This window comes from Nomascus leucogenys, chromosome X, assembly GCF_006542625.1.
Source record: "Nomascus leucogenys isolate Asia chromosome X, Asia_NLE_v1, whole genome shotgun sequence".
Taxonomy (NCBI): Eukaryota; Metazoa; Chordata; class Mammalia; order Primates; family Hylobatidae; genus Nomascus; species Nomascus leucogenys.
In genome coordinates this window covers 63,407,009-63,470,675 of record NC_044406.1, presented here as the reverse complement: position 1 = coordinate 63,470,675, position 63,667 = coordinate 63,407,009, and the positions used below count along the sequence as shown (strand labels likewise).

The 63,667-nt window shown below is 41.9% G+C and overlaps 1 protein-coding gene across 2 annotated transcripts; it reads right to left on the bottom strand.

The window, feature by feature from the left end:
• Window positions 1–3,213: 3,213 nt before the first annotated feature.
• Window positions 3,214–46,146, bottom strand: OGT (O-linked N-acetylglucosamine (GlcNAc) transferase). Of its 2 annotated transcripts, none has more exons than XM_030806489.1 (22): window positions 45,872–46,146; window positions 42,858–43,038; window positions 41,155–41,398; window positions 34,694–34,762; window positions 31,307–31,423; window positions 24,742–24,821; window positions 23,973–24,168; window positions 23,266–23,406; window positions 22,583–22,683; window positions 22,258–22,411; window positions 22,067–22,168; window positions 21,706–21,885; window positions 19,968–20,126; window positions 19,731–19,820; window positions 17,512–17,637; window positions 16,395–16,565; window positions 16,166–16,282; window positions 15,911–16,081; window positions 14,656–14,808; window positions 11,620–11,872; window positions 11,258–11,381; window positions 3,214–5,498 (listed from the first exon to the last, which is right to left on the bottom strand). In XM_030806489.1, exons 1-22 carry the CDS (start codon window positions 45,906–45,908, stop codon window positions 5,324–5,326), a joined length of 3,141 nt encoding a protein of 1,046 aa, XP_030662349.1. In that variant the 5' UTR covers window positions 45,909–46,146; the 3' UTR covers window positions 3,214–5,323. The 2 variants fall into 2 exon arrangements, with proteins under 2 accessions (XP_030662349.1, XP_030662350.1); XM_030806490.1 differs by having other exon boundaries at window positions 3,266–5,498; window positions 42,858–43,008; window positions 45,872–46,134.
• Window positions 46,147–63,667: the final 17,521 nt, after the last annotated feature.

Below are 63,667 nucleotides of genomic sequence, written 5' to 3'. Positions count from 1 at the left end.
TCCCCACACCGCCACTGGCGCTACCACATGCTCCTACACCACCAGCACTCCCACTTCCCCGGACGCTGCCACAGGCACCCCCAACACCGCCACTGGTGCCCCTACTTCTCTCCACCCGCCACTAGCACCAATACCTCCTTCTACGCCACCACCAGGCCCCCCACTATCTGCAATGACGCCACCAGTGCCCCTTCTCCCCACGCCGCCACTGGCCCTACCACCTGTTCCTACGCCGCCACCGGCGCCCCCACCTCTCCCAATGCCGCCACTGGCGGCCCACTTCTCCCAACGCCACCACTGGTACCACCATATGGTCCTACACCACCACCGGCGCCCCCACCTCCCCCAACGCTACCACTGGCGCCTCCACTTTTCCCCACGCTGCCACTTCCTCTACTCCCACCTCAGGCCTACACGGACAACCAGAGTCCAAGGTATACAGTGGTCCTGATTTTAATTAAGTCACTCAGTTAGTATTAACCTCTACCACTTCAGCACCCATCTCAGTCCGACCAGCCGGTCACCTACCTGGTGTTGCAGCCTCTGGCGTGGCCGGAAGCAGCTCACCTCCAACTGCCCGTGGAGTGTGTGCAAAGATCCCGAGCAACTGCGATGAACGCCAGGCGCAGGCCCCTTTATAGTGCCCAGACCTAGGGGGCGGTAGGAATTCACGTGTGCTCCCCCGCGCTCCCCTGTACCCACCTATCACAGTGGTCACAAGGCAAATTTGAACTTCGCGCCTGTGGACTTGGCGCCTAACTGTAACACTTCCGGAGTCAGGTCTATCGCTTTCCACTCCCACGGATGTTGCTTCTTTGTCCCAAAAGCGCCATTTCAATACTAGAGCGTGGGCACCCGAGGCCAATTCTGTGATTAAAAGTCCCTAACAACTTTCTGATAAAGAGAAACCATGTGAAATCCTTCCTAACAAACTTTTATCCTGCGAGAACTTGGATAAGCGAGACTTGTTTCCTACTTGAATTGTCCAGACCTAAAAGTCTGTTATTGCAACCACTGGGAGAGGGCGCGGGGGGGGGGGGGGGGGGCGGGGGGGGGCGGGGCACGGGAACGGGGGCGAGGGCGCAGGAGCAGGGGCGTGGACGGGAACACGGGGTGGGGGTGGGGCGCGGGGGAGGCGGGGGCGCGGGGGAGGCGGGGGCGCGGGGGGAGGCGGGGGCGCGGGGGAGGCGGGAGCGCAGAGGGGCGGGGGTTGCAGAGGCGGCCATCTAGACCCCTAGATAAGAGCAAGGCAGCAACTCAACAGCGCCTGGCTATGGCGAACTCTGATGTTTACTTCCAGAACCCTCCAAAACCTGGAGATAAAAAAAAGTTACTTGAGGCTTTTTGGCACTCACTCCATACACACCAAGAAAAACAAACGGGGAAAACAGCGCTTTCTAGATTGTGCCAGTTTCTCCAGCGAGCATCCATATATTTCGTTATGTATGCCTTTGGGTAACAGAAAACAAATAAAATGTCCCTGCGTTTGATATTATTTTGTGCTAAGCATTGTTCCAAGTGTCTTACGACTTAATTCATACAACACTTTAAAAAGTAGGCAACTGTTAGCACTCTCATTTTAGAGATCACATAGCTAGAAAGTGGCAGAGCTGGCCGGGCACAGTGGCTCACGCCTGTAACCCCAGCACTTTGGGAGGCTGAGGCGGGTGGATCACGAAGTCAGGAGTTCGAGACCAGCCTGGTCAACATGGTGAAACCTCGTCTCTACTAAAGATAAAAAAAATTAGCCAGGTGTGGTGGCGCGCGCCCGTAATCCCAGCTACTCGGGAGGCTGAGGCAGGAGAATCGCTTGAACCTGGGAGGCAGAGGTTGCAGTGAGCCGAGATCGTACCATTGCACTCCAGCATGGGGACAGGGCGAGATTCCGCCTCAAAAAAAAAAAAAAAAAAAAGTAGTGGCAGAGCTGAGATTCAAACTCCAACTCTAGTTCCAAAACCTGCTCTTAAGCACCAGATTGCCTACCTAAATACAGATACTTTCTCAGTTGATAAAAAATTGGATAAAGGGGGCTGATTACTCTCTCTCTCTAAAATGAAGTTGCAAATTAACCTCTACAAGCCTCTTTATAAGAATGGGGATTATATAACTGTGCCTCAGAGGTGTGGGCAAAGAAACAAAATGTTAGCTATAATTGAGAGGCACATGCTTCAAGTAAAAGAGTGGGTTAGGTTTGGAATCAAATCTTAAAATGGGCAGTTCAGAAATTACACACATTTACTCAAGGTGTGCAAGCAACTCCTTTAGATTGAAGGTAGGGGGAGCTGAAGTAGACTGGAAATAATGTAGATTTTTCAACAGAAGCGAATGGGAGTAAAAACTTTTGAGTAGGCTTTCTTCCCATAATAATCTTTTAGGAAACAAACACCAATCCACATGAGGGCTTTAAGAAGTTGGGAAGTAAATTATGCAAAATTTTACTGAAACAAAATCTTCCCTCTCATTTATATCTCAGAGAAAACTGGCAAACAGCATTTGCCATGATATCAATTCCTCCCTGATGCTTGTGGCAGAGTTCGACCACTATACAGAGCAGGAAGGAAAATAATTTTGCCCCCAAGAACCAAGAAAAGAATGGTCCACATGAAGACCGAGACTACAAGGGTAAATGAAAGCAGAGAGGTCACAAGCAAAAGAGGAGCAAGCATGAATGGGGGTGTGTTGGGGATCAGAGGGTTTGTCTTTTTTTTTTTTTTTTTTTTTTTTTGAGATGACATCTCACTCTGTCGTCCAGGCTGGAGTGCAATGGCACGATCTCAGCTCACTGCAACCTCTGCCTCCCGGGTTCAAGCAATTCTCCTGTCTCAGCCTCGCATGTAGTTGGGATTACAAGCACGTGCCACCACTCCCAGCTAGTTTTTTTGTATTTTTAGTAGAGACAGGGTTTCACCATTTTAGCCAGGCTGGTCTTGAACTCCTGACCTCAAGTGATCCACCTGCCTCCGCCTCCCAAAGTGCTGGGGTTACAGGCGTGAGCCACCACACCCGGCCACTTTGCCTTCTTAATGGATCATAAACTAACCCCACCCTCTACCAGACCTGGCTGAGAAAACAATGTCTAATATCATAGCTACAGTAGGGAAATTTGGTCCTTTCATGCTGTTTGGAGGTGTTTAAATATAGGTTTCATCATTGGATGACCCTATTCTTCAGTCCAACACTCAATATAACAGGATACAAAATACATCAGCCGTATTAAGGGGAAATCATTCATTTATTGTTTAAGGATCGCAAGACAACATCTTAATTTCTGTAGCACGATTTAAATGTTTTACTTCTTTGATAAAGCAGAGTACAATAGAAAAAAAAAAATTAGTTTCCAGTAATATCTATATCTCTAATCAGAATTAAGTCTTCCACAGACATGTTACCTGGAAATAAAAGCCTGTTACAATAAGCAAAGCTTCAACCAGAGCGGCTACTTTTCGTGCCAGGAAAAAGTTCATCCCTATAGGAGGAATGATGTGCTATGTAAAACGGCTGTAAGGTCACAGCCTTGAGGGCATTGGAAGTATATTATCCTATTCCATATTAAGTAGTTCGGCGAATTTCAAACATCAGTTTATCTGCAACCATGCTGGCAACCTTCAACTGATATTTCAATCAACCGGTAAAAAATAAATTAAGAAATCCCTTCACGGATATTCCGTGATTTACACTGTTAAAAGGTACACTGTTCATTAACATGTAATTCTGGTTCAGAATTACCTTTGAGACTCCTTGCTCAAAATTTGGTTAACAGTAAGAATCTTTCAGAAATTCAAGCTCTTATTAATCAATAATTTGTCAGCTAGGATACATTCAGGCATCAGCTGCAACTACAGAATAGGTGCACAGCCTCAGCGCTTTGGAAAGACATAATCTAGAACACTACTAGCAGACAAAAAATTACCTGCAACTGGATAGCGTAAGTGCAGTATAGTGAGACAAAACATATATTCATATGTTGGCTTAAGCCTCAAACCCTCGATCCTTTGTTGAGATCCCATAATTTTATTCCTATGATTTTAATAACTCAAGTTCCAGGAGGACTATAAGTCTAATTTGTACTCCAAACCAAACAGCAGTGCAGTTCTCTACTACTGAGGCTGAATCCATACAGACTTCAAGACCAAGTCCAGAAGACAGTTATTATCTAAAAAATAATTACTTGAATACATAGATGATCCTTCAGAGATTTTACCTATAACCTATTTCTTGATGAAGGTTATTTAATGCACTGGAGATAACTGTGACTTACTGATCAAATACTTGAATACTTATACTTACCTGGGATTTCATTTCTGCTGAAAGAAATAGGAAGAACAGGACTCACTTAAAAAAAAAAAAAAAAAAAACTTTAGAAAGGAAGGTAAAAATCTTACACACACTATCACTTTTGGAAGCAGCATAGAAGGGGCAGTCAAGGGTAAAACACTGGTGAAACAGGTCAAAATTAGGAAAAAAAAAAAAAAACTATATTATTATCAATGACAGTACCACAACTGTGCCCTTGATAATTAGTAATCACTCCTAAAAATCTTCATTTGGCACCAGATGGTGGGTTTAAGAGAAACACCCTAGGATGTTTTGAATCAGGCTTCATTTTGTTAGTTGAGTTACAGGAGAATTTTAAGGGTGGGGGTATGGGGGTCAGGGAAGAGAAGGAAATGGGAAATGGACCAGAAAAAAATCTTGAGTCATCATCTAAATCAACAAAGCACTGACAGCTCCAAATATTAGGTCAGACACTAAAACGACTGATATAGGCTCAAGTGGTTTATAAAACCTATAAAAAGACTACACCAGCAAAGTCCCTGTCGATCTGTCAAAGTTCAGAAACTAAAACAGGGAGTAACATTTTAGCTTAAAACCTTATCTCAAGAGAATCATATACACTTCACATGAATAAAAATACCTGAAACCAAACATTTTTAAAAGCTCCAGTACCCAAAATATAAAGAAAAAAGTTAATCCAGAAGACTGAATCAATCCATGGAATCACAAAGCGGCTGGACAATCTATATCTCCCCTCCACACTAACCATCCCATGGAAGACCAAGGGAGATCAGACCTTCCAGACCTATGCACCATCTGGTCGCCGCAAAATTCTACGGAGATTCCTTGTGGAACAGCAGTTTCCCATCTCTTGTGTCTCTCCCTACCATGCAGGAAGCAAGTCTGGCTGTGCTATTCTATTACCATTATATATCACCCATCTGCAACAAGGTACTGTACAGACAAGTAAGAAGTATGTTATCTAGTTCCCTTTCCCCCAGAAGGTTGAGGCTCAGGTATAGGGGTAATTCTCCTGTGCAGTCTTTATTTATGCTGACTCAGTGACTTCAACAGGCTTAATCATGTGGTCAGGTTTGTTGCCAGCTGCATAATGCTCCCACATCTGTAGATAGAGCCGCTCTAGTTCCATTGTGTATTGTTTGGTGTTGAACAGAGGGCTAGATATTCTTTGCTTCCAGACTTTGCCACGAATTTTCTTCAGGCTGGGTAATAAAAAACGAGAACCCAGTTTACAAATCAGAGCAGAAACTCAGAAACACACTCTATAAATACCTAGTTCTCTTTGTGGCAAAAAATGCATGACCAAACTTTACGCTATCTCATTTCCTGATTGGCTTCCTGTTAAAAAGGGAAGGGTCACATCTTACATAATGCTAACATTGAAATGAGCTCAACTCCACATACTCTGAAAAAACTTAGTTCTTTCCTAAACAAGTATATCCAAGGGATACCACGCGTTCTCCACTTTGTCTTATTTCTACCTTTAAGATAACAATAATTGACAACGGCACATGACTATTCCTATGTACTACTGCTTACCATTTTGGTAAGCAATTTAGCAATGTATGTATTAACCTTAAATGTTCATAACCCTCTGGCCTAACAATAACACTTTTAAATCTATTAAAAAGAAATAATCAGATGCAAAAACATACAGGACCATGCAAAGATATTCATTGAAGCATCATTTACAAAAGTTAAAGCATAAACATAAGATGAAGTATTCGATTTATGGTCATTTTAATGAATAGAAAACCACTCAAGGGGAAAAGAAATATAATAAGTCTACTCTCGTAATTTTCCACTTGTACCTGAACTGAGTTGTTCAGATTTTTAAAAATTGCTAATATCACCAAGAGTATGGTTCTGTTCAGAAAAATAAAAAAGAAGTAATTGATTCTTCAGGAAACACAGGGGAAAAGATTTCTACTTCCCTTTTGAATACATTATTTTTCATGAGATTATTCTTAGATGAAGGGATAAATACTTTAGAACCAGAAGCCAGAACATTTCTGTGCATTTTTAAAAGCAATAATTTTTATTTATTTTCTTTTAATTTTTGAAATAGAGTCTCACTCTGTTGTTCAGGCTGGAGTGCAATGGAACGATGATGGCTCACTGCAGACTGAACCTCCTTAGCTCAAGCAATCCTCCTGCCCCAGCCTCCCGGAAGCTGAGACTACAGGCATGCATCACCACACTCAGCTATTTTTGTATTTTTTGTAGAGATGGGGTCTCGCCATGTCTAGGCTGGTCTCGAACTCCTGGGCTCAAGCAATCCTCCTCCCTCAGCCTCTCAAAGCGCTGGGATTATAGGCATAAGCCACCACGCCCAACTTTGTTTTAATGTTTGTTGTGACAGTAGTAGTAAAATGGTTGTGCATATCTGTTGGTCTGAATACAACCATGTCCATATTAATGCTACCCTCCAAAGAGAAAGACCTGTGCACTCTATTTTTTTTAAAATTCTATGCCAATAGGAAAATAAACTGTAGAACATACATACAGTGAAATACTACTCAGCAAAAGAAATAAACTTGCTGAAAGAAACCTTTAGAGTGCATATTGACATAGTTCCATTTGGATAAAATTCTAGAAAAGCAAAATTAATTTATGGAAGGGAAAAAAACCCTCCATAACAGTGGTTGTCTCTGGGGGTTGGTGAAAAAGACTGACTGAAAAGGAGCATGAAGAAACTCTCTGGAGTGATAATGTTTTTTGTCTTCATAGGAGTTTGGGCTACAAAGGTATTTCTCGGTTGGGCACTGTGGCTCACACCTGTAATCCCAGCACTTCAGGAGGCCGAGGCAGGCGGATCACAAGGTCAGGAGATCAAGACCATCCTGGCTAACACGGTGAAACCCTGTCTCTACTAAAAATACGAAAAATTAGCCGGGTGTGGTGGCACGTGCCTGTAGTCCCAGCTACTCGAGAGGCTGAGGCAGGAGAATCGCTTGAACCCAGGAGGCAGAGGTTGCAGTGAGCCAAGATCGCACCACTGCACTCCAACTTGGGTGACAGAGCAAGACTCCGTTTCAAAAGAAAAAAAAGGGTTATTTCTCAAAACTCACTGAATATTTGTGTATTTCACTGTATGTAACTTCTGCCTCAAAAGAAAAAAGTAGCCAGGCACAGTGGCTCACACCTATAATCCCAACACTTCGGGAGGCCGAGGCAGGCAGATCACTTGAGGTCAGGAGTTTGAGACCAGCCTGGGCAGCCTGCCGAAACCCTGCCTCTACTAAAAATACAAAAATTAGCTAGGTGTGGTGGCTCACGCCTGTAGTTCCAGCTACTCAGGAGGTTGAGGGGAAGACTGCTTGAGCCCAGGAGGCGGAGGTTGCAGTGAGCGGAGATCGTATCACTGTACTCCAGCCTGGGCAACAGAGGGAGACCCTATCTCAAAAAAAATATGTATACTGAACTCCAGTTAATGACAGCCATTCTTAAGTATTTAAGGAGAAATGTACTGATGTCTGCAATTTATTTCAAAATGTGTCCAATAAGATGGATTGGCAGATGAATAAAGGGAATAAATGGATGGATATGTAATAAAGCAAGAATAGTAAAATGCTAATGGTAGATTCTAAGCAGTAGGTATAGATGTGTTTATTATAAAATTAAAAATTTTGAGAACAAAAATGTTGGGGAAAAGCATTGTATGAACCAAACTAAGTTCCAAAGAGTCTAATAAAAATTTTAAAATGCACCACAGGCTGGGTGCAGTGTCTCACGTGCCTGTAATCCCACCACTTTGGGAGGCCGAGGTGGGTGGACTGCTTGGGCCCAGGAGTTACCAGCCTGGGCAATATTGGTGAGACCCTGTCTCCACAAAATATTTAAAAAAAAAAAAAAAAAAAAAAAAAAGCCAGGCATGGTGGCATGTGCCTATAGTCCCGGCTACTGGAAGGCTAAGGTGGGAGGATCCCTTGATCCCAGGAGGCAGAGGTTGCAGTGAGCCGTGATCATGCCACTGCACTCCAGCCTGAGCAACAGAGCGAGACCCTGTCTGAAAATAAAATGCACTACATTTTTTTACTATAGTTATCTCTGGGCTAATGGACATGAATCTTATTTTTTTTTTAATGCCTGGGCTCAAATTTCTCACTTTTCTTAGACGTATGTTATGTTCTATGGAGGAAATTCTGAAAATATTAAGTAGCTAACATCTGTTGAATGTTTACCAGCTACCAACAACCATTCTAACTACTTTACACGGAATGCCTTTTTTAATCCTCACATCATCTCTGCAAAGTAGGTACTAGCATTATGCTCCATTTTGCAGAAGAAGAAACAAAGGCACAACACAGAGATTTACTTGCCCAAAGCTCGTAAGTAGGAGAGCTTGGGTTCACTCAGGTAGTCTGACTCAAAAAGTATGTTTAATTATTAAGTAATATGCTACTTCTCAGAAAAACACAAAGGAAAAACATCACCCATTATACCAAAAGAAAAACCTCATTTAAGAAATACCCGCTGGGCACAGTGGCTTATGTCTGTAATCCCAGCACTTTGGGAGGCCGAGGTGGGTGGATCACGAGGTCAGGAGTTCGAGACCAGCCTGGCCAACACAGTGAAATCCAGCCTCTACTAAAAATACAAAAATTAGCTGGGTGTGGTGGTGGATGCCTGTAGTCCCAGCTACTCAGGAGGCTGAGGCAGGAGAATCGCTTGAACCCGGGAGGCAGAGGTTGCAGTGAGCCGAGATCACGCCATTGCACTCCAGCCCAGGCAACAGTGCGAGACTGTCTCAAAAAAAAAAAAAAAAAAAAAAACCGCTGGGCGCAGTGGCTCACGCCTGTAATCCCAGCCTTTGGGAGGCCTAGGTGGGTGGATCATGAGGTCAGGAATTCGAGACCAGCCTGACCAACACAGTGAAACCCCACCTCTGCTAAAAATACAAAAAATTAGCTGGGTGTGGTGGCAGGCACCTGTAATCCCAGCTACTCAGGAGACTGAGGCAGGAGAATCGCTTGAACCCGGGAGGCAGAGGTTGCAGTGAGCTGAGATCGCACCATTGCACACTTTAGCCTGGGCAACAGTGCAAGGCTGTCTCAAAAAAAAAAAAAAAAAAAACAAAACAAAACAAAACGCCAGGCACAGTGGCTCACTCCTGTAATCGCAGCACTTTGGGAGGCCGAGGTGGGTGGATCACGAGGTCAGGAGTTCAAGATCAGCCTGGCCAACATGGTGAAACCCCGTCTCTACTAAAAATACAAAAATTAGTTGGGCGTGGTGGCGTGCACCTATAGTCCCAGCTACTCGGGAGGCTGAGGCAGGAGAATTGCTTGAACCCGGGAGTCAGAGGTTGCAGTGAGCCAAGATCGCGCCACTGCACTCCAGCCTGGGCGACAGAGCGAGACTCCGTCTAGAAAAAAAAAAAGGAAAAGAAAAAAGAAATACCCAGCCTGGGCAACATACTGAAACTTAATCTCTACAAAAAAATTTAAAAATTAGCCAGGCATGGGGCATGGTGGCATGTACCTATAGTCCTATAGTCCCTGCTACTCAGGTGGCTGAGGTGGGAGGATCGCCTGAGCCCAGGACATGGAGGCTGCAGTGAGCCAAGATCACACCACTGCATTCCAGCCTAGGCAACAGAGCAAAATCCTATCTCGAAAAAAATAAAAGAATGAAAGAAATACTAGTTTATTGTATGGATAAATCCTCACTCATCTAAGCATCACCCCTCTAATTCCTACTATTTTCAGGCATTTAAGTTATGCTTTCTTCATTTCTTACACCGATTGTAGTGAAGAAGTGACAGTATTAGGGTCAAAGATCTAACTTTTTTTTTTTTTTTGAGACAGAGTCTCGCTCTGTTGCCCAGGCTGGAGTGCAGTGGCGCAATCTCAGGTCACTGCAAGCTCTGTCTCCTGGGCTCATGCCATTCTCCTGCCTCAGCCTCCCGAGTAGCTGGGACTACAGACGCCCGCCACCATGCCTGGCTAATTTTTTGTATTTTTTAGTAGAGACGGGGTTTCACCGTGTTAGCCAGGATGGTCTCCATCTCCTGACCTCGTGATCCGCCCGCCTCACCCTCCCAAAGTGCTGGGATTACAGGCGTGAGCCACCACACCTGGCCCAAAGATCTAACTTTCAAGGCTCTAAAAACTCGGAGGAAGGGCAGTACCAATTTATTCACCAATGCATGAAAAGGCTAGTCCTCAATGCTACCTCACTGATACAAAAAATCTTTTTATTATATAGGCAAATAATGGATATACCTCAGGTTCTTTTTTTGGTTTTTTTTTGAGATAGAGTCTCACTCTGTCACCCAGGCTGAAGTGCAATGGTGTGATCTTGGCTCACTGCAACCTCTGCCTCCCGGGTTCAAGCAATTCTCCTGCCTCAGCCTCCTGAGTAGCTGGGACTACAGGCACATGCCACCACGCCCAACTAATTTTTGTATTTTTAGTAGAGACGGGGTTTCACCACGTTGGCCAGGCTGGTCTCGAACTCCTGCTCTCAGGTGATCCGCCCAAGCCTCCCAAAGTGCTGGGATTACAGGCATACGTCACCACACCCAGCCTCAGTACAATTTTAATTGGCATTTCTACTACAGAGCCTGAAACACTTTCTTGTTAACCTTTTGTATTTCCACTTCAGTGAGGTGTCTGGTCATTTCCATTTTTACTTTCCTATTAGGGGATTATAAAATTTAAATGTTCTGCAGTCTTTACATAGCCAGGTAATTAATAATTTGTTATCTGAGACAAAAGATTTTTTCCCCTCGTTTGCCTTTTAATTTTCTTGAATATTTTTTATTCAGCCATTTACTTTTTACATAGTAAAACCTATTGATCACTTCATTTCTAAGAGTTTAGAAGTACTTCTCCCATCCAGAGGGCATACGACTAGTTCACCTATTTTATATTACACTTATTTCATGGTTTCATTTTATAACAGCTATATTCTCTCTACTTTACCAAATAATTTGTTCAAGGAAAAGTTTACTTACTATTCTAGATCAGTTCCCAGCTTCACAGCTATGTCTTCATATTCTTGTCTGTTTTTAGCAATAAGCTCAAGACAACCTAAGCAAGTGAGCTGGGAAGCTGCAACTCGAGAAGCAAGAGTCTCTCCTGCAATACAAAAGATAACAACCGCACATCTGAGAACATAAAACAGCACAGAGTTAATGTTATTTATGTTAAGCCTCCACACAACGCAGATGGAGAATGAAGTTGGAACAAGTCTCACTTTCTGTCACCTTTCCTTTAATGTTGCTCCTAGTACACATAATTTCACCTGGAAGTTTCTCCCCCAAATGGAGATTTTCAAAAGAACAAGGAAGATTCCAGTGATTTATCAGCAACTTACCTGGCATAGTCACCATGGGGGTCCCTGCCCAGAGGACATCCATCCCTGTGGTGTGCCCATTACAGAGTGGAGTGTCCAAGCAGACATCAGCCAGCTGGCCTCTCCTGACGTGTTCCTCTTTAGGAGCAACAGGTGAAAAAATGATACGGTTCTGGGGCAGGCCCATGTTTTGTGCATACTGTTGAATATTAGGTTCTCCTACTGCTGGAAAACGCAACAGCCAGAGTACACTATTGGGAACACGCTTCAGAATCTAAAATAGGGAAAATAAGAATAATTATTAATAGCAGATCTGCCTTTTTCAACAAAGACTCCCAGAGGTCTCTAATAATTCTACCACACTCTATTCTTTCCAACCAGATAGAAGCCTGCTGTGAACTTAAGTCTTTCCTTCACAGAGATGAATTATATCAATTGAATTATCCCTCTTCTGCTTAGCTGTCCTCAAAGTTGAGTTCAAAGAAAGGCAAAATCTGAGGCAGCTACCTCCTGTGGGAATTGACACAGGCAGTGTGTTTTGTTAAGAGAGAGGAATTTTGCATTCCAAATTTCAAATCCCCCACTATGATACAACCAAGAAAGTTACCTCACACTTGCCTAACTTTATTTGCCTAATATAAATCGGTCTTTTCTGTAAAGGGCCAGATAGCAAATATTTTTGGCTCTGCGGCCACACGGACTGTCATAGCTGCTCAGTTCCTCTGTTGTAGCTTGAAAGCAGCCACAGACAATGTGTAAACAAGTAGGCATGGCTATGTGTCCATAAAGTTTTATTTACAAAAACAAGCAGTGGGCTGGATTTGACCCACAGGTCATAGTTTGCCAACTCCTGATTTAGATTTACATCTACTCTATGTACCATGTAAGTTCAAAATCCCTTTCTCTGAAAGCTATGAGAACAGATGAATTTCTAAATTCAGAATATTTCAGATTTTAAAAAAGTACTACTGTGTGTGTGTGTGTGTGTGTGTGTGTGTGTGTGTGTGTGTGTATTACATAACACCCTCAGCAGCAACTTCCTATAAACATATTAGTACCTCTGCATTGAGATGCAGGAATAGTCATACTAAATGGAATAAATAAAAGACTACAAATACCCTGACATAGTTTGACTGTGTCCCCACCCAAATCTCTCTTCTTGAACTGTAGTTCCCATAAGCCCCATATGTCATGAGAGGGACCCAGTGGTAGGTAATTGAATCATGGGGGCAGTTATTCCCAATGCTGCTGTTCTCGTGATAGAGAGTGAGTTCTCACAAGATCGGATGGTTTTATAAGGGGCTTTCCCCCCTTTGGCTCAGCACTTCTTCCTGCCATCATGCGAAGGACATGTTAGCTCCCTTTTCGGCCATAACTGTAAGTTTCCTGAGGCCTCCATAGCCACGTGGAACTGTGAGTCAATTAAACCTCTTTCCTTTATAAATTACCCAGTCTCGGGCAGTCCTTTATAGCAGCATGAGAACGGACTAATACATACCCTAATGTTAGTTCAGGTAGTTTTGCTGCCAAACAAATTTGCCACACACTTATGAAAAAGCTTTTGATTTTCAGAGTTTTTGTGAACATCAGGAAGTAAAGATTAAGGACAGTAGACCTGTACTCATCTGCTTCCTCTTCTCTTCTATCCTCCCCTCTCCTCTAAACATAAAACAAAACAGATATCGGGGAAAAAATTAACCAAGGAATTACCTCCAGATTACCTAAAGGTAAAACATGCCATTTTATTTTAGTTCTATGGATTAAGAGCCAGTTATAGCTATCCGATATCCCACTTATGCAAACTTGTCTGATGAACTGAGAGATAATCTATGTACAGATCGACTCCTTCTTGGTTATAACTCTACAATACTACAAGAATGTTAAAAATGGGTGGATGTACATGACAGTATATGCTATCAGTTTAGACCAGGGGTTGGCGAACTACACAGCCTGTGAGCCAAATCTGGCATACTGCCAGTTCGTATAAATAAAATTTTATTGGAACACAGCCACACTCATCATTTACAAAATGCCTATGGTTATTTTCATGCTACAATGGCAAAGCTGAGTAGATGTGAAACAGCATGGACCACAAAACTATTTACCATCTGGCCCTTTAAGAAAAAGTCTGCTGGCCCTTTAGACAGAAGAATGCTTTGAATATGTAAATTTAAAAGGTTCGCAATGTCATATTTAGACACTGGAAGGAGAAACCAAAAATGCCTGAAAAATCTACATCTCTTGAAGATTATAAATGAGCACAAGGCCAGGCACAGTGGCTCACACATGTAATCCTAGCACTTTGGGAGGCCAAGGCGGGCAGATCTCTTGAGGCCAGGAGTTGGAGGCCAGCCTGGCCAACATGGTGAAACCCTGTCTACTAAAAATACAAAAAAAAAAAAATTACCCAGACATGGTGGCACATGCCTGTAATCCCAGCTACTTGGAAGGCTGAGGCACAAGAATCACTCGAACCTGGGATGCAAAGGTTGCCATGAGCCAAGATCACACCACTGCACTCCAGCCTGAACAACAGAGTGGGATTCTGTTTTTTAAAAAAAGGGCATAACCCAGTTGAGTCACATGTAAATAAATAAAATAAATTTTTTAAAAAGTATTTTTAAAAAAATTTTTTTTGAGATGGAGGTTTGCTCTTGTTGCCCAGTCTGGAGTGCAATGGCATGCTCTCGGCTCACTGCAACCTCCACCTCCCGGGTTCAAGTGATTCTCCTGTCTCAGCCTCCCGAGTAGCTGGGATTACAGGCGCCTACCACCAAGTCCAGCTAATTTTTTGGTATTTTTAATAGAGACGGGGTTTCACAATGTTGGTCAGGCTGGTCTCAAGCTCCTGACCTCAGGTGATCCACCCGCATCGGCCTCCCAAAGTGCTGGGATTACAGGCGTGAGCCACTGCACCCAGCCAAAAAAAAAAATTTAAAAAGAAATGAGCAGAACAGCTCCTAAACGGGAGTGGAAGGACCATCTTCAGCAAGAAGCTCTAGATACAAAATCTTTATTAGTCTCTAACATGGTAACAATAAGTCTATGCATACTCACGTTTGCCCACATCTGCAAAGTAGAAGGGTCAATTTTATACAACTGATTAAAGTTACAGTATACAATGGCATCTTCTGGTAACCCGTACTGAGAACGGGTGGTTACAATAATGGTACGGGGAACCTCCTCTCCAGTTGCAGCCTTATTGTTGATCTAGAACAAGGAAAAGATGATGGTTATATTTAAAGGCAAAAGGAGTCCAATATTTCAATCCATAAGATAAAAAATGGTATAACCATTAAAAGTCACTGAATCATGAAAAAATATTCATGATATATGAAGTTTAAGAAAAGGCAAACCGTTGCAGCATTATCTTAATTTAATTTAGGGGAGACTGCACTATGAAACTTCTTGCTCTAACCAAAAAAGGTCTCAAAATCCTATTAACAATCCAACAGCTTTTGATCACTCTTTTCTTCATGAATGAAATGTCCTTTTCTAAATCACATCTTCTCTTCAAGGCTAAATTACTCCTCCAAATGGTCTCTTCTCCCAAGAGTGTCTCTCTTCACATTGATCATCACCGCTTCTGAGTTTCTACATACATAAGTAGTTTCATCTTGTAATTCTCACACATTTGAGTACTGCCTTACATTGTTACATAACTATTCCAGGTGTGCAAGGACATCTATGACCTCTAGAGGTCAGAGATCTTTGCCTTACACTCTCTTGATAGAGCTACTTATTTAAGCATGCAATATATTATTTATTGAGTACATACTACATTACTGTGATTAAGACATGGGCTCAGTAATTCAATTCAGTAGAGGATACAAACACAGGGAATTATCATCTGCTGTGCTGTATGTAATGATATATTCCAAACATTACAGAGGTATAAAGGACAGGTACCAATGAAGTAGGGATGGAGACGTTAGCGGTAAGTACGGAAATGGATTCCTGGAAGAGCTGTCTGAACTGAACGTCTGAGTAGGATTTAGCTAGGGAAAGGATGGGTTTACAGAAGCAAGAAACTGTATGGTATCTACACATAGTTCATCATATAAGAGAGTAAGGCCACAGGCAGGGAATAACAAGATATTAACACAGCAGTTTCTCAGTAAGTAATAATCTGCTGGCTGAATCCAGGAGACTTTTAAAATCAGACACACCTATATAAGATGCATGTTTCCACTAAACTCATTTCCTCATCTATAAAATGGTGATAATGACACTTGACTCCTAGAGTTATCATGAGGTTAAGGGAAATAAATGCATACTTGGCGGGACATATAATGTATTATTATCTTCTCACCTGAGTAGTTGCCAGTCCATTGCTAATACTGAATCCATTAATTGTTATTTGAATCTGTCCTCTGTTAATCATTTCAATAACTGCTTCTGCAATAGTATTCATAGGAATAACAGGCATATTAAGAGCTGTGTTACTGCTATCTGCATTGTCTCCTCCATCAGGACACTTCATCTGAAAAAAAGAAATGCATTATTAGGGAAAAGATCGTGAATGCAGTTAACTTTATTTCAATGACAATACTGACTAGGTTCTGACCTTGACAATTTTCACATCTGGTAGACTATCAAGAAATGCTTTGAGGTCGATGCCATTCAGAACTATCCGATTGTCATAAATGTGCCCATTGGACTTAAAATCGATGACTGCTTTTTTCTAATGGAAAAAATAGTTTCAGACATGTCTTTTAGGATTTACACAGACAATAGCAAGGAAATAAAAAGCTACAGTTCTTTGAAATTCCTCCATAGCACTGTTTCATACCTACCTTCAGGTGAGGGAACATATTAGCATGATCACCAATAAAAAAAGTGTGGGGCATATAAGCCAATTTCTCAGAATACTGCTCAGCAACTTCAGCTGGCGAAGTTTCCTGATCAGTGATAATATAATCCATGAAAAGCGCACCACTCGTCCCAGGGTATCCCAGCCACATTGCCTTAAAAAAATCAGATCAAAAACTGATTAAGAACTTTTATCAGTACACTTATCTCTAAATTCATCAAGTCATATACATTAAATATGTACAACTTTTTGTATGTCAACTGTACCTCAATAAAGTGGTTTTTAAAAAAAGAACCTAAAGGTGCCAAAATTAAATAAGTAAATAAACAAGGAGGTCTAACTCTTTTTTAGAGACAGGGTCTCACTCTGTTCCCTAGGCTGGAATACAATGGTGCAATCGTAGATCACTACAGCCTCAAACTCCTGGGCTCAAGCAATCCTTCTGCCTCAGCCTCCAGAGTAGCCAGGATTACAGGCACTTGCCACACGCACAGTAAGGCTGACTTCTTTAGCCGAAAGCAATGAAGTAGTTCTATAAGAGAGACTCTCACTCTGTCACCCGGGCTGGAGTGCAGTGGCACAGTGATAGTTCACTGCAGCCTCAAACTCCTAGGCTTAAGCAATCCTTCCACCTTAGCCTCCCGAATAGCTGGGATCACAGAGGCACACTACCACTCTAGCCAATTTTTTAATTTTTTGTAGAGATAGGGTGTTTTGCTTTGTTGCCCAGGCAGGTCTCAAACTCCTGGTTTCAAGAGATCCTCCTGCCTAAGCATCCCAAAGTGCTGGGATTACAGGCATGAGACACCATACCCGGCCTGTATTTTAGACTAACTTTCAAAATGCTAAAATGTTCTTCAAATTTGCAAGACAGAGTAACTGTTCATAGCCAACCATGAATTGCATGTCTCCATATACATGTACCTATAAGCATTGTGCTCTACACTATTTTTGTCCTGTGCATTTCAACAACTTAAAAAAATTAAAATTATGTCTGCCCTACAGTTTCAAATATCAGTTAACCAGAGAGAGGAAAAGCAGCACATCACTGTCTTCTTAGCCAAATACATGTTATAAGTGATGACTGTTAATTTGTTTACCTGAATAGGAGCTGGCCTGAGAGCAAAAAGCTCATTTCGAGCACCCTTAGTATAGCCATTCATATTTACAAGGATATGAATTCCATCCTGATGGATGCGATCAGCTGCTTTTCCATTGCACGGAATCTACAGAATAGAAAATAAGAACTCACTATGTATAATCTCAGATCAATTCCATTAGTTTTAATGGCATTTAACATAATTCAGATTCCCAGATGGAAAAGAGGTAAGAACACAAATTAACTACATTAATTCGGGCACAAATATGGTTGAGTGCCATTAAAATGGGCCCAAAGCATTAGAGAAACAGAACACAAAGGAATGAAAGTTCACTTCTGGATTGAATATATGGGTAACAACATTTCATAGAGAAATTGGTATTTGAAATTTGTAATCTTTTTTTTTTTTTATTTGGTAGGGACAGGGTCTCACTATGTTGCCCATGATGGCCTCAAGCAATCCTTCCACCTCAGCCTCACAAAGGATTATACACGTGAGCCACTGCACCCAGCCTCGAACTGGTATTTGAAATAGGTCTTCAAAGACGAATAGGAGTTTGAAGGAGTTTAACAGAATACAATCTCAGTAGAGAACAGTATGAATGAAGAACTAGAGTAAAGTGTGAGGCAGTTTAGAAAATGGTGAGTAGGCCGGGCATGGTGGCTCACACCTGTAATCCCAGCCCTTTGGGAGGCCGAGGCGGGTGGATCACCTGAAGTCAGGAGTTTCAGACCAGCCTGGCCAATGTGGTGAGACCCCATCTCTACTAAAAATACAAAAATTAGCTGGGTGTGGTGGCAGGCGCCTGTAATCCCAGCTACTCGGGAGGCTGAGGCAAGAGAATTGCTTGAACCTGGGAGGCAGAGATTGCAGTGAGCCGAGATTGTGCCACTGCATTCCAGCCTGGGCGACAAGAGCAAAACTCCGTCTCAAAAAAAAAAAAAAAAAAAAAAAAGGTGAGTAATTCACTTCTATTTAGTATAGGGTATACAAGATGTTGAATGGTGAGTTAAAGTATTGACAAAGTTGTGGCAAACAGAGAAAGATTACAAAAGCTATGCTGAAGAGTTTAGACTGCAATCAATCAGCAGTGAGTCCCTAAAGGTCTCAGAGGTAGAAAGAGGTATGCTTCTTGGTCACAAAGAGTCCAACTGTGTATCAAAAATGGCCAGGCATACTTTTGAAGCAACAGCTATATTGCAAAATTTGTTGGTACATACTATTTATTAAATGAGAAGTCTCAAAACCTTTCTGCTAGGACTTCAGTGATTCATATATATATACACATACACATGTATATTTTTATATATATGCATACATACCATACCTGCATGTGTATGTACATACATACATGTGTGTACACACACACACTATATAAAGAGTATATTATCTCTATTAGTCAAAGTGACTAATAGAGTCTACAAAGAAAACACTGTAGCCTACATACTCAGCAAATTAATTCCCCCACAGGTTTCAATCTTAATTTATCATAAAACTTACGCTCCTAGAGGATACAACAATAGAACAAGTACAGAAATAAAGATAACCAAAGGCAAAGGCCCGTGGAAACTGATGAACCATAGTTCATCTATTTTTTCTTTTTTTTTTTTTTTTTTTTTTTGAGATGGAGTCTTGCTCTGTTGCCAGGCTGGAGTGCAGTGGTGCGATCTCAGCTCACTGCAACCTCCACCTCCTGGGTTCAAGCAATTCCCCTGCCTCAGCCTCCCAAGTAGCGGGGATTACAGGAATGCATCACCACACCCAGCTAATTTTTTGTATTTTAGTAGGAGACGGGGTTTCACCATGTTAGCCAAGATGGTCTCATCTCCTGACCTCATGATCCGCCCGCCTCGACCTCCCAAAGTGCTGGGATTACAGGCGTGAGTCACCACACCCGGCCCTATTTTCTTTAAAAGACCTATTTATTCTTCTCCCAAGTCACCATTTTGTCAATATTTATTAAGTATCTTCTGTCGTAAGTGCTGGCTCAATCTCCAGAAAAGTTGTATGTCCAAGCACAAGCATAACACATTTCTGTTTCATCTGCAACCTCGGAAAAAGCCATGCTGATTAACATAAATGACCAAGGAAATAAGATCAACACAATTGCCTATATGTGGTATTATAGCATTTAATACTAATCAAAAATAAACTATATGCTAATAGTTTTATTTAAACTTGCTCAAAATAAAAAGTTAAAGTATGAGAGTTTCATCTACCTGAGAAAGATCAATGAAATGATTGGCTTCTGCCATCACCTTCACTCGGAAGTTTGTGCCATCATCTGGGCTCAGGGCATAACAGAACACCTGAAAGGCAGCACATGGCATATTTAATAACACTGGCTCAAATCTTTCCAAAAGACACGGGGTTTCCATGCCTCATGGTGACAAGCCAACATTGTGGGTTTTTTCTTTCTTAAACAAATAGTGATTCTAGAGAAACACTAGTCTTACCTCAAATTTATCAGGATTGTGCATGCCTGGAATAGACTGCATAAGGTGAGAAGTAGGATGATTCCCAAAGTCAGAACTCACATATCCTACACGCAGCCGACCATCACTGAGCTTCAAGTCTTTTGGATGTTCATATGGTGGTTTATGAAGAACATTAATCTATCAACAGAATCCAATGCTTGTTAGTAAAATCTACATAAATTTTCATCTAGGAAAACTGACGAAAAACACACCAAACCTATACCTCACACCTGTTGAAAAAGGTCTGCCCAGAGCATTTAGTTAATATTGCCGGAGAGATGCAACCTCAGCACTTTATGTAATATGCTTCATACTTTGACCTGCTCCTGAGATCTATAAAGCATGAGCAAATCCCAGCACTCTGGGAAGGCAAGGAGGTGGATTGCTTGAGGTCAGGAGTTCGAGACCAGCCTGGCCAACACGGTGAAATCCAATCTCTAGTAAAAAAAAAAAAAAAATTTAAAAAAAAAAAAAAAATTAGCTGGGCGTGGTGGTGCGTGCTTGTAGTCCCAGCTACCTGGGAGGCTGAGGTGGGAGAATCGCCCAAACCTGGGAGGGTGGAGGTTGCAGTAAGCCAAGGTTGTGCCACTGTACTCCAGCCTGGGCAACAGAGCAAGACCCTGTCCCAAAAAAAAAGAAAAAGTGCGAGCAAATCTAAAACTTGTAGGTATGAAGCAGTATGGACAGAGCATGGTTTCCTCCCGCATATTAGAAAATTCTATAGGGAAACATTTTCTAAAAACAAAATTATGGCCGGGGGCAGTGGCTCATGCCTGTAATCCCAGCACTTTGGGAGGCTGAGGCAGGCGGATCACCTGAGGTCAGGAGTTCGAGACCAGCCTAGCATGGCAAAGCCCCATCTCTACTAAAAATACAAAAAGTAGCCGGGCGTGGTGGCACACGCCTGTAATCCTAGCTACTCGGGAAGCTGAGGCACAAGCATCACTTTAACCTGGGAGACAGAGGTTGCAGTGAGCTGAGATAGCACCACTGCACTGCAGTCTGGGTAACAGAGACACTGTCTCAAAAAAAAAAAAAAAATACACCTAGCACTCCAATCTATTATCCAACCTTTGATCTAATCCTTGATCAAGTACTGCTCTAATTCTCAAAGGTGAATACAAAATACCAAGCACTCCATTAAACATGATGGCTGGCCAGGCACAGTGGCTCACACCTGTAATCCCAGCACTTTGTCAGGGCGAGGTGGGCAGATCACTTGAGCCCAGAGGTTTGAGACCAGCTTGGGCAACATAGCAAAACCCCATCTCTACAAAAAATACAAAATTAGATGTGGTGGCATGCGCCTGTAGTCCCAGCTACTCGGGAGGCTGAGGTGGGAGGATCACCTAAACTCGGGGAGTTCGAGGCTGCAGTGAGCCATGATCACACCGCTGCACTCCAGCCTGGGCGACAGAGCAAGGCCCTGACTCAAAAAGAAAGAAAAAAAGATAAAAGAAAAAAAAAATTACGGCTTTCAACTTAAAGAAAAGTACCATTAGTCTATCATTAGTGTTTAAGTGAAGGAGTTAAGGATTCCATCTTATGAAGTGCAGGGGGTTATACTCAGGACACAATGGAAGGGGTTCTGAAGTGGCTCACAAAAGTTTTATTTCTCAACTTTATAATCATTCATTAAGCCACAGATTTGATTTGCAGAGTTTTCTGTATTTGTGTTTTAGTTTACAACAAAAAGATTAAAACAAAAGAATCACACCTTATCTAAGCACAGGTTGCCGTGCCTCTCAGCAATAGCCTTCCTGAAGCCATGAGAAAGAGGATATAGCATACTATGATGAGGATGCACAGAAGGCAACCTATTCTTCTCTAACTGGTCAGCCACAATACTGACCAACTTCTTCATTCGCTCATCATAGTCTGTCCAATCACAGACAATCTAGAGAAAGCAAAAAGAAGTTATTATCCAGAAAGCCCTATCCCAGTATTTAATATTTGATATGTCTTTGGCCTAAAGTAATGTCAGATAGCCTATTAAAAACACTATTTCCAGTCAGGCTTGGATTCTTATGGCATACAACAAAAAACAAAGAGCCAATTACTGGCCTGTTATTCTTTACCTGCAGGCAATGAGCCAAGTTACAATAAGCATCAGGAAAATCAGGCTTAAGTTTCAGAGCCGTGCGATAAGAAGCTATAGCTTCTGGAATATTCCCTGAATCCTGGAAAATAAATAAAGCAGGATGGTAAAAAGCTTCCAAAAATTAAATTTTAGGTGTTAAACTGCACATATTATGATAAACAGTAGTACCTTATGAATGGAAGCCAGATTGCTATGCGCATCTGCAAATGCAGGATTAATTTGGATGGCACGCGTGTAACACTGCAAGGCTCCCTGAACATCCTGCATCTCCTTTAGAGTGTTTCCCATATTAGAGTAGGCATCAGCAAAGGTAGGACTGATTCTAAAAGACAAGCCAAAGGTTTTATTTCTCCAATACAAAAATCTTTAACCCACTGTAATGCTAACTTATTCTATTGTTATTTAAAGCCATTTTAGCATCTGCAATGTGCCGAATGTCAAACATTTTAAAATTAAAAATAATTTTAAAAATAAGGCTGTTAATGTCTCTTACCGAATAGCCTCCTTATAATGCATTAGAGCTTCCTGCAGTTTTCCCTGCTGCTGCAGTACACTTGCTAAATTTGAATGGGCAGCAGCAAACTCTGGGAAGACCTATAAAGAGTCAAGATCATAACTGAGATTAAAAAAATTGCTAAAGCAGCAGTAATAACTCACCACCTTAAGAACTTTGCTCAAGTACGTTTAAACCCCTAAACTTGGCTCTACCTTTTCCAAGTCTATTCATTCTCAAATTCTACCTCTTCCTCTATTTTATACCTCTTCTTGTTTCAAACATAATGAGGTACACCTCTTCTCCTCTTAGTTTATCCTGACCACTCCAACACCACTGAAATCTCTCTCTGCTAAACTCCTACCATATCTACTAACCACTACCATACAGCCATCAGGCACTAAGATTATATACTTTTAAGTAACTTCTCTTGAACTGTGGGTTAATGTTTAATTTTTTTGTACAGATCTTATCCACAGAATAATGAATTCTGAATGCAGGGATTTTCTGGAATGTCACATAGGGCCTCACATCATACCTTAGGTACTCAATTATTAGTTCAATGAATAATCCTCTTGTAAATGATTCAACCACTATTTTTACAAAAGAGGTGGATGATGGTAAATTTAACTGCTTTCCCTCTACTATCACGCTAAATGCCCAGCTACACCACCCTCACATACTTCTAATGCTTTACGATACAAGCGAACTGCCTCTTCAATGTTTCCCTGTTCTCGTTTGATATTGGCTAGGTTATTCAGAGAGTCTGCATGGGTGGGACACAGACGGAGAGCTGTATTATAACAATCTTCTGCTTCAGCAACCTAGAAAACAAAACAAAGTCTTCAAAAACTGTAGAGAATCATAAAGCCTCCACTGATAACTGTTCTAATAATTGCTTAATTAAGCCTAATGGCTGGTAATGCTACAGAAAATTGATATTTTTTGGTATTCTTACCCTCAACCAAAACTCTAAAGTAAACCAATATACCATCTCAATACTTGTACAAAAGACTTTCCTTTTTTGCTGTTTTTTGGTTTTTGTGATTTTTTGAGACAGAGTCTCGCTCTGTTGCCCAGGCTGGAGTGCTGTGGCACAATCTTGGCCCATTGCAGCCTCAACCTCCCAGGACTCAATTGATCCTCCCACCTCGGCCTCCCAAGGAGCTGGGACTACAGGTGTGCGCCACCATGCCCGGCTAATTTTTGTATTTCTTGTAGAGACAGGGTTTCGTCATGTTGCCTAGGCTGGTCTCGAAACCCTAGGCTCAAGCAATCCTCCCATCGTGGCCTCCCGAAGTGCTGGCATTACAAGTGTGAGCCACCACACCTGGCCAGAAAAGACTCTTAATCCTACCAGATAACAAATAGAATGAGTAAAAATCCTTACACTGCCCTTCTCTTTGAGAGCATTGGCTAGGTTGCAGTAAGCATCAGGGAAATGTGGTTGTAGTTCGATAGCCCGCCTGTAGGTGTCTATTGCCAGATCTATCAGGCCTTGCTCATAGTATACACAAGCCAGGTTGCCGTGCACCACTGCATGATTCGGACTCAAACTTAGGGCACGAAGATAAGCTGCCACAGCTCTGTAAATAAACACACACACACACACACACACAAAATGTAACTCATTCTTAATGGATGGTTTGTTACAACTCATTCAAGCTGTACTATATCAAAATATATCAAGTCATTGTAATTATTACATAATTCGTGCTGTATTATATTTTAACCTCAAACCAAAATCACACCTTTATAAAATGTGTCTTTACACTGGGAAATTTTCTACTCCCACATAAAAAATAGGCTTTCCTCTGACAACAACAAAAAATTTAAAAGTCAGGGTTTACTTTGCTTTCTAAATCAGGTCAAAGGAATAATGTAGTCTAAGAAAGAACCATTTCAACCATTTTAACAATAAAAAAATTTCAACTAAACTCCCAATGAGAAAGATAACGGCTTTGAGGAAAGCCAACAACAAAAAGTCAGGCAACAAACAACATCTATAAATAAAAGGCAACACAGGACATGGACAGAGAACAACGTACTAGAAAAGACAAATATGTTTCAATGGACTATTGTCATCATTTCAGTCCAAACTGTCAAGTGTCAATACAACAAAGATTCAAGAAAATTTATTAAACAGAACATTCTCTCACCTGTCAAAAATGCGTGCCTCTTTCAAGACATTTCCTAAATTGATATAAGCATCCAGAAAGTTTGGGTCAAGAGTGACAGCCTAAAAATTTCAAGACAGTTAGTTACTCAGAGCAAGTTAGAATTTCACCAGATCAACTTCCCAATTACAATTTTTTTACTCCAAGGTCCTTGCAGACTTTCAATTACATTTCATTTTAATAAACCAATTATTTATTTAGTACCTTCTCATTATTTTTACAAACCTCAACATTATCAAAATAACTTCTCATGCCTCATGTTCTCATGAGCAAAATGGGTCCTGAAGAGAAAAATTAAAAATTGGGCCTGCTCCAATTTCATTAAACTGAATACTTCTAATGATTGGCCCTATTTTATTCACAATTAACCAGTCTAACTCTTCTGAAAAATAGTGGCAAAAGAGGCAGCAAACTCTTACTGAAAAGGTAAATATATACCTCAGTTGTACGCATACAAACTACATGCTCAGCAAGACCTTATTAAGACATGCAATTAGAGCTGTATACACAGTAAGATACAATACTTCAAGGAAATACTAACCATTAAACGGTGTCATCCAGATAGCTGTCATGTTGTCTAGAGCAGTGATTCTCAACCCTGGCAGTATATTAAGAATTTACCTCCTAGAAAAGGTACCTAGGCTCTATCACAGGCCAGTGAAATCAGACCCTCTGAAGATAGGGTCAGGATATCCAGATCTTTTATAAGCTCCTCACGTTTAACCAAGGAAGAGAAACATTGATCAAGAAAGATACTCCTACAGTATAGTAAATGCAAACTTCAATCAAAACACCGGCCGGGTGTTGAAGGCTCACACGTGTAATCCCAGTACTTTGGGAGGCCCAGGTCGGACTACTTGAGGTCAGGAGTTCAAGACCAGCCTGGCCAACATGGTGAAACCCCATCTCTACTAAAAACACAAAAATTACCTGGGCATGGTGATGTGCAACTGTAGTCCCAGCTACTTGAGAGGCTGAGGCATGAGAATGGCTTGAACTCGAGAGGCAGAGGTTACAGTGAGCCAAGATTGTGCCACTGCACTCCAGCCTGGGCAACAGAGCAAGACTGTGTCTCCAACAACAACAACAAAAAAAAAAAAAAAAAAAAAAAAACCACACACACTGAAAAGGTATTTGATTAAGACACTGAGTAATTGTGTGTTTATTGAAGACTGATAAAGAACACTTCATCTGCTGGGCGCAGTGGCTCATGCCTGTAATCCCAGCACTTTGGGAGGCCAAGGCGGGCAGATCACTTGAGGCCCAGAGTTCAAGACCACCCTGGCCAACATGGCGAAACCCTGTCTCTACTAAAAAATACAAAAAGTTAGCCGGGCATGGTGGCTCACACCTGTAATCCCAGCTACTCAGGAGGCTGAGGCAGGAGAATTGCTTGAACCTGGGAGGCAGAAGCTGCAGTGAGCTGAGATCGTGCCACTGCACTCCAGCCTGGGCTACAGAGCAAGATTCGGTCTCAAAAAAAATAAAGAACACTTCATCTTCACTTAGATGACAACTCTGCAGTAAACACTGCATGATGCATTTTAGATTGTCTATAGTGATAGATGTCCACCCCAAGAACTTTTAAACTTTATAACAGAAATGTTTAAACATATACAAAAGCAGAGGAACATCACGTCCAAGTCTCCATTATCCATTTTCAACAATTCATATATCATGTTTGATCTTATTTAATCTATACTCCAACTTATTCCCCCTCTTCGCAGATCATTTTGAAGCAAAGCTCAGACATATTCCATTCGAAAATAGTTCAATATGTATCTCAGGGACAACACAAGAATGCTTTTTCCTCCCAACCTAACCACAATACCATTATCATACCTAACAGAAAAAAAAAAAAAAGACAGCAATTCCTTCATATTAAATATCAGCTGGGCGTGGTGGCTCATGCCTGTAATCCTAGCACTTTGGGAGGCCGAGGCAGGCAGACTGCCTGAGCTCAGGAGTTCAAGACCTGCGAACATGGCAAAGCCCTGTTTCTACTAAAAATACAAAAAGTTTGCCAGGCGCGATGGCGCAGGCCTGTAGTCCCACCTACTCTGGAGGCTGAGGCAAGTGAATCCCTTGAGCCCAGGAGGTGAAGGCTGCAGTGAGCCAAGATCACACCACTGCACTTCAGCCTGGGCAATCGAGTGAGACCCTGTCTCAAAAAAAAAAAATCCATTCAGTGCTCCAAATTTCTCATTAACTGAGTCAGGATCCAAATTAAGACCAATATAATTTGTCAATGTGCCTCTCTGAGTTTCTTTTAATCCTTTAAAAGTTTGTTTGTGTGTTTGTTTATTTTTGGAGGCGGAGTGTCACTCATTATTTTTGGAGACGGAGTGTCATTCACTCTGTCGCCCAGGCTGGAGTGCAGTGGCACGATCTTGGCTCACTGCAACCTCCTCCTCCTCCCGGGGTTCAGGCAATTCTCCTGCCTCAGCCTCCTAAGTAGCTGGGATTACAGGAACACGCCACCGAACCCGGCTGTTTTTTTTCCTTTTGTATTTTGAGTAGAGATGGGGTTTCACCATGTTGGCCAGGCTGGTCTCAAACTCCTGACCTCAAGTGATCCACTCGCTCGGGAGTGATCCACTCGCCTCCCAAAGTGCTGAGATTACAGGGGTGAGCTACCGCACCCGGCCTAAAAGTTTAATTTAAATCTCCATTTTTATTACAATTTGTTGAAGTAAGAAGGTCAGCTTCCCAAAGTTTGAATTTTGCTGACTGCATCCCTGTGGTGTCCTTTAACATGTTTCCTGTCCCGTATGTCTCCTGTAAATTGGTAGGTAGAACCAGAAGCTTAATTAGGTTTGTGTTCTTTTCTCTTTGTGCAAGACTACTTCACTGGTGAAATTGTTTACCACAAGGTACTTAATACCTCATTGTATCTCGTTTTCGTCACTGATAAATGCTTTAACTTTTTTTTTTTTTTTTTTTTTTGAGATGGAGTCTTGCTCTGTCGCTCAGGCTGGAATGCAATGGCGCAATCTCGGCTCACTGCAACCTCTGCCTCCCAGGTTCAAGAGATTCTCCTGCCTCCACCTCCCAAGTAGCTGGGATTACAGGCTCCTGCTACCATGCCCGGCTAATTTTTGTATTTTTAATAGAGACAGGGTTTCGCCATGTTGGCCAGGCTGGTCTCGAACTCCTGACCTCAGGTGATCCACCTGCTATGGCCTCCCAAAGTGCTGGGATTACAGGCATGAGCCACCACACCCGGCCTAAATGCTTTCACTATTAATGGTGATACTCTATCATTCCTTCTTCACTTATTAGCTAGAATGCTTTTATAAAGAAAAGCTTCCCCCATCAACTATTGGGTTACTCTATGGTCCAGTTCATACAGGAGAGGGAAGACAAATGCTTTATTAATTTTTAAATTTAAAGTTGATATATAATTGTGTGTATTTATGGCATACAATGTGATGGTTTGATCCATGTATACATTTTAGAAAGAGTCAACCAAGCTAATTAACATACCCATCACCTCACTAACTTACTTTTTTGTGGTTGAGGACATTAAAAACCTATTCTTTTTGCAATTTTTAAATATACATTATTAACAACTGTGGTCACCATGCAGTACTACAGATCACTAAAACTTATTCCTCCAGTCTAACTGAAACTTTGTGCACTTTGATCAATTTCTCCCTTTTCCCCATCCCTCCTCCACCCCCCAAGCCTCACCACCCTTCTACTCTCTGTTTCTATGAAATCAACCTTTTTAGATTCCACAAATAGGTGACATAATACAGTATCTAACTTTCTGTGCCTGGTTTCACTTAGCATAAAGCACAGATAACAAAAGCAAAAATACGCAATGAGATTGCATCAAACTAAAAAGCTTCTGCACAGTAAAGGAAACAATTACACAGAGTGAATAGGCAACCCTGGGTTAGGAGAAAGCATTTGCAAACTATATATCTGATAAAGGGATAAGGAACTCAACTCTAGCAAATACGCCCATTAAAATACGGGCAAAGGATCTAAACAGACATTTCTCAAAAGAAGAGGTACAGGCCAGACACAGTGGGGCTCATGCCTGTAATCCCATCACTTTGGGAGGCCGAGGTGGGAGGATCACTTGAGCCCAGGAGTTCGAGGTTGCAGTGAGCTATTATGGCGCCACTGCAGTCCAGCCTGGGCAACAGAGCAGGACCTCATCTCAAAAAAACAAAACAAAACAAAAAAAACAAATGGCAAGCAGATATATAAAAAATATGCTCAACATCACTAATCATCAAGGAAATGCAAAATAAAACCATGAGTTAGCATCTTACATTTGTTAGTATAGCTATCATCAAAAGGACGAATAAAAACAAGTGTTAGTGAGGATGTAAAGAAAGGGAAGCCTTGTAACTGATGGGGGAAGTATAAATTGGTACAGCCATTTTGGGAACTAGTATAGAGGTTCCTCAAAAACTTTATTCTTCTCTTTTTAACCAGTTTTCCAAATTAATTCCTCCTTATAAGTCTTCCAAAGGTGATCAATGAATTTTTTAGCATAATTATGAGCTCACAGATTTAAACATATTTGATAAGTTTTAGTATATTTCAATTATTATTCCTACTGATGCTCAAGTCTGCATCTTTAGCCAGTGGGAGCAAGTTGCTTCCTGAGTCCTTTTGATGCAAAGTAATATGTCAAAGCTTCCTTGCTTTCTGGTATGACAAGACATTACAAAAATTTTTTTAAATTTCCTGCCCCAGACCTGGAATCTGCCTTTTCACCAAGAAGCCCTGCTTCTTTAAAGCCCATTTATAAAAATCATTTTTAATTACTAAAGTACATTTTTTTTGAGACAGGGTCTCACTCCGTCGCCCAGGCTGGAGTGCAGTGGCATGATCACAGCTCACTGCAGACTCAAACTCCCAAGCTCAGGTGATCCTCCCATCTCAGCCTCCCCAGTAGCTGTGACTACAGGCGTGCGCCACCACACATGGCTACTTTTTGTATTTTTTGTAGAGACAGGGTCTTACTATGTTGCCCAGGCTGGTCTCAAACTACTAGGCTCAAGCAATCCTCCCACCTCAGCCTCCCAAAGTGCTGGATTACAGGTGTGAGCCACTGCACGCAGCCTAAAGTACATTTTCAACACAAAACTGGAAACTGCCATACCATGTACTATCCAGCAAACGCTGCAATAAAGATGTTCCTCAACTTAGGATGGGGTTATGTCCCGATACACCCATAAGTTGAAAATACCTTAAGTCAAAATGCATTTATAACACTTAGTGAACATCCTAGCTTAGCCTAATTTTTTTTTTTTTTTTGAGACAGGGCCTCACTTTTGTCACCCAGGCTGAAGTGCAGTGGTGCAATCTTGGCTCACTGCAACCTCCAGCTCCCAGGCCCAAGCAATCCTCCCACCTCAGCCCTACAAATGGCTGGAACTACAGGAGCACACCACCACACCCAGCTGATTTTTGTAGAGACAGGGTCTTGTTATGTTGTCCAGGCTGGTCTTCAACTCCTAAGCTCAAGCAATTTGCCCGCCTCGGCCTCCCAAAGCACTGGGATCACAGATGTGAGCTACCACACCTGGCCCGCCTAGCCTCATTTTAAACATGCTCAGAACACATTAGCCTACAGTTAGGTAAAATTATCTAATACAAAGCCCTTTTTTAAAACTTTGAGTTTTATTTTAATTCCAACATTTATTTTAGGTTTGGGGTACACATGCAGGTTTGTTACATGGGTAAATTGTGTCACAGCAATTTGGTATACAAATGATTTTGTCACTCAGGTAGTGAACATAGTACCTGGTAAGTAGTTTTTGTACCCTCACACTCCTCTCACCCTCCACCCTCAAGTAAGCCCCACTGTCTATTGTTCCCCTTTGTGTCCATGTGTACCCAATGCTTAGCTCCCACTTGTGAGAACGTGCAGTATTTGGTTTTCTGTTCCTGCGTTAATTCACTTAGGATAATAACCTCCAGATGCATCCATGTTGCTGCAAAGGACATGATTTCATTTTTGATGGCTACATGGTATTCCATGGCATATATGTACCACATTTTCTTTAGCCCACTGTTGATGGGCATATAGGTTGATTCCATGTCTTTGCTATTGTGAAGTGATGAACATACGCATGCATGTGTCTTTATGGTACCTTTTTATTTTTTAATCTTAGAGACAGGGTCTCACTCTGTCACTCAGGCTAAGTACAGTGACATGGTCATAGCTCACTGCAGCCTCTAACTCCTGGGCTCAAGTGATCCTCCTGCCTCAGCCTCCTCCTTATTTTATAATAGTGTGTTGGGCATCTCATGTAATTTACTGAATCTTGTACTGAAAGGGAAAACCAGAATGGCTACATGGGTACTCAAAGTATGATTTCTATTGAATGTGTATCTCTTTTGCACCATTGTCAAGTTGAAAAATTATTTAAGTCAAATCATTGTTCTCTGTAAGTCACATACTACCTATACTGCCAGAGAAACAAAGATATAATGTCACTGGTTAAGACCTATTATTTAGTTCTAGTAAAAACACTACATGCATAAGCACTTCAAAAATACCAATTATTTAATGACTAACCTTTTCAAAGTGATGAATTGCAAGCCAAATTTCCCCTTGTGCATTGAAAACACAGCCAAGATTACTCCAAGCTACTGCAAAGTTCGGTTGCGTCTCAATTGCTTTCAAATAACATGCCTTAGGAGGGGTTAATGAAAGAAGATGGGAGGGAAAGGAGGTAAAGGGAAAGGGGAAAATTTGTAAAGGGAAAAAAAAAAGATTGGGGGGAGGGGGGGAAGAAGGTGATATCATTATTCCTTCTCTGACCAGCCAAAAGTGACCCTGCAGCATAGGCTCGCTTGCGCCAAAACTAATGCGCTGCCACAGCTGGCTGCTCCTGCGCCTGCGCCACCAGAACCCAAGTGCAAACCACCATGTTCAGTTCTGCCAACCAAAGACCAACCCTTACACTGAGACTTAACTGGGAAGTCAGTTGCTATAAGGCTCCATGCTGGAGTTCTCTTATCCAAACTATGGGTCCTTGTCATGTTTTCAAGTGCTATCTAGAGGGCGCAACTTGAGGCCGAGTTTTCCTACTCCCACTGTTTCCCAAAGTGTGTTCTATGAGGTGTTAAGAGGTATGGCTGAAAAAAAAGGGAGTTCATGATCAAATAAATTTGGAAAATAGGTTTCTTTACTGGACTTCCCTAAGCCTTTAATAGTATAACAGGGTTCCCTGAACTTAGTTGACCATGGAACTCTTCTTTCATTGGGCATTTTATTAGAATACTACGGAACACATTTTGGGAAATGCTGCTCTTCAACAATGTTCCTCACTAACACCAAAACTATGCTACTGAGGAGAAAAATGTCTTTCTGCCAAGTAGGATATCATAAAGCCAGGCTTTAAGTTACATTCTCACAATGCCCCCGCCTCCCAAGGAGGACTGAAGCTAAAACCTCACATGACAGGATTGCACCTAGGTTGAGGTCCCTGTAATGCGAGCGCAAACATCGCTTGCGCAACCTAACAGCATCGCACTGCGCAATCGCTGCGAACTGCTGCGCTACATAGAACACCCCTAGACGCAGCAAACGGCCAACCAGATCCATTAATCTACTAGACAGGCCCATAGAGAATATTTGTTTAATGAGATTAGTTGGACTCGAGGTATGTTAAAACCCAATTTTATCCAAAAAGGCTACAGAATAGGACTGAGGGAGCCAGTCAATCAGATTACTCATCTAGTCAACCGTTCACAGGGGTTCATTTGCACGCAATGCGCATTAACGCTGCGCAGCCTTTGCGCTACTGCAGGGTCACAGCGCATCATCAGAAGAGCAGAATGCTGCAATCCAAACAAAGAAGAAAAAAGGAAAAAAAATGAACAACAAGAAGAGTTAGAAGCTTTTACTAAGTAAATTATCTCTAATAATTTTTAATATCAATTAACTTTTACTTATCTTTGACAGAATTGTGGCTATAGTATAAAACATTCTCTTACATAACTTGCTTGTAAATAAAATTATTTTAAGCTGTTTCTGAAGCCACAAGACAGAAGATTCAGGCATGGAGGCAAATTGTTTTGCTGTGGCAGTTACAAACCCGTTACCATATTTCTCATCATGTGACTTTTCGGTGCGTTCCTTGCTGGAAGAGGAGGAGGAGGTTGTGTGTCTGCCCTAGATCCAGGCCTCGAGCTCCCTTCAGCGAGGCACCTTACGCATGGAATAGGAGGTTTCACCCACCTGAAACCTTCTAAATACAATATCAATGGTGAAAAACCAAAAACAAGAGAGAAAATAAAAACAAGATCATTAGTAAAAGTTCAACAAAGCAATTGAAATTCTTTGGATGTCTATTACATATGGGAATGAGGACAGTCTCAAGTCTGTAATATGGGAAACATGCAGAAGGGAGAGGGTTAATCAGGGCTATTGCATACAGCAGGGATTTTTGCTGGAAGAAAGGCTCTTCATTTTCTATAAAGACAACTTAATTTTGCTTCCATCTACTAGGAATATGCTGGCTTGAATTTTCAAATGCACTGATTACAAAAGAAATACATTGCATTTCACTCAAGAGTATTTTCTTGTTTACTAAGTTCTCACAAAAAAACAGAATAACATTTTTCAAACTAGGTGTCTCCAGAGCTCTGAAATAAAGAAGTCAGCAACCTAAGGCAGGCGCAATGTCTCAGCCTAAACCGATCTCTAAAGCTGCAGTGAAGTGCAATTCATGTTAGCTGTCCGCTTGGTGGGGTGACAATTAATAGGAGCTTATCAAATATTTGTTCTATAAATTACCAATTAGATTTATCAGCTAAGATTGAAATCAATTACAGTTCATTAACTGGCAACCTACATAAGGTTAATCCAAAATGTCAGCAGAATTTATGAGCTGTGCACTTAAAACTAGTGCCTTTTAACATTAGATGGTGCTGAAAAGCCTTCTCCCTCCCTGGATGAAGCAGTCAAACAGACAGCTACGCTGCGCATACACTCCACGCATTAGCATGCGCGTGGGGCTCAGAGCAACAGGTGGGAGTTTCAGAAGCATTCTGGTTTCTCCCCACTCCTCACCCCTGCAGCGCGGTTGCGTAAGGTGGCTTGTAACAAGACAACTGCATTTATAAATTTAATTTTAAATTATACCAAAAGCTTTAATTAACCCAACCTGGTGTTCAAATTCATTATTTGGAAACACAGAATGCTAAAAGCCACCTTTCCACTTTGGCAAGTTTTCTTTCGATCAGTCCATTTCCCAAACAAACCAGCTTTGTCCTTCTGACCTTTTTTTTAAGGGGTTGGGGTGGGGAGGAATAAAAGAAGGAAATGAGGAAGAAAAGAAGGTAGACAACTAGGATTGGAAAAGAGGAAAAAGGAACTTGGGAAGGGAGTGGGGACAAGAAGGGACAGGATGTTCCAATTATTAATTTGCAATCATTTTAACAGCCTTTCTTCCACTGAAAAAAGGGTGAGGAAGATGAAGGGAGGAAGGTTAAATAAGAATTTTAAATGCCAGTATTACAGGGTAACATTTGGATGAAATTCTTCTCCACTTACAAGCCACAAAGGACTTAGAAGAGCAGCATTTTCAATGGCACCTGCATCATATAGGAGTCTTGAGCCAAATCACAGGCGCTCTGCTTGTCACCAGCAGGCAAGCCTCAGATTTGAAGGAATGTTATTTATTCCCACATAAGATCATGACGGAGCCCAGTGTTATAAAGATGGTCTAGCTCAGCAGAAAGGCTCCAAAATGTTCAGGTTCTTGCTTTACCCTCAGATTTAGAACAGATATGCCAAAGCCTGGCCCTGCTCTATTCTGAGGCGATTCATGCCGTCAGTTTTCCTCAGTTTCAAAGGGCTGTTTTGTGAAGATAGCTCAATGAAGAGTTGAAGACTTGGCAAAAAGTACAAGTTTTCATAATACTGATGTTTAAATGTGTTCTATCAAACACCTACCTTGGCTTCTTCCAAGCGACCCAGGGCTTTGAGCAGGTTCCCCAGGTCACTGCGAACACAGTACAAATCCTAGAAACCCAGAGATGCTGTCATTAATTATACTCTGCTTTGTCAATTAAAAATATCTTGAAATCACTTTTAAGCATCTAGCTCCCTGCCATTTTATTCTATCAACTAAAGATACTGCCTGACAAACTTCAGTGCAGGACCACAACCCCTTATCCACAATTCCAAATCCCAAAAAGTTCCAAAAACTCATTTGAGGGTTAAACCTGACTTGAGGTGACATGAAACTATTTATAGAATTTAGTTATCTCACTTAGTATGAATACTATCTTTTGTTGCAGAAATATAAATGTGTTTTACTAAAATGTGCTGCTCCAGACTTTTCTGGGTGTTTTATATATGGTATTATCTTTCTAATATCCTAAAAATTCTGAATGTTGAAATGCATTTGGCCCCATTAGCTTCACATAAAATACTATGGGACCTTACTAGAGCTTCTTTCTCTCCTCCCCAAATGTCAGTCACATTAAAAATATATATTTATCAGGCTGGGCATGGTGGCTCATGCCTGTAATCCCAGCACTTTGGGAGGGCAAGGTGGGAGGATCACCTGAGGTCAGGAGTTCGAGATCAACCTGGCCAACATGGTGAAACCCCATCTCTACTAAAAATATGAAATTAGCCAGGCATGGTGGCGTCTGCCTGTAATCCCAGCTATTTGGGAGGCTTAAGCAGGAGAATCGGTTGAACCCAGGAGGCAGTGACTGCAGTTAGCCGAGATTGTGCCACTGCACTCCAGCCTGGGCCACAGAGACTCTTGTCTCAAAAAAAAAAAAAAAGGAAATATATACATATACATATATATACACACACATATCTCAAATATTTGTCCAACTATGTTATTCAAGGTTATGATGAATCACTTCTGTATCAAGGACCGAAAATTTTCCAGAGTGGAAAAAAACGTATTTAGCAAATGACTACCTATGAGCAAACCTACCCTTAGGCTGTCAGGCATATTTAGAAACTCTGACTTCATTTCACTATCGGGCAGAAGAATTATCCAACCAAAGGCTCAATCCTGGCACCTGCCACTAGATTACTCATTAGTATTAAGTGCCATTAGAGTTGAGTGGGTGAATAATGAAAAGCAGTTGACTCTGCTTTTTATTAGCAGCTCAGTTGTGCTGCTAGTCATCTGACTCATCAGTCCGTTCATCTGGATGAGACACTCATCACAACAGTGAGCTTAAATTTTTATTTGCCCTATTTTGCCATTGTCAGTCAACATCTACCAGTCAACAGGCAGAAACAATGACAACAGGAAGTATGCTTATTATTCCAAACTGTTCCATGGGTGAAAGAGACTTAAGTCCTAGAAAGTGAAATTTTGTCAACTGTGCCGAAAAATCATCATATATATGATTTGCTCTGGAACTATATTATGGTTTCTAAAATCACTTAATTCTACTGATAAACAGCTTTTGTGGTTGTATAGTATCAGCCATCAGGTGAACCAAAAAGTCTGTCAACAAAGTACAGGCTGCCACACAACAATCTTACGGTCAGCCATAGTGGGTCAGTTCCATGATCTCCCTGACTCAATACTGTCCTTCAAGCAATGACTGATGTCCTAGAGAGTAAGGTTGTCTCCCATCACTTCAAGCACAAAAGGCTAATACTAATCCTCAAAACATCAAAGGTACCATTAATCTTATTTGACTTCTCCTCTAATTAGCCTGAGCACTTTTTAACACTATACTCTCAGAAGTAATGAATTATATAATCTTGCTATCTACTTTGTATGGTTATGTTTTTTTCTAAACTGAAAGGGTTACCCCTGTTTTGACAGACCATGACTGCATAACCCAATCCATGCATACAAGCTCCTTCTACTACTTGATAATTGTGGTTATACATGTTTGGACTTTTACCAATTCCTATGCCTTTTCTAAGTCATAATAATCACAAGTCTTGCAATAATTCTCCAACAATGACTGTAATGGCCATACATAGCAGCCAACTGTTGCATAACTTTATTACCCTCTAGTTTCTATGAACTCTTGGATGGATGCCACTTAAGTCCCGAGAGTGTATCTATATTTTGTTATCATCTAGATCCATTACAGTATACTAAATCAAGTTAACACAATGCTCATAGTTAAAAATAGATTATCTTCAAGATTACTATAAGATAATCAATAAGGCAGTTTCAGGAAAAGCTAAAACATCATATTAAATGTAACAGTGAAATCCAATTCTCCTGTTTGGGGATCCAAATCTATGTGCATGAACAGCTAATTTCTAGAAAACGCAAGGGCACCACCATTCTCCCAAAAGTTCAAAACCCAAGACATCACTTCTGCTTCATCTGTCAAATCAAAATGTTTTTGACAATTTTATTTCTCAAAACTAGCCCATTTTATCCATCCCAGGTTAATACATTTCAGGCAAACTGTTAGTCAATTCAATAACATGCCTGGAACTGTAGGGAAAAGATATGGAATCCTTATCATCAAGGGGCTTACAATCTATGTGAAAAGACAAGGCACACACTAAATGCCCACTCAGTAGTAAAGAATTTTAAGAGAACTAGATGATGAGCTCATAAGAGAAGTTTAAGCTGGGCCTTGAAGGATGAGTAGGGTTTTAATAGACAAAGGAGGAGGGCACTGTATACAAGGGAAAATCGTGAGAATAAAAGGAGATGGAAATGAGCATGATTTTCCTGTAGAACTATTTCTCCTAAGACTGCATCAGTTTCCTGCCTTTCCTCCTAGACCCTCCCACCTCCACCAGCCACAACATCTAGACACGTACATACATATGAAGTAAAATCAGGTCGATAAAAACCTACAGTAATTCTCAATTGCCTCTCAAATTAAATTCAAACTCCTCAGCCTCTCTATTCTTTATAAATCTTCCAATTGACTCTCCTCTACTACATTCACTTCTTGTTACTACTTGACTCACCACTTCAGCCAAGGAAGTCTACTTGCTATTTACCTTCCTACAGAATGCTTAGGTCATAAGCACCCACTCGAGGAAATCTTCTGATTAATACTCTCCAACAATTATCATCCGAGGAACCTACACCATTTTTTCCTTTATGGGTCAGGTCCTGTCTTATATTATAACCCGCAACTTCCCCCATAACACATCTCCCCAATTCCTAACAAAGCATTGTATGCACAATAAGCACTCACATATTTAAATGTGACATTTGCACAGCAACCTTAACAAAAAGCAGAACAGAGAAGAATCGAAATGTATGGCTTTCTACAGTGCAGCTGTATAAGAGACGCTCAGCAGTAACAAGTAACAAATAACATGACAGGAACACACATGATGGCCAGGATGCCAGCAGCTCTCTGTTCTGTGCATCCACAATCAAAGCACAAGCAACAATTCAACAACCTATAGATTCAGAAACAGACCTGTTTAAATCAACTCAGGGTTATGGCCATTACAGAAAGGACAATCTTATACATAATTTGTAAAAGGAATTGCCAGGTATAGGCAACTCTAGTGAGTCATCATGTAAAAGAACACGTGCTGTCACTGCAAGGTGCTATCTGCAATAACACCTTCAAATACAACAGACTGGCCAGGCACAGTGGTTCATGCCTGTAATCCCAGCACTTTGGGAGGCTGAAGCAGGCGGATCACCTGAGGTCAGGAGTTCAAGACGAGCCTGGCCAACATGGTGAAACCCCATCTCTACTAAAAATGCAAAAAATTAGCCAGGCGTGGTGGCGGGCACCTGTGATCCCAGCTACTTCGGAGGCTGAGGCAGAAGAATCGTTTGAACCCAGGAGGCAGAGGTTGCAGTGAGCCGAGATCACGCCACTGCACTCCAGCCTGGGTGACGAGGGCAAAACTCCGTCTCCAAAAAAAAAAAAAATACAACAGACTAAAATCTTAACAAAATTATGAAAACACCCAACATTATGGAAGATAATTCAGAATGAAAAAAATGACATAGCTGTCTCAAAGATAATTTCTATAATCAAGTCACAGAGAACAACTTATAAATTGACATATTAACTTAAAAAGATAAACACTGTTGAAAACAGTTACCAAGGTTACCAAAGATACTACCTTAACATTCTACTCTTTCACTGCTGCAAAACCAAAATAACCTGAGTTTCTTTAACCATTTTTCATAGAATGCCAACTACATCTATGATTCAGGCACACAATGTACTAATGATGCATTTAAGCACTGTCAACAAGAACATAAGGAACAGGCGCAAGATTCTACCAGTACTGAACTGACAATGGGCATTTGACAGTAAGTTTAAATCTAGTTAAGACTTTAGATATCCTGAAATAAATTAAAATATGATCACTATGGCATGTTTAGTTGAAATCAAGGGAATTTGCACAATCCCATTTTCATTCTTAGTGGTAAAAACAGTAATACGTAAAGCAGCACCTTCCACTAGAAGAAACATAGAACCAGATGACAACACATGGCCATTCAATGCATTCAAGAGGTAATCCCATGATTTATTTTAGTACTATCTCACTTCCTTGGTAGAGTACAATAATAAGCTTCCTGCTAACAGCAGGTTAGATATTAAATAGCATGGTTCCATCTCTCACTTTAGTTTTCCTTCTCAGCATAGTCCTACTGCTTGGGTACACTATCAGTAGCAATGACTGCTCTGCTACACACATAGGCAACTGGAAATCTGAGCCAAGGGCATTAAAGATGGCAAGAACCACAGCTGTGTGAGAGGGTACACTATCAACAAGAGTAGAATCAACCTGATTAATAAAGGGAAAGAACTTACTGCGACAACTGGGTACAGAGGTGAGCCCTGGGAAAAATGGGGTTCAAGGCCCAGTGGCAGCACATACCGGGCTCCCTAAAACTTTATGTGGGTAACTAGCTAGATTAGTATTGCAATAAAACTTACAAAAAGTCACTCAAATGTATATATTACACACTGAGTGTCTCAGAAAAGATAGACAAGAAATTAGTTTCATTTGCTACCTCCGAGAGTACTAACTGGAAGTATTCACTGTATCCATTCAAAAACCAATAAATTTAGAAGCTGGGTGTGGTGGCACATACCTATAGTCTCAGCTACTCTGGAGGCTGAGGCAGGAGGATTGCTTGAGCCCAGGAGCATGAGTACAGCCTGGGCAACATAGCAAGACTCCATCTCTTAAAAAAAATTTTTTTTAAAGCAATGGATTTTTTAAAAAGGACATGTTTAAACTCTCAAAATTAACTACAAAAATTGTTAATAGATGTCATCATGAGAAGTGACTTCGGATCTTTGAGCAAACTACTAAATTTAGTTTCAGTTTCCTAACCAAAAAATAAGGGAGAGCAGGATATGATTAATGGTTTTTTAACTGTGCTCAAGGGCTGCTTTGATAGGTGGGTGCCCTCTGGGCACATCATCCTACTTTTATTTCTTTTCACTTCAACATTTGCTTTGAGGATATTCAGACTCAGGTTTTAATATCTATTAATACTTCATTACTAGCTTTGTCCCCAAGAAAGCCACATAACCCTGAGTCCATGGTTTTTAATTGATAAAAATCAGAAATAATATCATCTATTTTGAAGAATTATTGTGAGGATTAACTAAGACCAATCATTTGAAGCTGCCAGTAGAGTGTCTGACCACACAGACTTTCAGTAAATGGTAGCTAAAATAAACTATTAGCCATTTCCAGGTTGGTTACAAAACTGAATGTTGACAATGTAACTTGGGAACTTTTTCTAGATTTCTATAACTCCACTATCACTTACCTCTTACATTTACATCTACTTTCTCTAACTACATCATAAGTTCTGAGGGAAAGTCTTATGTTTTTGTATCTTTCAGAGATCCTAAACTCAGTATGAATTTAAGGTCTGCCAGCTGAGCCTCACTTGTTCCCAGAACACATCTGCAACTTAGACAAAAAAATTTTTTAAACTAATCGAAAGCCCAGTGTAAGTAGTATCATCTAAATTCTATCACTTCTAATTACACTGAAAGAAAAGAGAATAGGATATTGAGGAAGAAATTTTGTAGCCTAGTTTTCACATCATTCCATATAGTGGCATCTTGTTTTAAACTATTTTATAGATTAAGACCCATTATCCACCATTCCTTGAAAATCAATTAACTTGCAAACACTTATCAGAATTTATCCAAAGTTAATCACAACAGAAAAAAAGTCATGTGCCCTGTACTTTATAGGTGTTATTTTAAAATTGATGTAGTTTCTTGCAATAAGAATTTTTATACTTTTTAACTTGCTAAATAAAACAAATATTTTAGCATAACACAGACCAGCTAAAAGCAATTTCACCATTTTAAGTACATAAGCGTTTCTAAACTTTTGACTTTATTCCATGTGAAAACCTACTTTAGTGTCTGAAATATCACACTATGTTTCTTTCTGGGTTTCTAGGAAGGGAAAGTAACCATTAAAATTTTACTCACAGGATTGTACTGAAGAGCAGAGACGTAAGCTTGTACTGCCCCTTCCATGTCACCCGCTGCTACCAAGGCGGCTGCCAGGTTAATATAACCATCGATGAAATCAGGTTTGAGACGCAATGCATGTCGATAATGCTCAATTGCCTCCTGCAACTGCCCTCTTTCCTTGTACACATTCCCCAAATTCGAATAAGCTTCTGCCAGAAGGGGGTTCTGTTTAATTGCCAGAGTGCTAAAGTGAGCAGATCTGGAAAAGGTGAGAAGTGTTAATGCATGGGTATGAACGTTACAGAAAAGAAGGTATGGCCCATATGCAACTCAAACAGTTTGAGATCTGTGCTACTGCTCATTATATAATACCTTATCTTTTAACTAGTGCATATCAAGAAAAATTTGGGAAATCAAAGATTTTCAAAAGTGGAGGTATTCTAGATTTCAAAATGAAAAGCTTTTTCTTATTAAATAAAATTATTGGCCGGGCGCAGTGGCTCACGCCTGTAATCGCAGCACTTTGGGAGGCTGAGGCGGGAGGATCACCTGAGGTCAGGAGTTCGAGACCAGCCTGGCCAATATGGTGAAACCCCCGTCTCTACTAAAAATACAAAAAATTAGCCACGCATGATGGCGGATGCCTGTAATCTCAGCTACCCGGGAGGCTGAGGCAGGAGAATCGCTTGAACCCAGGAGGCGGAGGTTGCAGTGAGCTGGGATTGCGCCACTGCACTCCAGCCTGGGTGACAAGAGCAAAACTCCATCTCAAAAAAAAAAAAAAAAAATTCTAACTAGAGTCTTATTACAAAACTACCACAATGGCCGGGCGCGGTGGCTCACGTCTGTAATCCCAGCACTTTGGGAGGCCAATGCGAGCAGATTACCTGAGGTCAGGAGTTCGAGACCAGCCTGACCAACATGGAGAAACCCCGTCTCTACTAAAAATACAAAAATTAGCTGGGCGTGGTAGCACATGCCTGTAATCCCAGCTACTCAGGAGGCTGAGGCAGAAGAATCGCTTGAACCCAGGAGGCAGAGTTGCGGTGAGCCGAGATGGCGCCGCTGCACTCCAGCCTAGGCAACAAGAGCGAAAATCCAACTCAGAAAAAAAAAAAAAAAAAACCCACCACATTGGAAATCATGATCATTAAGATGAAAAATGAAAAGCTATGTGCACGAGTCTCATTTTCCATTTAAGATTTAATGATGCACATCTTTAAGTGTCTAAATATGCCAGAATGACAATTATTAAAAGGACAGGAACACAAATTCTTCCCTTTTGATTCAACTGATTAACTAAAAGCAACACACCAAACAACGAAACTTCAGGTATGCATCTCCTGCCACAGCATACATAACCATCATTTCTGAGCATTTCAGTCCCTCAAACTGACAGGTCTCATGAAAGGGAGACTGGATGCTCAGATATACATTGATAATAATTTATTACCTGAACAGAGTCTAGAAAGCAGTAGACCCAGGTAGAAAAATCTAGAAAAGGTCCCTAGTCATACTGATAATATAACCACCACCACAAAGGAAGGAGAAAAACTGGCAGCTGGGCATGTCACAAGTGGGCAAGAGAGCAGATGTGCGTTGGCGGCTCAGTTGAAACCCGGTACTGGAAAAATTTCAAGTTCAAATATTTAAGTATCATTTTTCAAGCTCAGCACCCAGAGGCAGCAATCACGAGCAGGTACCCCAACATCTCCTACCTGTCCAGCCTTCGACACTGGAAGTGTATAGATGAAAGTAATAAAAGCACACCAGTATTGTCTGGCTCTTGTCTCCAGAGCTGCATGCAGTGTCTCTCAGCTGCCTCAAAATCTCCTGCCTGATATTCTCGATGTGCCAACTCAGCTAACCCTTGGAAGGAAAGCATACGTTTCGTTGGTTCTGGAGAATCATCAAAACATTTGAGGGAAGGAGGGGGGAAAACAAAAAGTTAGAAATGTAAACCAAAAAAATGTAAAAATATGGTATATTTAACTTAAAAATGGAAATGCTTGAAACTATGTAAAGCACTAGAGTGTTCTGCACGTTATTTATATCTCCAAGTTAACATCAAGTGCAGAATTGGCATTTTTAGAATTCACCCATTAATACTTTCTTTCCCAAACTAGAAAGGAATATTTACTTCCATATGAGATTACATTTTATGACCAAAAATACTTTGTACCTTTAAATTATAAATCATAGGTAGCATCTAAGGATTCACTGAACATTATTCCTTATACCTTAGTTAACATACAGAAACAAAATGTCAGACGTGTGATTTGCAAGGTCACAAAGACTTAATATCAGAATAACACATTGGGAAACTTAATATTTTGTGCCATATTTCAGGTTGGATTCGTTGAAGTAGAGTACCGGTAATAATCTATCAATCTTAACCTCAGTGAGGACACCAGATGTGTTAACTCTTTAAATTATATCAATGTTTGTATATTTCAGAATTTAATTCTTTAAAAAGACAAATAGAAACGAGCCTAAGGGGAAAACCAAAAAGTCAAAGTGCTATTTTTAAAACAGCCGATAAACAAGATGTTTGTCATTTGTCAACAGCCAAAATAGTTAAAGGGGTCATCAAACATTTTAAATAAAGACCCAAGATTACACTGCTCCTCTACCATCCCAAACTCACAAGGAGACTAAATTGGCTAAATCCCACCCACGTTGGTTTAGCACTAACATTTTCCAAACAGCTCTGGTATTGACTAAAGGATTACGACACTGCAAACAAGCCTATATAAACCAGGCAGTTACCTGCCCTGCAACTGCAATGGTCAAAACGTTGGGGGGGAGGGAGGATGGACGCTAAAATATATTTGATAAAGTGCAACATAATGAATAAATAAAAGCACTTCGCTGCAAGTGACTTAATCCAGATACATAAAGATCTTTAAAGGATATAGCTAAAGCCCAGAGAGGGGAAAAAAAACTGCTTGTCACAACTGTAAATACTTAAACTGGGAATTCGACCGTAGCACTTCACTAGCTGGTTGAAATGGGAAACCATGGACAAATTATTTAATTCTACCAAGGTTAAGGTGACTAGTTCAAATTTGAGCCCAGCTCCCCAATCATTAGAGCTGATGAGTGTTCCGGATACTGAGGAAAGCAAAGTAAATTTCCTGACAGAATGCACAGCTGACCACCAACACAAAGAGCATTGAGACTTGCATCCACATCTGGGAGAGGTTATATCTTTAATAGAAACTAAAATTACATTTTAGCTAAGTCTCTAGAACTTCCTAGGCTCCTTGTTTTCACACATTACTTTGCCACTTTTCAATGCCGCTTATCTATTTTAACACTTGAAACGACAGCTTCCTCAAATAAATAACACATTAAAAAGGGCAAGCTAGTACAGAATCCAGTACAAAGTCTTAAACCTTTGAAAATCACGGTGGAGACGTGGGGAGAGGAGCACGGACTAATTATTAATCCCACTCCCTACAATTACGGATAAGACACTATTGACGATTCACCTACTACTTACAGCACAACTTCCAGAAACAGCAACTAAAACCCTCCACACATCTCAGCTGAGAAACAACCAAAAAATTACCTCGCGGGAAACCTCAGAAGCACAGCCCAATTCCCCACCCCCTTCCGCCCAAATCGCCTCAATATGGAAAGGCAGCTGAAGGACACTCCTATAATTTGGTTGTTTTCGTATTTTTAGTACCAAATGCTCGCGACCGAAGTGTCTAAAAGGGCAACCGCCTTGTACTTGTGCAGCTACACTCCAGTTGCTTTACAAACTCTTCAAGCAGGGATGGAAACTTAAAAAAATATTACACCCTGTGAATAAAGAGATACTGGGCTGAAGAATGGGGATGGCAGACCCAGAGGCGGCGGCGGAGGAATACATCGAGAAAGTAACACAAAGCGAGAATTGGGCGGGCAGGGTGGTCAACGCCAAAGCAGCAGCATCGGGGTGGTTTCTCCAAGCATAGGAAGTGAACAGTAGGGCTGGCAACCTCGCGTAAGGGAAGGGTGTGGTTCCCCGCGGACAGGGTGGGAAATCCAGGCTGAGGGCAGCGGTGGAATTGGGCGATGGCAAAGGAAACCCCTGGAAATTTCCAATCTAAACCGGGACCGCTCAACCGAAAGAACACCAGAAAGGCACTGCCTAGCGGGGTGCTGCTCAATGTCCCCTCTTCTCGAGGTGACTTGTGGCACCATCGACGAGCTTTTGCTCGTCCTCGGGTGATGCAAAGTGAGGATATGATTACATCGGAACGGCACCCCCACCCTAGATTGGCAGAGAAGGACCAAATCTGGCTAAGGGGAAAAGACTGGAGGGGGAGATGACGGGGGAGATGGAGGGTAAAAAGGAGAGGCGATGAGCTGAAATTAGGGAAGAAAACCGCTGCAAAGGAGTGAAAGGGCAGGGATTCCAATGCAGTCCATTCCACGACATTCTAAGCGCGCACGTGTGACAGAAGCGCCCAGAGAAAGTAGAAAGCTAGAACATTTACGAAATAAAAACAAAGCAAGAAAGGCAGCAAAAAGCAAGCAAGGGAGGAGGAGAAAATGTTCGGGAAGCGGACGACAGCAGAAAACCCGATGTGATCAGATGCCAGTAGACCACGAAAAGCTCAGCAATGTCACTGATGTAATGGGGATGGTTCGAGGGAAGGGAGGGAAGGAGTGATACAAGGTAGAGGACGGCGCGAGACCCCAAGGGGGCATCTGCCAAAGTAGAACGGGACACCGGTACCTGTGCTGTCGGCCACGTTGCCCACGGAAGACGCCATCTGGAGCTTCTCGAGGGAGAGCAAAAAAGAGGTAATTGGTCCTGCTGCCGCCACTACCGGCAAGAACGTATTTGGAGGTAGTAGTACAAGGGCAGCAGCCGTAGCAATGCTCTGGAGGGCTTGAGCGGCGGCAGCAGTTACAGGCTTCGTACCCTGGGAACTCTAGCTGGCCATCTACCTAGTACGGTCTTGAAATGGCGGCGACGGCTCCTCGGCCGAAACAACACGGGCCGGAACTACTTTCTGTTACAATCAAGTGCTCGCGCGGAGGTAGCCGGTAACCAACGCCGCCAACAAAATGACTTCAAGCTGCAAAGTCGAGATTCCATGTAGTCCTCCGCGCAGCGCCCATTGCGACAAACACCACGGTGGAGACCGCGCATGCGAGCAGCCCTGTCAACCCGACTCGCGGTTAGAGCACTCTCCGGGGCGGAAGCGGCCAAGTTTCTTAAGAGTGTAGCGGCAGGGTAAAAACAAACAAACAAACAAACACACACACACACACACACACACACACAGGACGGATACATTTTTGCCACGGCGATTAGGAAGAGTGTTACTTAGCAGGTGGTGTCGTTTTAAACATAAATTCCAAAGGCGACTAAAAAAGTTTATCAGCTGTATTCGTACAGAAACGGATGGTTACGAGCCAGTCAATTCAGAAGATTGCCTCGCAAAGACAGCTGCTCAAAACGAGGAGCGAGAGGGTTCCGGTTTGAGCCCGTCTTCATTGTGACTCAACCATCAATTTCAGCGCTTCGATGAAAAAGACTGAAGCTTTCACTGGGCCAGTTGAATGTAGACACCTCCAATGTTGGCCGTATAGCCTGAAATTTCAAAATCGTTTTGGTATTCAGAATACTCCTGCCCACGGTGATAGGGCAAATGCTTAATAACTCAGGGACATGCCAGGCGTTTGCACTCCGAAGGCAGCCATAAAAATGTTAAAGGTGATTCACGTTCGTCAAAATCCGTGACTCTCCTCCGAGTTGTGACTTCATTTCAACCAGCTAGCTCTGCACATTGTCACAGTCGGCGATTCCACTGAGCTCAAAGCAGATCAACAATGATAAATGAATTCACTTGCCATCTGCCTAAATCACACGTCTAGATTGAGTCATGAATTGCCTCCACTTCCTTGAACAAATCGGTTCTTATGATCTTCCTGCAGTTTCAAGTCTACTGTTCAGACATTTTGTCACATTGGCATTTATACCTCACCTCTTGTTCTAGAAACGATTTAAGGTAGCTTGCCACATCAGCAAGAAATTATTACAAGCCACTGGAGGCTACAAGTTGGATCTCTGAGAGCTTTTTATTTCAAAAAGTCCTTGATCTAAGAAAGCAGGTCAATGAATTTCTTCAAAAAGTTTTTGCTACCTAGCCCCTTCATTACATTTTTTAAAAAACTAAATCCACAAATTCTGCTTAAATTTCTTCAACACAGTCAACAAACAATTAATTATGGAAATGGCACAGAGAAAATTCATAATGCTAATTTCTTCCATCCCATAATCAAGAGTCACATCGTGCAGTGAAAAAGACAGAGATCACCTCACAAACTCTCCTGAAAATTGGGCACCAACCTCTTGTAATTTGATTTAACTGGTAAAACCTCCCCCCCTCACACACACACCTACTACAAGTTCCCCATCTGTGATGAATAAACTCAGCTTTTCAACTTTGAGAAGAGACTTCTCAGATTCCACTGGCAGATGTTTAGGCCTTGCTGATGAGCGGTTGCTAGCTAATTAACAAAAACTTTTCGTTGTTAAATGCAGGTCATGTTCCTAATTCTTCAGCCAATAAGTAACATTTACTAGAATCTCTATGTGCAAGGCACTGTTGGGGGCACAAAAATGAACAAAACAAATCCTCGCCCTCAAGCAACCTGAAGCCTAGTTAGGTAGACACACAAAGCTACTAGAGAGCAATACAGAAGACTATTTAGATGATAAAATATATTACTCTCTATGAATATCTAGGGAGGAAACAGGTAAGGTTGGAGGGGGTGACAAAGAAGCCTTGATCTGGACATTGAAGGAAGTGCTTTTGTGTGTTTTTTTGTTGTTGTTCACATTGATTTCTGGGTTTTTTTATGTGCAATTTTAAATTTAGAACCAATTATAATTAAATCAGCTGGGTCTTCAACCCCAATCCCAAACTTTGTCACCCAATAACACCACTGATGTTGCATGATTTTTTTGCTACTGTGTAACAAAGTATCACAAATACAGCTGCTCAAAACAACACACATTTCACAGCAGTAGAACCAGCACTGGACGAGACCTGGGCTGGTGGCTGCTGTTGCACTGCTGTTGAAAAAAAATGGCTCCAAAGGCTAAATGAAGCCAAAGAAATACAGAGATGTGAGAGGAGAAGCCAGCTGGACTTCTTGGGTTGGGTGGGACTTAAAGAACTTTTCTGTCTTACAAGAGGATTGTAAAATGCACCAATCAGCACTCTGTAGCTAGGATTGTAAAACGCACCAATCAGCGCTCTGTGGCTAGCTAGAGGTTTGTAAAATGCACCAATCAGTGCTCTGTGAAAACACACCAATCAATGCTCTGTGGCTAGCTAGAGGTTTGTAAAATGGACCAATCAGCAGTCCATAAAATGGACCACTCAGTGCTCTGTAAAATGGACCAATCAGCACTCTGTAAAATGGACCAATCAGCAGGACATGGGCAGGGACAAATAAGGGAATAAAATCTGGCCACATTCCACCCCCCACCCCCACCCACCAGGCCAGTAGCAGCAACCCACTCGGGTCCCTTTCCACACCGTGGAAGCTGTGTTCTTTCCCTCTTCACAATGAATCTTGCTGCTGCTCACTCTTTGGGTCCGTGCCACCTTTAAGAGCTGTAACACTCACCGCAAAGGTCCGTGGCTTCATTCTTGAAGTCAGCGAGACCAGGAATCCACTCCAGAACCACCTCTGGAGGGAGATGCAGCCGCACAGGCTCTCCAGGGGTGTGGGGCTAATAGTCGAGAGAGAAATTGGTCCCCTGGATGAAGTAACCAGTCACAAAGACTAATTAAAATTGATCTTAAAACCTTCCAGAAATCTTGTAACCTGAATAAAAGTAAAGAAGAAACTGATTTCACGGTAGTACAACAACCATCACTAGCTAGTGAATGTGGAAAAGATGATTTCTTATTTGGTAGCTGCACTGGTAAAGATATGGCCACCTGTGATATCAACAGTGAAAGATGAAAAAGGTAAAAAAGGAAAAAAACAATGAAAGCCTAATGAGTACATTGAAAAAGGCAGCTTTCTGCAAAACAAAAGCAAAACAGCAAGGGGAGCACACCCTATGGGATTTCTGCCAGATGAGGATACTTTTTCTCTCAGCACCAACAGTCTTTAAAGATGTGAGAGCTCAAAGACCAATAAGGTCCACTTCCCTCCACAATCCTCACTGTCGTCCTCTCCTTGGCTTACAAACTAAGGAGACGCGTATCAAAACGGAGATGAGACCATGAGACTCAAAGCCTTGGTTCATTCTTTCAATCCAAGTCTGGCACGGATTTTCACTATCTTCAGCCTGAAGCTGCATACAAAGAACAAAATAAAGAGTTCAGAATTTCAGAATGGAGACTTGTATCTTCACTTCGAGGAACATGTGCCTGTACTTATTGGACTTATGCCTCAAGACTATATTCAGTATTCTATGCCTTTAGATGAGAGGCTCTATCCTTTGCAAGGGTGTCATGCTATTGTCTGGACAGTTCTCCCATGGAAGTGAGAGGTGAAGCCAGCTGGACTTCTGGGTTGGGTGGGGACTTGGAGAACTTTTCTGTCTTACAAGAGGATTATAAAATGCACCAATCAGCACTCTGTGTCTAGCTAAAGGATTGTAAATGCACCAATCAGCACTCTGTAAAAATGCACCAGCCAGGTGCAGTGGCTCACGCCTGTAATCCCAGCACTTTGGGAGGCCGAAGCAGGCAGATCACGAAGTCAGGAGATTGAGACCATCCTGGCTAAAATGGTGAAACCCTGTCTCTACTAAAAATACAAAAAATTAGCCAGGCGTGGTGGCGGGCACCTGTAATCCCAGCTACTCGGGAGGCTGAGGCAGGAGAATGGCATGAACCCAGGAGGCGGAGGTTCCAGTGAGCCGAGATTGTGCCACTGCACTCCAGCCTGGGGGACAGAGCGAGACTCCATCTCAAAAAAAAACAAAAACAACAAAATGCACCAATCAGCGCTCTGTTTCTAGCTAAAGGATTGTAAATGCACCAATCGGCACTCTGTAAAATGCACCAGTTAGTGCTCTGTGTCTAGCTAAAGAATTGTAAACACACCAATGAGCACTCTGTAAAATGGACCAATCAGCACTCTGTAAAATGGACCAATCAGCAGGATGTGGGCAGGGACAAATAAGGGAATAAATGCTGGCAACCCCCAGCCCCAGTGGCAACCTGCTTGGGTCCCCTTTCACGCTGTGGAAGCTTTGTTCTTTTGCCCTTTACAATAAATCTTGCTGCTGCTCACTCTTTGGGTCTGTGCCACCTTTAAGAGCTATAACACCACGGAGGTCCGCGGCTTCATTCTTGAAGTCAGCAAGACCAAGAACCCACTGAAAGGAACCAACTCCGGACACAGCCGTTTCTGGGAATTCTATCCCCAAAGCTGAGAATCGGGTAGAGCAGGACCTGGTCGTTGCCCCAGAGATCTTTGTGGATCCATCTCTGAATGGCTTGTTCATTGGTACCTGTAGGAGTTACAATGCAGAGCCCAAGAGCAAGCCATGAAGACATTCCTGAAGACACTTTCATCATTACTACCTCCAATACAGAACAATCAAATCTAAAGGAACTTCTATGGACTCACAGGTGCAGTTGTCTATGTGTCTGAAAGTATCCACTGTCATTTGAATTCTGATCCTGACTGTCCTCCCGGGGTTGCAAGAGTTGATGATTCTGTCCAAAGCAGTGACACTATGGTTGTGACAAGCCTTACAGAGGAGCTGAAAAAACTTGCAAAATAAGGATGGTGCTGGGGGCAATCATACACTGACAGGCAGAAGAAAAGTGAGCAAACGTGCTAGATGGTTTTTTTCTTGTCCCAGATAGCCATAATGACGATTATCTTTCAAGCTCAAGCTTTTGCTCCCATGGTAAAACACTTCACACTAGAATTGAACACCCAAATGGTAGGTTTTGCTTTTATAAACAACCAGATGTGAAAGGACAATTAGTTGATCTAATGGAACATTCAACCAGGGACTCTGGAAAATAGAGTTTTTTGTTATTCAAGGTCTCGGTTACCTGGATCTGCAATTTACCCTGTAAGAATGAACCAATCCAATATTACAATTCATACAGGTTTGTTCTTTGCAGCACCCATATCATTTGTTTTATGTCAGCATACCAGAATAGACTTATTTCAAAAACTGCATTTGCCAAACAAAATGAAGGCTTATTTACAGGAGAAGCATTGCTAAAGGATTATGAAAACCCTGCATCTTGCACTTTGGAATCAAGAAAAAGAGACTGAAGTACAGTTTTACAAACTTTCGTTGCTATCAATTTTGATGCCATAACTGTTTCAGTTTTATGTGTAAAAGAGTAATCAATTTGTAGAGAGGTGGGGAAGTGTTGGCAAGGTGTCTTGAGTTTATTTTGGTCCTTTAAAAAGTAAAGTCTTGAGTTTTTAGAAGTGTAAATTATCTTTTTCAATTTCCAAAATAATTACAATAGGAATTCTCAGATTCTCCTTAATCTACCACAACTCCTCCTCCACTGCTACCCCCAGTCTTTTGCTGCTATCCACTATGATTTTTATGTATTGAAAGCACATTTCATATGTATTCAATCCCAAGTAAAGTTGAATGAAATTTTTCTTTTCTTTTTTTTTTTTTTTGAGATGGAGTTTGGCTCCTGTTGCCCAGGCTGGAGTGCAGTGGCACGATCTCACCTCGCTGCAACCTCCGCCTCCCAGGTTCAAGCAATTCTCCTGCCTCAGCCTCCCAAGTAGCTGGGATTACAGGCACATGCCACCACACCCAGCTAATTTTTGTATTTTTAGTAGGGACGGGGTTTCGTTATGTTGGCCAAGCTGGTCTCAAACTCCTAACCTCAGGTGATCTGCCTGCCTCAGCCTCCCAAAGTGCTGGGATTACAGGTGTGAGCCACCTCACCCAGCCTGAATGAAATTTTTCAAATGAAAATTGTTTTCTTTATTTTCAAGACAGGGTCTCACCCTGTCACCCAGGCTGGAGTGCAGTAGCACGATCACAGGGCATGGTGGTGTGTGGTAGGAGGATCACAGTGGGAGGATCCTGGATCCTGGGCTCAAGTGATCCTCCCACCATGAGCCATCACACCCAGCTAATTTTTTTTTTTTTTTTTTTTTTTAGAGACTGGGTTTCACTATGTTGCCCAAGCTGGTCTTGAACTCCTGGCCTTACGTGATCCTCCTGCCTTGGCCTCTCAAAGTGCTGGGGATTACAGGCATGATGGATGCCTGTAATTATTGGCCTAAAAATTGTTGTCTCTTCAAATGGCCCATTTTCAAAAGCTAGTGTTGAAGAGACATACCTGTGTGATAAAACACAGAATTTACATATACTTTGTATATTAGATTACATATTTTTAATCTTACACTTTAGAAAGATTTAGAATTATGCATTGATATAATCTTAGACAATGGAACACAGATCTGCAACATATCTTTTAGAATATCCTTTTCCAAATTATTTTAAGGTTGCACTAATTTTTTGGTTGTGAAAAGTTGAATTTTTCTGTTGCCTTCATTTTCGTCTGTGGTTTGTCCTCTTTTTAAGTGGCCTTGCACATAAAAATCTTAAATTTATCCCACCAATATAGACATTGTTGCTTTTTCTGTCATTAAACTCTGCTATAAATTGTCATAACATATAAAGACAACTAGAACTATTATTTTTTTAAGTATTAGATGATCTTAGATTCCTATGATAGTATTTTTTGTGTTATCTATATTTTCCTTTGGTAAATGTTTTATCTTGATCTTGTTAGATTAGTAAACATTATCTTGGTTAGAACTTGATTGTACAATTGGTTTTCGTAAGTGATTGTATTATCTTGCAACATTAAAATTTTTATAAAGTTTGAATTGATTTGAATAAAAAGAAAACATTGTTTAAAAAAGAAAAAGCATTGAAGTTGGATTTATATTTTTCTTTAATGTAGTCACTATTAAATATGCTACATTTGACCCCTGCCCTCCCCACTTCGCACAAAAAAAGACTCTGCCAGATTTATGGGAGTCTTTTTGCGTACCATATATACGGCCATTTAAAAAATAGTTCTTTTAGGGGAAGCACAGTGGCTCACACCTGTAATCCTAGCACTTTGGGAGGCCAAAGTGGGAGGATCGCTTGAGCCTAGGAGTTTGACACCAGCCTGGACAACGTGGTGAAACCCCATCTCTACAAAAAAAAAAAAATACAAAAATTAGCTGGGTGTGGTGGCACTTGCCTGTGGGCCCAGCTACTCGGGAGGCTGAAATGGGAGAATCACCTGAGCCCAGGGAGGTGGAGGTTGCAGTGAGCCAAGATCACACCACTGCATTCTAGCTTGGGCGACCAAGAAAGACCCTGTTTCAAAAAAAAAAATAGTTTTTTATTTGTTTATTTTTAGTTTACCTAAGTCTCAAGTAATTTGAAACCATTAATCTTTTTATTCTCTGAATCAGTAGTCATTGGAGGTGGTTATTCCCAATAGTTTTCAGTTATTGTGAAATGCACTGTGTGTATTCATTGCACAATGCTGTAATGTAGTGTTTTTGTATTGCCTTGTCCAGAAGATGTTTCCAGTTACACAGCTTTAAAGGAAAATGTTTCCATCTCACATAAAACATGTAATTCAAGGTGTTTCTTCCTTTGTCTTTTACAGTTTTCCTATCTCTATCTTCATTTAAACATAGAGGTAGGGCCGGGGGTGGTGGCTCACACCTGTAATCCCAGCACTTTGGGAGGCCAAAGCAGGCGGGTCACCTGAGGTCAGGGGTTCGAGATCGACCTGGCCAACATGGTGAAACCCCCTCTTTACTAAAAATATAAAAATTAGCCTGGTGTAGTGGAGGGTGCCTGTAATCCCAGCTACTCTGGAGGCTGAGGCAGGAGAATTGCTTGAACCTGGGAGGTGGAGGTTGCAGTGAGCCAAGATCACACCACTGCACTCCAGCCTGGGCAACAAGAGTGAAACTCTGTCTCAAAAATAAATAAATAAATAAATACAGAGGTAAAGGTCTTAAGTCAAACTTAATGGCTTTGTCATTCAAACATATCTGTATCCCCACTTCTTTTCTTTTCTTACTAATTTTCCTTTTTTTTTTTTTTTTTGAGACAGTGTCTCACTCTGTCGCCTAGGCTAGAGTGCAGTGGTGCCATCTCAGCTCACTGCAAACTCTACCTCCCGGGTTCAAGTGATTCACCTGCCTCAGCCTCCAGAGTAGTTGGGATTACAGGCAACCACCACTGCGCCTGGCTAATTTTTGTATTTTTAGTAGAGATGGGGTTTCACCATGTTGGCCAGGCTGGTCTCGAATTCCTGACCTCGTGATCCGCCCTCCTTGGCCTCCCAAAGTGCTGGGATTACAGGTGTGAGCCACCACACCAGGCCTTTTTTTTTTTTTTTTGGGACAGGATCTTGCTCTGCCACCCTCCCACCTCAGCCTCCCAAGTAGCTGGGACTACATGTGTGCACCACCACACCCAGCTTTTTCTCTGTTTTTTGAGATCAGACTGAGATATTATCAGAAAAGACACAAAGCCATAATATCATGGTATTATGCTATTTTGACTTAAAGGGGAAAACGTACTTAATTTTGGATAAACGTTGGTTGTACCTTGTTAATGAAGACTCATTTTATGATATATTTTCACCTAATATGACACAATATGGAATGTGTTGTAATATGTGTTCACTATAACACTATAAGAACTATTACAGACCGGGTGAGGTGGCTCACATCTGTAATTACAGCACTTTGGGAGGCCAAGATGGGCAGATTGCCTGAGATCAAGAGTTCAAGACCAGCCTGGGCAACATGGCAAAACCCCGTCTCTACAAAAAAAAAAAATTAAAAATACAAAAATCAGCTGGGTGTGGTGGCATGCTCTGGTAGTCCCAGCTACTCGGGAGGCTGAGGTGGGAGGATCGCTTGAGCCTGGGAGGTCGCGGCTACACTGAGCCGTGTTTGTGCCACTGCACTCTGGCCTGGGTGACAGAGCAAGAATCTCTAAAAAAAAAAAAAAAGAACTATTACAGTTGTGAACTTGTTATCAAATTAATGCAGACATTTAAACTACTTTTTTGGCAAAACTGTTTATATGTAAACAATTTAAAATATATCTAGGGTGAGTTAAAAGTTCCTGTGCATCTATATTAGGATGGCAGGTATTGTCAGAGAGCCACTGTATGTTAATAGTAAATGTTGAAATGGCTTCTTCATGTTTCGAGAAGCACTTACTTGTACTACTTGTGAAATCCTGGTGCACAGAGATCTTTGAATTGCTCTGAATCCCATTGTATCATGTGAACATAGCTTGTCCCCTGAGTTTTCCTTATGATACTATGTGTTTAAGATCTAGCTGTTTAGTGTCAAGATTATTCAAATTTTCATCTAAATGTTTTTAAAGTTGTATTTTATGTTGTTTTGGAGAGCAAATGTAAATACTGTTCTCTGTCATAAAGTAAATACTTGATGTGCTTTTGTATAGCCATAATATATTTAAAGAAATATGCCCTGTCGTAATACAATTTGAAATTGTTAAGTTCTGATAGCATATTGATGAAAATAAAAGTGTTTGCCAAGAAATTAACTGAATTTATAAACAGAAAGAAAGGAGTATTGCAATATTTTCTGCTTTTGTATGGCAAGATAATCATTTGACATAGGTAGCACAACATTATGTGAAAGATTAACTTTATATGATACTAAAACAGTCTGGTTAAAAATGGAAGGGAAAAGGAGAAATAAAACTTCATTCTGTAGTTTGGTCTAAATACATTTTGATCATAGTTTTGGATGGTAACTGAGATGACATATGGACACAACCTATACCTGATTTTTTTTTTTTTTTTTTTGAGAGGGAGTCTTGCTCTGTCTCCAGGCTGGAGTGCAGTGGTGCGATCTCGGCTCACTGGAACCTCCGCCTCCCAGGCTCAAGCAATTCTCCTGCCTCAGCCTCCTGAGTAGTTGGGACTACAGGCGCACATCACCATGCCCAGCTAATTTTTGTATTTTTTGTAGAGACAGTGTTTCGCTATGTTGCCCAGGCTGGTCTTGAACGCCTGAGCTCAGGTGATCTGCTTGCCTCGGCCTCCCAAAGTGCTGGGATTACAGGCATGAGCCACGGCATCCAGTCTTATACCTGATTTTTAAATATGTGCTTCTAAAAATCTAAGCTCAAAGGAAAAAAAAGGAAAGAAAGAAAAAAGAAAAGAAAGAAAACAGGCAGGAAAGCTCTATCCATTTGCCATGATAAATAGATCGGAGGTTTTTTTAAATCAAAAGTTTTATCACAAAATATGATGAAGACCAGAGTTATTGTCAAGTCTTACTAGGACACTATTATGCATTTCTACAAATAAGAACGCTATTGAAAGAACACTAAAGTTCTCATTCCCTCTTTCTCAGAAAAAAAAAAGAAGAAAAGAGAAAAAACCTATTTTCTTTCTACTTGGTGCAATATTCTGAAATTTTAGAAGGTCAAAATATTTATCACAGGAAATTATGATAGAACTAAAATAGTTTTCAAGGAGACCAACTGCACAGGGCAACTATCTTGCTCTTGAAGAAAATCAAGTGTCATCTAGGAAGTAAATTATAAAGTATACATTATAGTTTCTGAGTCAGTATTATTAAAACAGGATAAAAGTTACTAAAACCTTTTTTTTTTTTTTTTGAGACTGAGTCTCACTCTGTCGCCCAGGCTGGAGTGCAGTGGCACAATCTCGGCTCACTGCAGCCTCTGCCTCCCAGGTTCAGGCAATTCTCCTGCCTCCCCAGCCTCCCGAGTAGCTGGGATTACAGGTGCCCGCCCCCACGCCCAGGTAATTTTTGTATTTTTAGTAGAGACGGGGGTTTCACCATGTTGGCCAGGCTGGTCTTGAACTCCTGACCTAGTGATCAGCCTGCCTCGGCCTCCCAAAGTGCTGGGATTACAGGCGTGAGCCACCGTGCCTGGCCAATTACTAAAATCTTAAATGGGTTATGAGCAATCTCTCTGTTAATGCTACATCTCAATATTTTCTTTAAAATGCTTTCAGTTACAAAAAATTAGCTGGGCGTGGTGGCGGGCACCTGTAGTTCCAGCTACTCGGGAGGCTGAGGCAGGAGAATTGCGTGAACCCGGGAAGCAGAGCTTGCAGTGAGCCGAGATCACACAACTGCACTCCAGCCTGGGTGACAGAGCTAGACTCTGGCTCAAAAACAAACAAACAAACAAAAAATAAATAAAACAAGGAACAATTGCCAGTTCCATAAATAAATTTCTAAAATAAAGTATTGGTACACTAGCAATCACAAATTTAGTTTTTTATAATACTTTTTAACCTTTTTATGAACATCCTTTTTATTTTATTTATTTTTTTTATTTTTTTTGAGACAGAGTCTCGCTCTGTCGCCCAGGCTGGAGTGCAATGGCCCAATCTCGGCTCACTGCAAGCTCTGCCTCCTGGGTTCACGCCGTTCTCCTGCCTCAGCCTCCCGAGTAGCTGGGACTACAGGCACCCGCCACCATGCCCGGCTAATTTTTTGTATTTTTAGTAGAGACAGGGTTTCACCATGTTAGCCAGGATAAACATCCTTTTTATAATCAGTTATAACATGGCAAAATATGTAGTTGCTGTTTCTGAAGAGAGCATTCCAAACTCTACATTTAGGAGTAATGAAAAATTATTATTATTATTATTTGAGACGGAGTCTTGCTCTGTCACCCAGGCTAGAGTGCAGTGGCTTGATCTCCGGCTCACTGCAACCTTCACCTCCCGGATTCACGCCATTCTCCTTCCTCAGCCTCCCGAGCAGCTGGGACCACAGGTGCCCGCCACCATGCCCAGCTAATTTTTTTATTTTTAGTAGAGACGGGGTTTCACCGTGCTAGCCAGGATGGCCTCGATCTCCTGACCTCGTGATCCGTCCGCCTCGGCCTCCCAAAGTGCTGGGATTACAGGCATGAGCCACCGCGCCCGGCCAGAGTAATGAAAAATTCTTATAGAATTTTATAATAAGTAGCCGGGTTCAGTGGCTCATGTCTGTAATCCCAGCATTTTGGGAGGCTGAGGCGGGCAGATCACGAGGTCAGGAGTTCGAGACCAGCCTGACCAACATGGTGAAATCCCGTCTCTACTAAAAATACAAAAAATTATCCTAGCGTGGTGGCGGGCGCCTGTAGTCCCAGCTACTCGGAGGGGCTGAGGCAGGAGAATGGCGTGAACCCGGGAGGCGGAGCTTGCAGTGAGCCGAGATTACGCCACTGCACTCCAGCCTGGGCGACAGAGTGAGACTCCGTCTCAAAAAAAAAAAAAAAAAAATTAGCTGGGCATGGTGGCACTCGCCTGTAATCCCAGCTACTTGGGAGGCTTAGGCGGGAGAGGCTTGAGCCCAGAAGGCAGAGGTTGCAGTGAGCCAAGTTCATGCCACTGCACTCCAGCCTGGGCAATAGAGCAAGACTCCATCTCAAAAACAAACAAAGTGATTTCTTGTACACGTCTGGAAATTAATTGTATAAGAATTTATGTATCTGTTTCTAGATACAGTCTATATATATACACTTTTTAAATGGAGATGGGAGTTTCACCATGTTGCCCAGGTTGGTCTGGAACTCTGGGCTCAAGCGATCTGCCTGCCTCAGCCTCCCAAAGTGCTGGGACTACTGTGCCCAGTCTTCATTTTTTTTTAAATTTTTATTTAAGGGTACAGTAGTGTGCACTTGTGGTACCAGATACTTGGGAGCCTCAGGCAGGAGGATTGCTTGAGCCCAGGAGTTTGGAGCTGTAATGCGATATGATCACACCTGTGAACAGCCACTGCGCTCCAGCCTGGGCAATGTAGCAATACTTTATCTCTAAATAAAAATTCATTTAAAAAACAATAAACACACACACACACACACACACACATTTATTTTTTTACACTTTCCATGGATCAAGAATCCAGGCACAGGTTAACTGGGTCCTCTGCTCAGGGTCAAAGTGTTGGCCAGGCTTCAGACTCATCTGAGGCTAAAGGTCCTCTTACAGACTCGTGTAGTTGTGGCAGAATTTAGTTCCTTGTGGCTGTAGGATTGAAGTTCCCATATTCCTGCTGGCAGTTGGGGTGGTGGGTGCTCTCAACTGTTAGAAGCCACACATATTCCTTGTCTTGTTTTGTTTTTTAATTTTTAATTTTAATTTTTGTGGGTACCATAGTAGGTGTATATATTATGGGGTACATGAAATATTTTGATACAGGCATACAATGCATAATAATCACATCAGGGTGAATGGGGTATTTGTCACCTCAAGCATTTATCCGTTGTGTTACAAACAATCCAATTATATTCTTTTAGTTATTTTTAAATGTACAATAAATTATTGACTATAGTCACCCTATTGTGCTATAAAATACTAGAACTTATTCATTCTATCCAACTATATTTTCTATCCATTAACCATCCCACCTTTCCTCCCCCTCCACTACCCTTCCCAGCCTCCAGTAACCACCTTCTTCTACTCCACACGTTCTGGTGATGTGGCCTCCTCCATCTTCAAAGTCAGCAGTGGAGAATTTCCCTTGTGCCAAATTCCTGTCACGCTTTGAATCTCACAAGAAATAGCCCAGTTCTCTCCCGCCCTTTTAAAATTATGGTTAAAAAACACACAACAGCCTGTAATCCCAGCACTTTGGGAGGCCGAGGCGGGCAGATTGCTTGAGCCCAGTAGTTTGAGACCAGCCTGGTCAACATGGTGAAACCACGTCTCTGCTAAAAATAAAAATAAAAAAAAAATCAGTTAAGAAAAAATGAGCTGGGAGTGGTGGCGGGAGCCTGTAGTCTCAGCTACTAGGGAGGCTGAGGCAAGAGAATCACTTGAGCCCAGGAGGTGGAGGTTGCAGTGAGCCGAGATCGCGCCACTGCCCTCCAGCCTGGGCGACACAGCAAGACTGCATCTCAAAACAACAACAACAACAACAGCAACAAAAAAACCCTACGACATAAAATTTACCACCTTAACTTTTTTTTTTTTTTTTTTTTTGAGACGGAGTCTGGCTTTGCCACCCAGGCTGGAGTGCAGTGGCGCCATCTTGGCTCACTGCAAGCTCCACCTCCCAGGTTCACGCCATTCTCCTGCCTCAGCCTCCTGAGTAGCTGGAACTACAGGCGCCCACCACTGCGCCTGGCTAATTTTTTTTTTTTAATTTTTTTTTTTTGAGACGGGGTCTTGCTCTGTCGCCCAGGCTGGACTGCAGTGGCGCAATCTCGGCTCACTGCAAGCTCCGCCTCCCGGGTTCACGCCATTCTCCTGCCTCAGCCTCTCCGAGTAGCTGGGACTACAGGCGCCCGCCACCACGCCCGGCTAATTTTTTGTATTTTTTAGTAGAGACGGGGTTTCACCGTGGTCTCGATCTCCTGACCTCGTGATCCACCCGCCTCGGCCTCCCAAAGTGCTGGGATTACAAGCGTGAGCCACCGCGCCCGGCACGCCTGGCTAATTTTTTGTATTTTTTAGTAGAGACGGGGTTTCACCATCTTAGCCAGGATGGTCTTGATCTCCTGACCTCGTGATCTACCCGCCTCGGCCTCCCAAAGTGCTGGGATTACAGGCGTGAGCCACAGCTCCCGGCTTTTTTTTTTTTTTTTTTTTTTTTTTTTTTTTAAGACGGGGTCTCCCTCTGTCGCCTAGGCTAGAATGCAGTGGCGTGATCACAGCTCACTGTAGCCTTGAACTCGTGGGCTCAAGTGATCCTCCTACCTCAACCTCCCAAAGTGTTGGCATTACAGGCGTGAGCTGCTGCACCTGGCCCATCTTAACCCTTTTTAAGTGTGCAGTTCAGTAGCGTTAAGTAGATTCACATTGTTGTGCAATGGATCTCCAGGACTTTTTCATCTTACAAAACTGAATCTCTATCCATTCAAAAACAGCTCAGGCTGGGCATGGTGGCTAATGCCTCTAATCCCAGCACTTTCGGAGGCCGAGGCTGGCAGATTGCTTGAGCCCAGAAGTTTGAGACCAGCCTGGGCAACATGAAGAAATCCCAACTCTACAAAAAAAGAAAAAAAAAAAAAAAAAAGCAAAAAATCAGCTGGGCGTTGTGGCATGAACCTACAGTTCCAGCTACTCGGGAGGCTAAGGTGGGAGGGTCACCTGAGCCTCAGAATTCGAGGCTGCAGTGAGCTGAGATTGCACCACTGCACTTCCACCTGGGTGACGGAGTGAGACTCTGTCTCAAAAATAATAATAATAGTTAATAAAAATAAATTTTAAAAAAACTCCCTCCCTCCCCCAACCCCTGTTGACAACCCTTCTACTTTCCGTTTCTATGGATTTCACTACTTTAGATACATCCTATAGGTGGAATTATACAGTATTTGTTTTTTTGTGACTGAAGAGCCCAGTCCTTTTTAAGAGTTCACTTGATTAGGTCAGGCTTACCCAAGATAATCTTTATTTCTTAAAATCAGCTGACTTAATTACATCTGCACAATCCCTTCACAGCAGTTTCTAGATTCATGTTTGACTAAGTAACAGGGAGAAAGTATGTATACACCAGGTTGAGGGAATATTGGGGATCATCTTAGAATTTTGCCTACTACAAACAGCAATGAGTAACCCTGAAAAAAGAGGGAGAGTGCTAAGTGGGGGTTGGGGGAGAGGGTCTGTCGGTTTTATATACTGAGTGTAACTTTCATATATAGTATTAGCCCTTTCAATTTGTCACATATGAGCCTCTAGGCAACAGAGCACTGAAAAAGAAATAACCTGATTCCATAATGTTCAAGGTATGAAATTCTTGCCTCGGATTAACTGAAGGATTTGGTAGAGAGAAACAAAAGCAAGTAAAGAAAAGTAAATTAGCTGAGACCAAAAAGCTTTGGATAATTTCATCCCCTGCCCTATAGAGTGGGCACAGTGGAGATATTAGTGATAAGGACCCCATCCTCAAAGGTCTGAAGGCTGCCTCTGGGGTGAAGAGCTGGGATATTAAAGAGCATAAACTGAACAGAAAAACCTACCAGGCCTCACATTGCATGCTGAAAATAGGTGAAAGGGTGTAGAGCTGCAAGAACACATGTGGGATATCAAAATAGCTCTGGAATTCATCCTCCAACTCCACTGCCAGTGCCACGCCCCTCATCCTGGCTTGGGCAATTGCAACAGCCCTGTGACTGGTCTCTGGGGCTCTATTCCTACCTGAATCTAATTTTCCACACTTGACCTTAGAAAATCTAAAATACAAACCAGAATTAAGTCAATACTCAGCTTAAAACCCCTCAGTGGCTCTGCATCATTTGGTTTAGTGCACAAGGCCCTCCATATGTCAGCTCTGCCTACTAATCCAGTCTCATCTGCTGCCACATTCCTGTACTCACACTTAGCGTCACTCATACTGGTTTTAGTTCCCTAAAAAGATCAGGCTGTTTCACACTTCCAACCATGCCTTTTTCCAGTCTCCTCCCTCTAGCTAGAATGGCCATCCCCGCCATCCCAGTCTGCCTAGCAAATTCTTACATATCCTTCACTCTCCTCTTTTTAAGTAAAGATACTGGCATGTGGCCCATCATCTCCCTCCCGACTCTTAATTCCTGACCCTGATCCCCTTTGGGGATCTCATTGTCTATGAAGATGACACAATCAGCAACTTCTCATTTCCTTGAGTCTCTCAATTATCTTCTCTGTTGCACTTCAGCCACACACAAAGCACCACATCTTGAACTTTATTGTGATCTGAAACTGCTCACCTCTAACATCTATAATCCCAGTGTTTCATTTGAACCACAGCACCCTCTCCTTTCTGCTCTCTCAGGCCCCACCTACATGTGAGGTTTTTTTTTTTTTTTTTTTTTTTATTTAGTTTTTTAACCTCTTATGGACTCCTCTAGTCCTTTAAGCCCTCTTTTTTCTCCCAGTCTGTCAGTCCCTCCTGGCCTCTTTTCCTTCCCCTCTCAATGGTTTTTGTTTTTGTTTGTTTGTTTGTTTTTTTCTGAGACAGGGATCTCACTCTATCACCCAGGCTAGAGTGCAAAGGCACGATCCTAACTCACTGCAACCTTGAACTCCTGGGCTCAAGCGATCCTCCCACTTCAGCTTCCTGGGTAGCTAGAACTACAGGTATGTCCGGAATTCGTTCCTTCTGGTGGATTCTTGGTCTCGCTGACTTCAAGAATGAAGCCGCGGACCTTCACAGTGAGTGTTACAGCTCTTAAAGGTGGTGCGGATCCAAAGAGTGAGTGGCAGCAAGATGTATTGTGAAGAGCAAAAGATCAAAGCTTCCACAGTATGGAAGGGGACCCCAGCAGGTTGCCGCTACTGGCTGGGGGTGGCCAGCTTTTATTCCCTTATTTGTCCCCACCCACTCCTGCTGATTGGTCCATTTTACAGAGTGCTGGTTGGTGCATTTACAATCCTTTAGCTAGGCATAGAGTGCTGATTGGTGCGATTTTAGAGAGTGCTGATTGGCACATTTACAATCCTTTAGGTAGACACAGAGCACTGATTGGTGCATTTTTACAGAGTGCCGATTGGTGCATTTACAATCCTTTAGCTAGACAGAAGAGTTCTCC

Excerpts from the sequence above, each read along its gene's own strand:
- OGT (XM_030806489.1), bottom strand. The coding sequence starts at position 45,908 with ATGGCGTCTTCCGTGGGCAACGTGGCCGACAGCACAG. Across the intron at positions 24,822-31,306 it reads CAATTCATCACTTTGAAAAG|GCTGTCACTCTTGACCCAAA; the intron begins GTTAGTCATTAA and ends TGAAATTTTTAG. Across the intron at positions 22,169-22,257 it reads ATCTGGCTTCCATTCATAAG|GATTCAGGGAATATTCCAGA; the intron begins GTACTACTGTTT and ends TTTATTTTCCAG.